At 40.9% G+C, this 58,071-nt stretch overlaps 8 protein-coding genes across 10 annotated transcripts; 3 read left to right on the top strand and 5 right to left on the bottom strand.

The window, feature by feature from the left end:
* Window positions 1-3,352: 3,352 nt before the first annotated feature.
* On the bottom strand, window positions 3,353-9,530 carry Bcat (Branched chain amino acid transaminase). Of its 2 annotated transcripts, XM_002059500.4 has the most exons (6): window positions 9,051-9,530; window positions 5,813-6,229; window positions 5,431-5,661; window positions 5,065-5,371; window positions 4,377-4,531; window positions 3,353-4,301 (listed from the first exon to the last, which is right to left on the bottom strand). In XM_002059500.4, the coding sequence occupies exons 1-6, from the start codon at window positions 9,078-9,080 to the stop codon at window positions 4,113-4,115; spliced, it is 1,329 nt and encodes a 442-aa protein (XP_002059536.2). In that variant the 5' UTR covers window positions 9,081-9,530; the 3' UTR covers window positions 3,353-4,112. The 2 variants fall into 2 exon arrangements, with proteins under 2 accessions (XP_002059536.2, XP_032296071.1); XM_032440180.2 differs by lacking the exon at window positions 9,051-9,530 and having other exon boundaries at window positions 5,431-5,692; window positions 5,813-5,944.
* Window positions 9,531-21,082: 11,552 nt separating this feature from the next.
* Window positions 21,083-22,296, bottom strand: LOC6636141 (mpv17-like protein 2). The gene has a single exon (XM_002059499.4). It carries the CDS (start codon window positions 21,999-22,001, stop codon window positions 21,285-21,287), a length of 717 nt encoding a protein of 238 aa, XP_002059535.1. The 5' UTR covers window positions 22,002-22,296; the 3' UTR covers window positions 21,083-21,284.
* A 297-nt stretch (window positions 22,297-22,593) lies between these two features.
* On the top strand, window positions 22,594-24,113 carry Ype (yippee zinc finger protein). The gene is made up of 4 exons (XM_002059498.3): window positions 22,594-22,751; window positions 22,887-23,182; window positions 23,273-23,432; window positions 23,505-24,113. Exons 2-4 carry the CDS (start codon window positions 23,065-23,067, stop codon window positions 23,590-23,592), a joined length of 366 nt encoding a protein of 121 aa, XP_002059534.1. The 5' UTR covers window positions 22,594-22,751; window positions 22,887-23,064; the 3' UTR covers window positions 23,593-24,113.
* Window positions 24,114-24,392: 279 nt separating this feature from the next.
* Window positions 24,393-25,120, bottom strand: Tim9a (translocase of inner membrane 9). Its single transcript, XM_002059497.4, has 3 exons — window positions 24,960-25,120; window positions 24,746-24,841; window positions 24,393-24,678 (listed from the first exon to the last, which is right to left on the bottom strand). The coding sequence occupies exons 1-3, from the start codon at window positions 25,017-25,019 to the stop codon at window positions 24,547-24,549; spliced, it is 288 nt and encodes a 95-aa protein (XP_002059533.1). The 5' UTR covers window positions 25,020-25,120; the 3' UTR covers window positions 24,393-24,546.
* Window positions 25,121-25,184: 64 nt separating this feature from the next.
* Window positions 25,185-30,545, top strand: Rbp1-like. Of its 2 annotated transcripts, XR_011417013.1 has the most exons (3): window positions 25,185-25,783; window positions 26,493-28,238; window positions 30,019-30,545. XR_011417013.1 is itself a non-coding variant. In XM_002059496.4 (2 exons), exons 1-2 carry the CDS (start codon window positions 25,404-25,406, stop codon window positions 30,104-30,106), a joined length of 468 nt encoding a protein of 155 aa, XP_002059532.1. In that variant the 5' UTR covers window positions 25,199-25,403; the 3' UTR covers window positions 30,107-30,545. The 2 variants fall into 2 exon arrangements, 1 of the variants encoding a protein (XP_002059532.1); XM_002059496.4 differs by lacking the exon at window positions 26,493-28,238 and having other exon boundaries at window positions 25,199-25,783.
* A 1,461-nt stretch (window positions 30,546-32,006) lies between these two features.
* On the bottom strand, window positions 32,007-42,001 carry LOC6636137 (alanine aminotransferase 1). The gene is made up of 8 exons (XM_002059495.4): window positions 41,841-42,001; window positions 41,553-41,688; window positions 38,423-38,791; window positions 38,041-38,176; window positions 33,766-33,855; window positions 33,439-33,701; window positions 32,347-33,170; window positions 32,007-32,282 (listed from the first exon to the last, which is right to left on the bottom strand). Exons 3-8 carry the CDS (start codon window positions 38,725-38,727, stop codon window positions 32,134-32,136), a joined length of 1,767 nt encoding a protein of 588 aa, XP_002059531.1. The 5' UTR covers window positions 38,728-38,791; window positions 41,553-41,688; window positions 41,841-42,001; the 3' UTR covers window positions 32,007-32,133.
* A 200-nt stretch (window positions 42,002-42,201) lies between these two features.
* Abcd3 (ATP binding cassette subfamily D member Pmp70) lies at window positions 42,202-52,343 on the top strand. The gene is made up of 8 exons (XM_002059494.4): window positions 42,202-43,000; window positions 48,083-48,195; window positions 48,290-48,480; window positions 48,542-48,639; window positions 49,802-50,265; window positions 50,357-50,789; window positions 50,848-51,022; window positions 51,700-52,343. Exons 1-8 carry the CDS (start codon window positions 42,888-42,890, stop codon window positions 52,111-52,113), a joined length of 2,001 nt encoding a protein of 666 aa, XP_002059530.1. The 5' UTR covers window positions 42,202-42,887; the 3' UTR covers window positions 52,114-52,343.
* A 261-nt stretch (window positions 52,344-52,604) lies between these two features.
* Window positions 52,605-56,724, bottom strand: LOC6636135 (protein CIP2A). The gene is made up of 5 exons (XM_002059493.4): window positions 55,569-56,724; window positions 54,788-55,498; window positions 54,347-54,726; window positions 54,043-54,277; window positions 52,605-53,974 (listed from the first exon to the last, which is right to left on the bottom strand). Exons 1-5 carry the CDS (start codon window positions 56,568-56,570, stop codon window positions 53,681-53,683), a joined length of 2,622 nt encoding a protein of 873 aa, XP_002059529.1. The 5' UTR covers window positions 56,571-56,724; the 3' UTR covers window positions 52,605-53,680.
* Window positions 56,725-58,071: the final 1,347 nt, after the last annotated feature.

Below are 58,071 nucleotides of genomic sequence, written 5' to 3'. Positions count from 1 at the left end.
AACAACATTTTTGAACCCATCGATGAATAATTTCTTTGAATGCCAATTCATGGTAGGCATCCGTACGCATTCAAAAAGGCATAACATTTTAAAATCAGACATTATTTACCCGAGATATTTAAAAATAAAGCATCGAAAAAGTTTCGATTTTCGCAAAAAAACGTGGTGATTTGGAAGATCATATATCCGCGGGAGTTATGTCGTTTTGGAACGTCATATCTCCGCGAGGAGTTATGTCGTTTTGGAACGTCATATCTCCGCGCGGAGTTATGTCGTTTTTGTCCGCGCGGAGTTATGTCGTTTTGGAACGTCATATCTCCGCGGGAGCTATGTCGTTTTGGAACGTCATATCTCCGCGCGGAGTTATGTCGTTTTTGTCCGCGCGGAGTTATGTCGTTTTGGAACGTCATATCTCCGCGGGAGCTATGTCGTTTTGGAACGTCATATCTCCGCGCGGAGTTATGTCGTTTTTGTCCGCGCGGAGTTATGTCGTTTTGGAACGTTATATCTCCTCGCGGAGTTATGTCGTTTTGGAACGTCATATCTCCGCGAGGAGTTATGTCGTTTTGGAACGTCATATCTCCGCGCGGAGTTATGTCGTTTTTGTCCGCGCGGAGTTATGTCGTTTTGGAACGTCATATCTCCGCGGGAGCTATGTCGTTTTGGAACGTCATATCTCCACGCGGAGCTATTACCCGAGATATTACAAAAAAAAATCGTCGAAAAAGTTTCGATTTTCGCACCGATCTCCATTTTGTCGATTTGGGTCAAAATTTTGGATTTCCTTTTTTTTGATGCCAATCGATAGAATTGATCCTTACGAGTCAAAAATGGTATAAAATTTCTATTACCCGAGATACTACAAAAAAAATCATCGAAAAAGTTTCGATTTTCGCCCCGATTTCCATTTTGTCGATTTGGGTCAAAATTTTGGATTTTCTTTTTTTTGATGCCAATCGATAGAACTGATCCTTACGAGTCAAAAATGGTATAAAATTCCTAAATCGGACATTATTTGACGGAAATAATCCAAAATATCATCAAAAAGGTTGACTTTACGATCTAATGGGTTTTTTGTCAACAACATTTTTGAACCCATCGATGAGTAATTTCTTTGAACGCCAATTCATGGTAGGCATCCGTACGCATTCAAAAAGGTATAAAATTTTAAAATCAGACATTATTTACCCGAGATATTTAAAAATAAAGCATCGAAAAAGTTTCGATTTTCGCAAAAAAACGTGGTGATTTGGAAGATCATATATCCGCGGGAGTTATGTCGTTTTGGAACGTCATATCTCCGCGAGGAGTTATGTCGTTTTGGAACGTCATATCTCCGCGCGGAGTTATGTCGTTTTTGTCCGCGCGGAGTTATGTCGTTTTGGAACGTCATATCTCCGCGGGAGTTATGTCGTTTTGGAACGTCATATCTCCGCGAGGAGTTATGTCGTTTTGGAACGTCATATCTCCGCGCGGAGTTATGTCGTTTTTGTCCGCGCGGAGTTATGTCGTTTTGGAACGTCATATCTCCGCGCGGAGTTATGTCGTTTTGGAACGTCATATCTCCGCGCGGAGTTATGTCGTTTTGGAACGTCATATCTCCGCGCGGAGCTATTACCCGAGATATTAAAACAAAAAAATCATCGAAAAAGTTTTGATTTTCGGACCGACCTCGATTTTGAAAAAAAACGTGACGTAACCCCTTGCCATTTTGTAGATTTGGGTCAAAATTTTGGATTTCGTTTTTTTTTTATGCCAATCGATAGAACTGATCCTTACGAGTCAAAAATGGTATAAAATTCCTAAATCGGACATTATTTGACGGAAATATTCCAAAATATCATCAAAAAGGTTGACTTTACGATCTAATGGGTTTTTTGTCAACAACATTTTTGAACCCATCGATGAATAATTTCTTTGAATGCCAATTCATGGTAGGCATCCGTACGCATTCAAAAAGGCATAACATTTTAAAATCAGACATTATTTACCCGAGATATTTAAAAATAAAGCATCGAAAAAGTTTCGATTTTCTCAAAAAAACGTGGTGATTTGGAAGATCATATATCCGCGGGGAGTTACGTCGTTTTGGAACGTCATATCTCCGCGCGGAGCTATTACCTGAGATATTACAAAAAAAATCATTTCGCACCGATCTCCATTTTGTAGATTTGGGTCAAAATTTTAAATTTTCCTTTTTTTTGATGCCAATCTATAGAATGATCCTTACGAGTCAAAAATGGTATAAAATTTCTAAATCGGACATTATTTGACGGAAATATTCCAAAATATCATCAAAGAGGTTGACTTTACGAACTAATGGTTTTTTTGTCTTTAACATCGAGATATTGAAACGAAATCATCGAAAAAGTTTTAATTTTCGAGCCGACTTCGATTTTGAGAAAAAACGCCCATGCCTTTTTGTCGATTTGCGTGAAAGTTTAGATTTTGAGAAACAACGTGATCTTAATCTTGCTATTTTGTCACATTACTCCGCCATTAATAATGGATTATGTCGTTTTGAAGCGACATAGCTCCAGCGTTTTAAAAACATATATCTCCGCGCGGAGATATGACGACATAACCCCGCTGTTTGTCGATTTGGATACAAGTTAAGATTTTGAGAAAATTAAAAATTAAAATTTCGAGAAAAAACGTTGCTTCTTTGTCAATTGGGGAAAAAGCAAGATTTTGAGAAAAAACGTGATTAACCCCTTGCTTTATTGTCGATTTGGATGAATTATGTGGGATTATGTCGTTTTGAAACGACATAGCTCCACCAAAACATATCCGCGGGGAGAAATGACGTTTGGAAACGACATTTGAGAATAAACGTGGTGTATCCCCTTGCTTCAATGTCGATTTGTGGATAAATGTAGATTTTGAGAAAAAACGTGATGAATCCCCTTGCTTTTTTGTCAATGTGGGAAATTACTCCTTATGTATCTATAACTATATATATGTATATGCTTATAATTGAGTAAAGATTGACATTTAATTAAATTGAACGCATATATTTTTTGTTTTTCTCGCTTTAGGCGTTTGGATTTTTTTTAGTTTTTTTTTTTTTTGATTTTTTATTATGCTTTGATTTGCTTTAATAATATGATAAAGTTTAGTTTTCGTATACATATAGGTTTTGTGTATAGATAGTTTGACTAACAGCTAGATACAATAGTTTAGTCACAGCTTGCTCTGCAGCACACCTGGCTGCTTTTACCTCCAACATTTTTACAAACAGATAACTTTATAAAATACATTCCAGAAATGTGTCTTAGAGCTTTTGTTCAACTTGGACTCGACTCTGGCAACTTACTGACTAATAAATGCATTTGCCTCCGGTACGTTTCCAAAATTAATTAGTTTTTGTTGTTGTTGGTTTTTTTTTTGTTTTGTTTTGTTTTTTTTTTTTGTTTTTCTTTCATTTTAATATAATTTTCTTTTCTGTTTTTAGGTCTGCGCCTTTGGCAGCTCCAGAACCTAACTTTGGCTATGAATTCAATTATTTTCTTAGCATTTTTTTCTTTTTGTGGTTATCTTTTTTTTTTTACGTTTTTTCGTTCGATTTTCGTTTGATTTGGAAGTAAAAGCATGCAAAAGGCATTCATAAATCTTATGAAATTTCATTCTAGCAAAATTGCTTTGTCTCTGATCTGATTCCGAACAGTATAAAGTAGTTTTGGTAAAATAATAATGGTGTGGACAAGCAAAAACAAAAACAAAAAAAAAAAAATAAATTGGGCATAAATAAATTATGAATTAAAAACTAAAAAAAAGTGCGTCTTATACAAAGTGATATATATATATAGTAACTATATAGCATGGGTGCAAAGCCCGGCCCTTAACTTAGCTATAGAAGTATTTATATATATATATATATATGTACATATATTGTATATAGATATGTATTCTGTATTATATATGCGTTTTACGTATAGATCGAGTGTTGTGCAAACACTCACTAAATGCAACAAACAAAAAATTCGAGCACATCGGCAACCCAGAAACTGTTGGAACTATAACCTACTAATACACAACTGTGCTGACCCACAACTAGGACCAGTTGGGTGCTGGTGGTTGGGCTTTTCGTTTTAATTTTTTTTATGTATGGCTTAGTCAATGACCACGGCCCAGGGATGATCCACCTTGCCGTACTGTATATCGGTGAGTGTCTCGCGGATGAGCTCATGCACGGGCTTCTCCTGCTCCATGGTGGGTATATACAGATCCTGGCCCATATAGTTGATGCGATTAATGGGACTGACCACGCAGGCGGTGCCCGTGCCGAACAGTTCCAGCAGCTGTAAGGCGAACCGAACCGAATTCGAGATCAGTATGCAAATTTAAAAACTGGGAGCGAGGCTTGGTCTACTTACGCGTCCCTGGTTGAGCAGCTCGCTGATCATGGGCATGGTGAAGACACCTTCGCGCACCTTGAACTTGCCCCATTGTCGGGCCATGGCCAGAATCGAGTCGCGCGTGATGCCCGGCAGTATGAGGCCATTCAGGGGCGGGGTAATCAGTTCTTGTTCTGAAACGAAAAAAAGAGAACAAATTGGAAACAATTGAAAATGATAAGCGATTCGGTTCCCTTAGAGTTCAAAGCTATCAATTATTATCAAATATGTAACTGAAATTATGTATCGATAAATCAGATCAAAATCATTTGGTTCAGTGTTGCACAATCTTGCTAAGATGCCTGCTTTAAATGCATGCAGATGCGAAAGGAAAAACGGGATAATTACGTTTGGAAAATGGAAACCGAATTACGAATGAAATATGTGAAAAGTCAGACAGAGATTGATTGAATTGTTATAAAAAGCCAGAATCTATTTAACCATAGACCAAAATAACGGTTTTCAAATACTTTGAAGTGTTGCAAAACGTGTTTCAAATGTCAATCTAATCAGTTTGAAAAACCTGATTTGAATACAAATGTAGAGTAAAGTCAAAGGGGACAGTTGCATCTCTCATTTGTAGCATTCGTGTTGCAAAACGAGAAAAGCATTAACTCTCAAGAGAAAAGTTGGGGAAACGGGAAGGAACTAAGGCAATGAGACTCACCTCCTTGATCGTTGACATAGAACATGAAGATGTTCATGGTGCCCACCTCGGTCAGCTGATGATCCTCGCCATATAGCCAGAGCACCTGCTGGAGTCCGCGTGCGGCGGCCTCCTTTTGTACGTTAATGGTGGGTGCATAGTTGGAGCCCATTTTGCGATTGCCAACGCCGCCGGGCCAGGCGCGTGTGTAGCTGGGATCCGCCAGTAGGGAGACGGCGCCGTTGCTGCCAGTCTTGAAGTAGCTGCCCACGGGGCTGAGTATGGAGTAGAGCAGCGCCGAATCGGATGAGGCGACGCCTAAGGTGGGCTGCAAAGGGATTACGAATTGGAGTCCAAGCTTAAGGTAAGGCAAACACTGTTACTCACATCGATGCCAATTAGTGTGGGTCGGATGTAAAGGCTGGCGGCTTCCGTGTGTGGCACCCACTCGGAGTCAATGGAGAGCAGACGGGACAGGCATTTGACAAACTCCCTGCCCTCGAATGTGGGCAGGCCGGAACGCTGCGCGGCCAGATTCATGCGAGCCATATTCATGTCCGGCCGGAAAATGCGAATCTTGCCATCGATGCCGCGGTACGCCTTCATGCCCTCAAAGAGCTGCAACGATGAGACGGCACAAGCCAATCAGCTGGGATCAGACGACGATCATGATGATGATGTTGACGATGAGGATGAGGATGATGATGATAATGATGACGAGGAGCACAATGATGATGGGCATGACAATGGATGTTGGATTAACACTCACCTCGACGGCATAGTGCAGCACCTTGGCGGCCGGATGCATGACCAGATTCTCCAGCGGCGTTATCTCCGGCTTCTGCCAGCCGCCCAGGCTCTTGTGATAATAGATTTTGAGCATGTGATCCGTAAAGAGTTTGCCAAAGCCGAGCTCCTCATCGTTGTCCGGCTTGGGCTGCAGCTGCTGCGGCGTCGCCAGCCGCACGGCCAGCTGTGATGCCTTGAACAAATGGCCCAGATCCTTGTCATGCTTGATCGGCTCCGGCGCATGTGTGTATTCCGTATTGACCGAGGCGCTAATCTCAAAGTCTGGCGCAGCGCTCTTCTGCTGCTGCTGCTGGGCCGTCTTCAGGGATTGATTGCTGCACAGCCGTATCGACTGCTCGATGAACCGGATCAGCCGATGCTGGTTGCGGAATATATCCTGCAAGAACAACAACAACAAAGATATGCAAATCAGTTTCGATTTTTATCAAAATAAATATATCCCAGATACTGTTCACTTTTTATACTTGTCTCCATTATTCCATTCTAGAAGCAATATTATTTTTGTGCAGCACTCTCAAAAAAGTAAAATCGATTTGCACCTGTCTGTGGGGCGAGCTGGTTTTATTTTTGGCGCTGGCAATTAGCATTTGCTCAAAATTGAATGGTAATCGGGTTAGAGCCGAAATTTTTGCATAGACATTACGCCGAGGCCTGCGACTGGCACTTGGCCTCAGCTCGAACCCGAACCCGAACCTTGCCATTTGCATAGCAGAGCCAGAGCCAGAGCCAGACCAAAGACTGCAGAGAAAGCGAGCAGAAGCAGAGGGGAGAGGAGCGGAGAGGAGAGAGTGCATATAGTATCAATTTATAGGCATATATACGATATAAGAGTCGTTCAACAACCTCAAGACGTCGCTTAGAACTCTGCTTTGTCTGGCAAGTATATACATATATATCAGATATACATATCAGATTATATATATCTATATATATGTATATATCAGGTGTATAGGTTTTGTCGCTAATGCGTGCTAATGTGGGCCACGGGCAGCTCTAATTTCAAATGCCAATTGCATAAAGTACACAAAAGTCAGGCATTAAATCGGATCGTAACTAATTCCAGGCATTAGCATTTCATTATTCTCGATCGTTACCTTACAGCCCGATTAGCCAGTGCATTGACTTTAGGCATAATATTTACGAAAACAAAAAAATCAAAACAAAAGTAAAACATTTCCAAAACCAAATTGAAAGAGAGGGAGAGAAACCTTTGGGCTCATTCCTTTGGCAATGGGAAAAGTTTTCTAGCTAAAATTAAATTAAAGTATTCAATTAATTGAATATACACTTTCTTTTATAAAACTTAAGTAAAATGTATTAATTATGTATGAACTTCTTGTGTTTTATATATTTAACTTCTTTCTTAACAATATTATTACTTATAATTGAATCTTTTATACAACTAGACTCAAGCGCTTGAGAGAAGCAACTTAACTTTCCCTAACTTCCTTTCTCGCTTTTTTTTTCTCTCTTCTCAAATCCAAGTTCAATTTGTTGCTAGTTTTCAAACTTTTCCAATACGCGAAAGTTTTACATTGTATTTCGGAAAACTAAAAAGGCAGGCCGCCGGTTCGAATCCCTGGTTTATGTAAAAGCACCAAAAATGAAAACAATTCTATTGCTTTTTTAAAACAGAACAGAACAAAATCAGCTTATCGTATTATTGAGTTTTCGTAACAGTTTTCGCTCTCATATTACAGGAGGTCAGAAGGTTTGAACCCATTTCGAATAGCGCCCAACAACAGGGCTAATCAAAACTGTCAATCAAACTTATGTGAATAAAAGTAATAAATATAGTAAATATATATATATATGCTCTGGCCTATGTCTGATGAAATCGACGAGTTCGGTGTCTTCATGCCGGAAAACAAAAAGAAAAAAAACCAACATCAACAAAATACCTGTTGAAAAACTGAGAAGACTGTGAAACCAAGAAGACACATTGCATCAGCCACTAAAAAGTTCGTAAGCAAATCAACTACGAATTCGAGTTCGAACTCGAATTCGAAAAATACAATAACTAGTTCAAGCACGTTCGTCTGACCCCGGAGACCGAATCGCAGCCGGATTGTCTGCGGCGTCCACTTCTGGCATATGCCACACACACACACACACACACACGAGAAGGCGGGGTGCGGGGCATGGCTAGTCAGGTGGGGGAATGGGGGCAGACAGCATGTGCCATGGCTTATCATAAAGCAAATCCCCGCCGATAAGCGCACAGAATGCAATAACAATGTTTGTCTCATGTCTAAACATTTATTAATAGAAAGCCGTATGTCAAGAAAAAAAAACAAAAAATAATAAAAAATAAACTATTTAATGATATATGAAAAGAAATTGCATATTTATAATCGAAGCATGTTAACAATCATTTGTTATAAACATGATGGATGATTTCCTTTGAGCGTATCATTATTAGGAAATAAATAAGAATTTCCAATGCCTGGGCAAATGCTCAAAGAAATAATATGCTATTCACATACACATTTTGTACATTTCGAATGTTGTTTTCGATACGTAAATCGAGCTTCGATAAAAGGCAATCGAGAACTACTCTTTAAAGTAGTTCACAGGCATATCCTAGGCATAAACCCATGGAACTCGAAAACTATCAGAGCTAGAGCTACTAAATTTAATAGATACTTGTATTCGTAACTAGTTAGTATGTATACCAAGTATGATATTAATTGTAACATAAAATATATATGCAAGTAACAGTAATATAATATGTAAAAAGTCTCTGTTTATATGGCATATGATATATGGTTAGCTTGGCTTTTTTACAGGGTAACTGTTGTGCGTGTCAACCGCGCCACTGACTCAATCCTCCGGCTTTTGTTATTGTTTTCATTTTCATTTATTGTTGGACACTTGTTGAGCAACGCCTGTTGCCAAGTTCGTGTAATTTGCACAAACAGATTTTTGTTTTCTTTGAATTTTTTTTTTTTGTTTTTTTTTTTTGCCATATTTGACTTTGTCTTCATATTCGAGTTGTTGTTGTTTCTATTAAAATATTATAAATGATTAAATTGTTTTTGTTGTTGTTGAACCAACTGTTGAACTTTCCGGCTTTATCAGTCGCAAAATTTGAGCATATTTTATATTTAATTTATAGAATTTGTAGCTTGACATAGTTTGGGATTTTGCACACATTGCAAATGTCTTAAAGTAGTTAAGCCTAAGTTATTACCAACCTTTGCATTTATGGCCATTTTGGTCGTCATATTCGTAAGCGTTTCGATTCACGTAGAAGCGCGCGCAGGTGTCAAAAACAAAAACAAAACAAAACAAAATAAAAGGTAAGGAAAAGCGTTGCGCACTTTTCCGGCACGCACACACACAGACACGTATATATTTAAGACTTCTATATATATATATATTTATGTCTGTATATATATAATTATTTTTTATGGATTTTTGCTTAGTAGCTTTTTGCACTGTTCACCAAAAGTTGGGGCTAAACTCTGTCTACAGGGCGCAACAGGGAACATAGAACTGTAGCATAGAAAAAAAAATGCGAATACATATAAATATATGTATCTGAATATATGTATATTATATAGGCTGAGCTGATTTGCTGTCTTTTCTGTATTTCTTCTTATTATTTGCTTCTATATATATGTATATATATATATATATATATATTCTGGTCGCACGTTACGTCTGAACAGCGCAGAGTCTCTGCAAGAACTGAGCTCCTGGCGCTATGCGCGCCTCTATCTATAGCCAGAGCAGTGCTCGTGACGACGTCGACGTCAGCGGCAGCGGCAGCGACTGCGACGGCGACGTCCGCCGATTGCTAGCTGAGCGAGAGCGTACGTTTACCGTTCAATGCGGCCGGCGGCCATTTTTAAGAGCAAAACCAAAACGCAGACGTTCACCAAGGGAGACAACTAAACTGGAACGTGCTTTGGCTGGGTGTGCGCTGAGGGGTGCGGTGGGGTGCGGGAGGTGCGCATCTACCACGTACTTATTTGGGCGCAACAGTTTTGCTTTGCGGCTGATCCAACGAACCAAACGACAAAGCGTCAAAGCGACTGAGCTGATATTTTGCTGCTTGCCGTCAACGAACTTTTTGCCATCTTTTTTTTTTTTTTTTCTTTTATACTTATTTACTTTAATTTTGTTGTTCTTTTATTTTTTACTTTTTCAATTTCGTTTCAATTTGTTTTCTGTTGTTGTTGTTGTTGTTGCTGTTATTGTTTTTTCTTTGGCTTTTTTGAAATATCGCTGTCTGTCGCGAGTTAAGCTCTTTTCTTATTTGTATATATTTTATTTTATTTTATTTTTTTTTTATTTTTATTTTTTTTCTTGAGCTTTACGCCGAAGTTCTTTGTTCGCCTCTGCGCTGTGCGTACTTTTCCATTAGATGACGGGCAATGCGCACAGGCCCGGATTGCACACGTACGTGCCTCTTTTTTTCCAATACACAAATATATATATATATATATATATATATATATATATTTATATATATTTATATTAAATATACTAGATTAATATCAATAATCAAACTTGTGACTCGCTTGGGAAATGTTGTGCCTTAAATTAAAAAGCAAACACACAAAAAAAAAACAAAGCTCGCCTTCGGCACGCCGAAGATTAGATACCCTTGCAAAGCTAGAGCCTATGGGCTTGCAAATATATGAGGCAAATTCAAAGCTCGTTTGTTGAGAATAACTTAAAAACCGATCAAGTTAGCTGATGGATATTTTGGTATGTTGCATTTGAAAAAATGAACTAGTTCAGATTCGTAATATGCTATGAAATCCAGTCAAGATATCTAGAAAACCATCATGTTTTTATATAGTGGACCGATCCGACTCCGATTGCCAGAGAAACGCAGCTGCGCGAAACCTCCTGATGGTAGCTTTCAAATCGAGAGAGACGGCAGATACGGGTCAGGAATATATATATATAGCATATAGGCTTGCAGATATGCCCTTCTATGCGTTACACATTTCATAAGCAAGGTATTATGCCCGCTTCATAGAGCATATAGATATGTGCATATGTGTACATACATAAGCCTTATACGTAATACGTTATCTCAGCTAACTAGCTCGGGATTTAATTGCGAAAGTCTATCAAAAGGATGAACTTTTGTATACCCATGACTCACTGACAATGTGGGCCACAAAATGTGGAGCATAACACACAAGAAATACTCTATAATGCTTTGCGTCTGACCATAATATGTACTCCAAAGTATTTTAGGCTGCAGCTCTATTAAAGCCTGGATTTTTTTTGAAAACGTCTTAAGCAAAAGCTTTTATCACATTTTTCATGAGCTTTCAGTTCAATTCGTTCAATTCGATTCGCCAGTTCCAGTTCCAGACTTAAGAACATGGAAAATATGGCTTGACGTAGAGAGAATACGATAAAGTTGAGAAAACTGTCAAACACATAAAATATGTATAAAATAATATTAGCTTCTGGCTAAATTCTTAAAAGTACTTAGTTTAAATAATAGATTGTATGCCATATATATTTAATAACTAATTAAATAGATAAACAATTGCCAAATACGCAATTTGTCAAATTTAAACAAAAATAATAACAAAAATAAATTGTTTTGCAACAATTTCAAGGAACTCGCTCGAGTACAAAAGTACCCAGCCATAAACATACATATATACGATATATGTATACCCTATGCTATGATATTGTACATAAGCTAAATATCTTGTTGTCTTTCTCCGGTATTGGAATGGCGCCATGTCTATGATACATTGAAACGCATATGCTAGGAAAAGGTAAAAAAATAAAAATATATATATATATATAACTCTGCGGCTCTGACGCACACGTGTTTTCACTTATTTATTTTTTTTTAATGCTGCTTCTTCTTGATTTGACCAAGACTCTTCTACCTGAACGGAACTGCGCGCAAATGCCCAGCACAAGCATATATGTATGTATGTGTGTATGTGTGTATGTACATATTTGATATTTATTTTTTTCCTGTTTATCATATTAAATAGAAATAAATAGAAGTGCGTTTTTTTTCTGCTGCTGCTGCTGCTGCTGCTTATCTGGCACCTGGACAACATGATGTGCACATTTCGTTGTTTTTCCTAGCGGTAATTTTTGGTTTTTGTTTTTTTTTTTTTTTCGTTTTTGTTTTACTAATTTCCCGCCGATAAGCCGTGGTGTCTGTGTAATCTGTACTTCCCAGGTACATATTTCCCAGGCCAAACAATATGCTCGGGCCAAACGTGTGTGTTAGATGTCAAGTTTTAATCGAATATTCCAATTTCCAGTTGGCTGATGTAATACTTATATCAGCGACTGTAGCATCAGCCATAACTGTTGATTGCGCTGCAGCATTTGCCATGCATAACAGTTTCCATCAAGTTCTAGTTCCATCCTTGGCTCACTTAAGAGTTTCGTCTCTTACAGCTCTCTTTACTCTTTGCTTGTCCGCTCTCTTCTTGCTGCTCTCGCAATTACAAGCAGCTTATCGTGATCACGCGATGCGACTACACACAGACACACACACACGCACGCCGGCACTTTCGTTGTGTGCGTATTTCCCATGTCAATGTACGGGATGTTTGACTCAATGCATAGCTGGATATGCCCAGAACATCATGTAATACTCTGTAACTGTGTGTGTGTGTGTGTGTGTGGGGGCTCTCAGTGGGTCAGCGCTCTGTGACCTTCATTGGAGGGGGCCAGCGTGCCAAGGATAGCACACAATCTGTGTATCTCAATTGTGGCCCTACTTCCAGCTACATGAACGTATTGAGACAAAGGCCCTTTAAGCTCCATGATAGTGCTTATCGTTGGGTATTTGAATAGAAGCTATACGTGTTATTCCCAGAAGGAAAGTCGAGCTGTGCGACTTATGTAATCGGGAACTGATCATAAACCAAGTTAATGCACCTTATCATATCGTTTGTCAAGTGGCAAACGTGAATTTCCTTCCATAAAAATGTATATGTACATGGAAAAACTTCCGAAATGAAAAACAAGGAAAACAACTAGGATTTCGACATAAGCTGCGAATAAAATGCTTAGTGAAATTAAAATTTCCCAATATTTATAAGGGCATATTACAAGGGCTTAAATAAGAGGGAATTTTTGTTTCCAGTGAGAAATGTTGTATCCTGCTTCCAGCGAGAACGTTTTTATCTTGCTTCCAGTGAAAATATTCTTTTCATATGCATTTCTTACTCAATCTAGGCATCTTTTTTTTGATTGAAGAACAGTTTTGAAAGCAAGAATAAGAATACAGAAAATTAAATTCAAATTGTTGGAAGTTTCCAATACATTATACAAGGGTTTTCTCATAAATCTGAGAACAGGGAAACATTCACTTATTTAACACTTATTTAAGCATTTTGTATGCTCCCCCTCCCCCTCCCCCTCACCACGCTGTGCAGATCAATCGTATAGCAACCCGTGCTGCCAGTAAATAGATTGCGAATAGGACACAAGGTGAAAGTTGAAAAAGATAGAGTGCACGGCTTTCTATACAAATGCTTTACGTAAGCTTTAAATTGAATATTTATTATATATATTTTTTTAATTTGATTATTTCTTTTGTCGTTTGGACAAAAACAAATGCTTTAAAGCATTATCAACCAGGCTCAGAGTGCACAGGTGTTCTGCCTGCTTTTATTGGTATAATTATATACTATTTTTGTACTCAATTTTTGTAATGGAAAAAGAAAAAAAAAAAAACAAACTATTTTCAGACATTATCATCTAGATTCTATGAACTGTTGCCAGCGGGCATTTCAATTAAATTAAATTAAAAATACGTAAGTAAACAGAATAATCAAGAGCATGAAAAGAAATATGCAGATGGAAAACAGGTTAAAACAAATGCACGACCAGCAAATGCTCTGTACGCCAATTTCTGTTAATTATCAAATATCAAATGTTATCCATTATCAAATATGTAAATAAAGAGTTAAGGTTGCGAATCGGTTAATCATAAATAACTAAATTGAAAATATTTTAAGCATTAAATGAACCGAAACGAGTAAAGTACAGAGTTTTTCAGAATTTTACAAGTGGTTTGAACCAGCTACTTTACTTTTACGATTCGATACATTTAACTGGCTTTCGACATGCTTGAAACCGGGTTAAATTGTTTCAATTAAAACTGTGCATAATCCAAAGGTTCGAACCAGCTGTTTAACGGCTCAAATCGAAAAGAAAAGTCGTTGGTTCGAACCAAGACAACTTCTGCGCGCCTGACAACCAATTTGTAAATCTTTTTGTTTAGCTGTTTATTGTTTTGAACTTTTACGAGCCATAAAGATATTGCCAACAAATGCATGCGCCATATGTAGGGTATATATGATGGTCTGTTATTGTTGTCAACTTGTGGCACTTGTTGCTGCCGTTACAATAATTGTTGTTGTTGTTGTTGCTGCTGCTGTTGTTGTTGTTGCTGTTGTTGTTGCTGTTGTTGTTGCCGCACTTGTTTGTCAGAAGGCAAAAACAAGTTGATGAATGACTGTCGTATACAAAAGTAACTCGTGGCTGTCTATCTAAAGCAGTGTGTGTGTGTGTGTGTGTGTGTGTGTGTGTGTGTGTGTGTGTGTGTGTGTGTGTGTATTGAGTGGCATATCAAGTGACACAATCGGAGGCGCGTGCAGCAAACGCTGTGGCAGCGAAATGCAAAGCTGATGCTCAACTGAGAAAAACAACAACAACAACGTGTGTGTGTGTGTGTGTAGATGTGTGTGTGTGTGTGTGTGTGCTTTTGGAGGCGCGTTCGCCAGCAAACGGGCCCACTTTTTTTTTTTTATTATTTGTAGTTTTTCTTTGACTCACATTTATTTTGTTTTGATTTTTGCGCAGCACACGCGTCGTATGCGCAATCTGAGCACTTGCGGCCCGTTCTGCCTGTTGTTGTTGTTGTTGTTGTTGTTGTTGTTGTTGTTGTTGTTGTTGTTGTTCTTCTTCCTGCCTTGCTTGTTGTTGTTGTTTGTTATTTTGCTTTTGTTGCTCACACTTACAAGCATTTTGTTTTGCCAGCTCTCACCTTGATAACCGAAGCGCGTCATCGCGCTGTCAAGCAAGTACATCCCAACCCCAAGCCCCAAGCCGCAAATCCCAACCCCCAACCCTACCCCCCCCCCCCCCCCCTTATTGCAGCTGCAAGTTGTATTGTTTTACTCATGGTAAATATTTTTGTAGGAATTGAAGAGAATTTATCATATTGTTGTTTTCAACTATCTAACATAACTATCTGAACTATTTGCTAGCTAGCACAAACGCCAGATACTTAAACCTTAAATTGAATCTAGCTCGGCTCCCAATGACGTAAGCAAAAGTCGATCCGTACAAATTTACAACGGAATAGCATACTGAATGAAGCGTAATACTCGGAACGCACTTACGTATGGCACGATATTGGGCTGACATCGTCTATATGTCTCGTCGGGCTGTACTCTCTCAGTCGCCGCAATGCAAATCCATTTCGATGCGGGTTAAAGGGGTCTCCGGCAACGTAATCAAGGTTTATACACATACATATATGTTTCTCAAGTTTAGGTATATGTATGTGAAAGATTTGTAGAATATTTTCTTAAGAAAAGACTAAGCATTTTTTCTTTTTTTTTTTTTGTCTATATATAAAAGAAAGATGTCAGGTAGCGTCATGCCAAGATGGGCTTTTACTACAACTTTTACTTTTGATATTCAAAAATATTTGTGAATATTCATTGAAGACTTCGTTTAAGACAGTTTTTTGACAATCTTTTAATCTGTTTGATCGGCTTCCGACTTGTTTTCATAGTTCTACTCCTTGGATAATCTTTCTATTTTGAGTTTTGAGCTCGACTTCAACTTCATTTGGATAATTTTTGCCTAATGTCAATCAAACCATTGTTCAGAGCTCTAGATAAAAGCTTAAGAAATTATCTAATACAAAATAATATAGCCAAACTCTAAATACCTGCATGTTAATTAACTGTTAATGAATTGCCTGTAAAGCTTCGTGTTCATACCCTCAACATGATTGAGCTAAACATTAACAGATAATTAACTGTTAATGAGTGTAACTGTAGCTGTTAACAACATGACAATGTTAACGAATAATTAACTGTTAATATTGACATGTTGAGGTTATGAACGCATTGCTTTGCAGGCAATTGAGTTATCTTCCTAACTATAATATATATATTTGCATATATATATATATACGTTATACTACGAATCTGTACAATCCACAGAACTTTTGCTTTCTTTCGTTTTTTGCTGTTGTTTCGTCTTTTTGGCATTTCTGCAGCATTTACGTCAAAGCAAAATAACCAAAAATAAAAAACAGTTTATAATAACAGATAAATAGAATATGAAAAAGAAAACAGATAACAGAAAAGAACGCTGCCAGCACACACCCCCAACACACACACACACACACACACACACACATGTATGCCCGTGTGTGTTTACTTGAGAATCTTCGGCCACATTTGTTTGCGCGTTCTTTTAGCACTTATTTATTAGAGACGCCCCGCCCTCTCCCACCACACCCCCTTTTAGCCGAAATACCAAACTCTATACAGAATAATAATGTGGCAACACGACACTCCACGTTACTTAGAAATTTCCGGGCCCAGGTAAACCCAAAAGAAAAGCAAAAACAAATTTGCTGCGGTCGTTCATCAAGTGCAGATAAAGCGCGGCACGGTTAAAGATACCTTGGATAACTTTCAGGAGCAACAACAACAGAATACTAGCTGAGCTGCACGACTAGCAGTTACCCTGCACGCAGATCCGAGGCTTATCGAATACTTGTCATTCTGCACACTCTTCGTGTCTGTGTGCTGCATTCGGGTGTGTACGACTAGCAGATGCCCTGTGGCTATGCTTCTTCTTCACTTCAGCCTTTATTTAGTATGAAAAAAGAATATATAATCTACTTACTAAAGCTCTTTCAATTTGCGAGGGTCCAGGCATAACTCCGAGTAGCTCCAGGCCAAGACTTTGAATTCAAGAACCAAGTTGCCAGATCATTTAATGCTTAACGGGAGCATATACTTAACAGCATTCGAGTTGCCACCCTGTTGACAGTTACATGCCGTTGGTCACAGCTGGGATGCCCTGTGCTTAACTATGTGCAGGGCATAGAGAAATAGAGCAAAGAAAAAAAAACAACTTTCGGCTGACACACAGGGCACATGATCGCGATCAGTTTGTTGGTTTTATCAGCGCCTGACAATGACAACGCGAACATAATGTTGCCAGATCATTCAGTAACGCGGCCCAGTATCTTCTGCGGCGATAAGCGCTCTTGCAAGTCATTTGATTGATTCCGCCAGACGAATATCTCTGAATGAACTGCAACATTTATTAGCTTCCATTTGACATGAACACGCTAATGGAATTCGAATGCGCCACAGCTCAAAACTATTTAAATACCAGAAATCGATCAAAGATATATATATTATATAGAATTATATATACAAAAAATAGAAGAAACTTTGCTTAAAAAACGTAGCTTCGAGTTCTAATTTCCATATTATTTAATATGAACAGTTTAAAGGTAAGCCCAAAATTGATTATATCATTATCTCAGAGAAACTCTGGAGGACTTCGAATAACTTAGGATTAGTTTTCTAATTTAGCCCGAAATTTCTTGTGGAAAATACGCACAACAAGGCATTATTTTCCATTAGAACGGGCAGATTTTAATTAAAAATGAAAATCGGAAAATAAACTTAGTTCAAGTCTGTTCCAAATAAAGAGCCCGAAAAATATATCATTTGAATTCTCTCAAAGTCCGGAGCTGTTTAAGCTTTCAGTTAGTCAATCGAATATGGTATTCCACAGAAAGCTTTCCTATATGCTTAATATATATTTATTTATATATATATATATATATATATATATATATATATATGTAGAGCTGTCTGGCTTTTTAACGATTCCCAGAACTCGTGGGCGCTTCTTGATTTATTTGCTTACGCGTGCTGCGTATTTTTTTTTTTTTTTTTTTTTGTTTTTTCTTGAGATGATTTTCCATGCTGGCCTGTTTTCCAAGGTCGAGCAGGCCCGTGCTTTTCATGTTCACTGCCGAGCTTTGGCTTTGGCATTCAAAAATAGATAATAAGACAAGAACTCTCTCCAGTCGTGCCGGCTATCTCTCGCATTCCCCAAAAAAAAAAAAAAAAACTATGCGCTGATATTTTTGGCTTTTGCAATGCTTTCAAGGCTAATGCCAACAACAATTTATTAACCCCGCCGCGGTGAAGCGGGGGGGGGGGGGGGCGAGAGCTGGGACTGATAAAGCTGATGCGGCTTTTGTCGTCTTTTTTTTTTTGTCCAAAAATAATTCAACTGAACAACCGGTTTTTATGGCCTATCCTAAAAGATTTTATGATCTTTAAATTGTCAACTTTATGGACTTGCTCGCGTTTAAATCACGTGCAGAGATGAATGCCGCACAAAGTTGAACATCTACAATATAAATACGTTATATATGTAAGTCAAGATCGGCCAGTCAATCGCCTACTTGAGAAACTTAACGACGCTTGAGAAACTCAACGACACGTGTGCCCCGCGATGGTAACAGCGACCGTTTATGTTAAGACAACATTTTACATTGCATATACATAATATATACATAGGGGTAACAGCGACCGTTTATGTTAAGACAACATTTTACTTTGCATATACATATACAACACAACAACCCATTCATTAGAGGGTATAGGGTATGTGTGTAGTGCAGAGCAGGTGTTTTATATCAGTATTTAGCCAATCTCTTTAATTCACTTTTAAATGGTAGCCCTGCTTAAGCTCAACAACCGTTTTATTAATCACCATTAAAGGCTGCTGATATGCACTGTTATCGCTACTCGACTAATGCATAAAGTAATCGATACCAGGTACAGGTATTTTGAAGTTGAGCTTTAGGCAAATATTGAGCTGGTTTGCTGTGTTTCATATTAAATTGCGCGTGGCATAAAAAAACCTAAAAAAACAAAAAAAAAAACACAAAAAAAACCGCAAAAAATCTGCTCACCCAACAAGTCAAATATTCACACAAACAGACAACAGTACATACATACATACAAACGCACAAGTGTCCAATTTAAATGCTGCTATCTACACACATATGCATGCATGTATGTTTGTTTGTATGTGTGCTTCGATATCTGTTCGCTTCTGTAAATTGTTCTCTTTTGCGAGCACTCTGGCAATTTCTTACAAAACTGGTTCGCGTGTGTCGCGCTCTTTGAATGCGCCCGCCACAATTGCCATACGATCTGCGCTCTCTTTTGCCAAAGACGCCTTCTTTTTTTGTTTCGCGATATATTTGTGTTTGATTTTTGCTTTTATCGCAGAGAGCCACAACAGACGAGCCCAGAAAATTGGCCAATCCGCGTGCGCCTACGTAAGACCCCCCCCCCCCCCTCCCTCCTTAAAAGAACATGTTGGATAACGGTGGATAGCGCGCGACAAGGGAGGCACAATTTGTTGTCAGCATCTTGTAAATAAGCGCATTTACCCCACATTTATTTACGTGCTTTTATGCTGTTGTGCGATCGGTCAATGGCGACGCCAACAATAAACCGCACGTCATTTGCAGTAAATTCGAAAACAAGTTGGCATTTTTTTCTGTTGTTGTTTTTTTTTAGGTTAGAATTACAGCATTGGCAACAACCTTGTGGCTGAACACAAACATATATATGTATGTACATACATATATGCAAACGCATGTTCTCGAACTTTTTACGCAAACATGCGGTGGGTCCAAATCAAATTCGATATACCCCCAAATCCAATATCGTAAAGAATATGCTATTAATAAAAAAAACCCCTTGCAACTGATAATACGTATTTTTAGACCGCAGGAAGCGTTCGGCGTTCGACAGGCTAAAATGGATTAGTTATCGATAACAATTTCAAAATGACAGTTTTTTTTTTTTGTCAATCGATACTTGACGTTTCGACGGTTCGTATTTGAATACGTATATTTAATGAACTTTCGTTCATTTGGAGGCCTGGTTGGTTTTTTTTTTTAGCAATCACGTTTCGGTTGCTAACTCATATCGTGTTTTCTTCCTCTTGCCAATTTGGCCCGAAAATAACACAAGAAAAGGAAATTAATCTTACGAAAACCAGTTTACAATCGCCAAGCCCGCATTGGGATTGGCATGGAGCAAGAATTGAAATGCGAATTATATATACATATATGTATAGATATATATATATATATATTCAAATTCGAAATCTTTGCTGTGAGTGGATCACCTGTTGCTGGGCCTACACAAGGGCCCTAAGCGGGGCACCCGGGAATTGCGAGCGTCTGATTATCTGTGCATTATCAAGGTCGTTGTCAATATAAATATAATATACTGCAGCATTCTTATGGCTATTATTAATATTATTATTATTGTTATTCATATTTCTTGGCTTTGATTTGTTTCACAAACCAATTTCATTATCAATGTCAAGCACAAGTTGCGAATTGCAAACGGCTGCGATAAGATTCCGTTCGTCATGCCCCCCACAGCTTGAGATAGGCATTTCATTAATGGATATGCCTGTACCCATAGTATATATATATGACTGTCAAATGTATGTATATAATATATATAACACTTGGATGTGGGTACATTAAATGTATGTGACAGTGCCTTATCTGTGAGTGCGCCTTATCGGTTCTTGGATGGGCTCCTCTGATTTATATTTAACTGCGGCTACAAATTTTTTAAGTCATTTCTTGTTGCTTTCGTAGTTGGCAACCGAGGGGCGCTTATCAAATGCGAGGCGTGGCATCGCGTGTTGCTGCCTGCCGGCACATCCCAATCAGAATCTTTTCCCATTCGCGCTTATCAGCGTGAACAAAAAAAAAAAAAAAAAAAACAAATGAGAAAAGAAAAAAGCAAAACAGTTGAAAGCGTGCGTCATTCGCATCATTGTCATCCACACAGCCAAATCTGTGGCTGCGACATGTTTCCGTTCCAGTGGAACGCTCGTGCGCCAAGAGATGTTAAAAGTTACTTTCTTGGCGCAGCTGACAAACGAGAATTATTGCCAAAGACCAATTTTGGGCAGCGTTCGTTGTGCTCGAAAAATCCTTCACCGACTCGCTGGCAATTGTTGGTCGGAACCGGTTGCACTTGTTGCCAGACAAGTGACTGGCAGCCGCAATCGAATTGCATCAGATCAGAAACAGAGCACAGCGGAGCAGAGCGAAGCACATCTCAATGATGGCCAATGATCCAGTTAGCATGGAGACCAGTTTCGTTGGTTTGATCGATTGTCGCCGCATTTTGGCCCATTTTTGTTTTATTGAGAGAGCAGCCGCAGCGCGGCTAGCGTCAAGGTACATTTATCGCGCTGTTAAAGCTCATGGCGTGTGCATTGCAAAAAAATGCATACAGTATTTACAAAGATATTTGGGTGTATATTAAATAAACTAAATGTTAAGGAAAAGGCATTGTATGCATTAGCTAGGCCTGTTGCGTTGTCAGCTTCTTCATGGTCGACGATGTGGCGGTGGTCATGGGCAGATGTGAGGGTGAATGCTTCACCTTCGATGTGAACACATCGTAGCCGAGACTGATCACATTATCGTAGAAGATGCGATAGTGTGTGGGTATCCAGTAGAAGTTGACGAACTGCGCCACCGGCCAGACGGTCCATTCGGCTGCATAGAGCTTCCAGGCCTTCTCCTTGATCTCCTCCCACACCTCGTGCGCGTCCTTTCTCTCCAGTATGCCCAGCGTCACAAAGAAGGCGGATATGTAGAGCGGCGAACAGATCAATTGATCGAGAACAATCTTTTTGGCCACCACACGCATGCTGCGACCGGGCAGATATTTGTCCAGCATCTGATACCAATAATGGCATATGATGCCAACGGCCACGCCGCTCGTCGCCATGTGCCGGGTGCGTGTGCTGCTGTATGTCTCGATCTCGTTATTGTACAACTCCAGCTGCTGTTCGAGAATGTCGCCCACCGAGCTGAGCGTTAGCGAGATGCCAACATTGGTAAATAGTAGAAATTTATTGCTAAATGCGCTGCTATGCCATTCGCGCATTTTCTGCAGTGTTCCAGATCTGACACCGGCGCCGGCGCCGCCTCCAGCTCCCGTCGCCGCATGCCGGAATATGCTGTAGCTGCCCCGGGAGAGCAGGATTCGTAGTTTTCGTCGCAGGAGGTACATCTTTCGCTGATATTATGGATGTATATAGGTTCTTGCCGTTGTGATAAATACCGATTCGCACTAGCTCTAAGCGATTGAAATGAAATTTAGCATGGTCTCCGCAGGCGCTCTTAGTCTTCGGAGTCCATTTTGTGGTGGCCAGGACAGTTTACTATATTTGAATTTTAAAACACATGATACTGAACTCCAATAGAAAATATTCCAAATATTTTAAAAACGCCAAACGCTGCCGGAAAGATTTCCCCAGCGCAGCGTTAGGTGGGCGGCGATCGCAGCAACAACAATTGCACAATCACGTGTAGCGAACAGCTGTTGACCAGGGCGTCAGCATTTGAAACGATATCGAGTACTTCAACTACTCGATTGCTTAACTTTGGTGCAACTAAATGTTTAGTCATTTACTAACAGCTACAAGTTGCCTAGAATATTACTAAAATAACAAACGATCAATTTAATGTGCTGCAACTTATGTTTAACCGAAAAGCACAGCAATGCTTATGAAAAATCCCATATAATACAATATAGATAACAGCACAGTATCGATACTTGTGCGACAGCCCTAGAAAGCGTTGCATTGTTATTGCAGTGCTATTTTCTTTATGTTTTTGTTGTTGTCACAGGCGTCGTAATTGGCAAGCTGTGTTCTAATTCAAAGTCAGCAACAGTTACTTGTGCACTTTCTGGCATATTTATTGTATTTTTGTACATTTTTGCATCTGATTGTGCCACAGCACAGTTTCCTACACAGCTGTAAGTTTGTTTTTCTCTTTCGCCCAAAAACAAAAAGACACTGCAGATAAGCAGCGCTGCGCAAAAGTATACGCAAACTCGTTGCGTACTGTTATTAATAACACTTTCGTGACAACAATTTCTCAACATTCTCAGCATCAGCAAACAAAGAAACGCACGCTCGCACACGCACACACACACACAAACATACAGGCGCAGACAAACACTGCAATTAAAGGCAGGTAAACGAGCGCAAAGGGTAGCGGAAACGCACAGACAGGGACAATAGAAGTGCTCTGATAAAAACTCGAAACAACTAAGTACACGCACAAGTATGGGCCGCATCTTTCTGGAGCACCTTGGCGGCCTCAAGCTGTTCAACTGCGCCCAATGCCACACCAATTTGACCAATCGCAGCCAATTAATCAGCACACGCTTCACTGGCGCCACGGGTAAGCAGAGAGTATACACGATTTATTGTTGCAGCTTGTTTGTTGATTGTTATATAAACATATATATATATATATACATATTATCCGCAGGACGCGCCTATCTGTTTAAGCGCGTGGTCAACTTGACGTTCAGCGCCATACAGGAGCGTGTGATGCTTACGGGCCGTCATATGGTGCGCGATGTTATGTGCAAGAACTGTGGCGCCAAGCTCGGCTGGATGTATGAGTTTGCCACCGAGGAGACGCAAAAGTATGAATAGTCCTCATGTCATTCGTATATAGGGGGCTAAATCGCTCACTCACACTATTGTTGCCTTTCCAGATACAAAGAGGGTCGCGTCATTCTCGAATATGCACTGATCAATGAGGCGGAGGGCTTTCCATCGGAGGCGGGCGGCACCAGCCACTGAACACAACTGAGCGTAGCTGCAGCTCCAGGCCAATAAAGCGTGTGTAGCCCTAAGTATTGAATAGCAAGCCGCAGGCGATGGCTTCTATAGCATATGTAATAATGTAACCGATCACCGTGGTCCTTGCATCGACAACTGGCTAGTGTGTGTGACTGTGTGTGCGTGTCTGTGTGTGTGTGTAGCTAGATATTATCATGTCGAGATCGTTAACGTGTAATTACAGCCCCTGTCAGCGTTACTTAAACGTAGTTTTAGGCATTAGCACATAAGCAACTGCGCGGCGCCCAATTCTAAAAATAATATTTATGAGGCTGATCTGCTAAAACACTCCCACCTCCTTCTCCCTTGGTTGCCGTGTGGCACAACGCAACTACATTTGTCCCCACTTTCTTTTTTGTTTTTTCTATTTGTAACATGCAATTATTATAAGGAACACATATGTGGTCCCACCCTGTCAACAACTTCATAAATTAATAAAATAAGAGATCTCTAGTTATCTTTATAAATCTCATCAAAGTAAATAGTTGTTTTTCTCAGTCTGACAAACGTTTAAGAACATGTGCACGAAACAGAAGCAGATGCTAAAGTTACCGAAAGAGAGAGCGAGAGTGAGGGAGATAGAGCAAGCATGCACACGAGCAAGGCATCAGGCCAACTTTTAAATAGCACTGACTATGGCATCAGATGCACAGATCCGTCTGAGATCTCAGCCCGGAACTGTATCCTTTAACTGCCTTTGCTAACTAATTAGAACAGCGGCAATAAACAAGTACATTATGTATACGATTAACAACCTTAACTATGATTTACATTGCTTTTATTTTGGTATTTATTTAATTGCTAGATAAGGACCCATACAAATGCAACAAAAATGCATTTTTATTTAGCTCAGCTTCGCTATCGGTGTGAATTTGTATTGTTAACTAAACTACTTAGTAACTCGAACTGTGTGCTCTACAGCTTATTGGTCTTCTGGGCCATGGCTAAAGCATTCTCGTTGGCAATCATTTGGAATTCCTGGAAGCGCTGCGATACACGCTGGTTCATCTTCAGGTACTTTTCCATGCAATTCAGCGAGCATTTCTCCTGCAAAGCAAGAATACCATTATGATATATCCTTTGGTCGGAGTTCAATTTGTAATTTGCCGCTTACCTCAGAGTCTTTGACATCGCGTGATGTGAAATCGCGTACACAGTCCGTAAAGCACATTTCGGAAAGTTTGTTGTAGGACATTAGGAAATCTGAAAACTATATGCACGTTGTTTAGTTTGATTGCCAGAAATAATCACATTCGGGCGGCACATTCGATTGCGCATTGCATCACATTTGCAGCGGATTTATCAATCAAATGCGCCGCGCTAATTACCGTTTTCATTTGATCCTTGTCCAGTTGGTCCAGAGAAACGGTTTCGGGGCTTTTAGCCATTTTGTACTGTGTTGTTTTATTGAAGTTTTTGTGAAATACAACGAAACGCTGTGCGATTAAATAATAGTAGAGCTCAGCTGTGCTGTCAAAATACCAGGGCTGCTATTCAGCGATAAGTCAATGTTATCGATATGTCTGGCATGCACATCGATAATTGGCTGCCATCTTGTTTTTAGCCCACAATCACAAATTAATTTTTCTCTACGTAAGCGTGGTTGTGTCTGCCTGCTGCCTGCGAAAAAAAATTGTGTATACCTAGAGACGCAATTAATACTTGGCTAAAGAAAAAAAAACCTTAGTTAAAGTTAGCAAACGCTTTCTACGTATATATTTATATACACATATATATATAGATATATATATATATATATATATAAACACACCATGCCCCGCTATCGTGAATGGGATTTGGCCTGCAAAGTCTACGTGGGCAATCTGGGCTCCTCGGCCTCCAAACATGAGATTGAGAACGCGTTCAGCAAATACGGACCTCTGCGCAACGTGTGGGTCGCCCGCAATCCGCCTGGCTTTGCCTTCGTCGAGTTCGAGGATCGTCGCGATGCTGAGGATGCGACACGCGGTCTTGACGGCACACGCTGCTGTGGCACACGCATACGCGTCGAAATGTCCTCTGGCCGTTCGCGCGAAGGACGCGGTGGCGGCGGCGGCGGTGGCGGCGGAGGTGGCCGTCGTGGCGGCCGCAGCGGTAGCGGTGGCGGCGGCGGTGCAGCTGCTCGCGCTGGCGATGCTGGTGGACGTTATAGGTGAGTACCACTCCGATCTTCCCTGCCCCCTTTGCACTGTCCGTGCATCACCAGTTTTTTTTTTTACGCATATGTATAAGCCATTCTGTATATATGTATATACAAATATATGTGTGTGCATATGTGGCATCGCAAACGTTGTGCATTGCATATGAGCTGGCCAAAAAAAAAAAAAAAAAGTATGAAAAATCGATTTGGGGCAAGCAAAAAAAAAAATATATATATATATTTATATGTATATGAAACGGGCCCGCCAATGTGCGTATACATACAAGAAATATTGCAGTACCGGTTGTAAAAGTGAGCACAGCGCACACATACACATACACACATTTACAGTAGCGTGCGCATCAATTGTGTGCACAGAAAAAAAAAATCTCACAAGTCCGAGTATCGTTAATCGATAAACAAGGGTTGGACGCTCAGATTCAAAGTGGATGCGTTCCATATATATATATATATATTTTTTTGTTTTTGTGTTGTTTTTTTTTTTTCACGTACTTCATTTGTTTCGCCAACACCCCGCAACAGAGATTTTTTTTCTCCCCTCCCCCGACCCGTTTGCCCGCTTGTTACTCGAAATGCGGCCTGGCCGTTGTACAAATTTGTTGTGTTTAGTAAAAAAGAAAAAAATAATTGTTAAAAATAGAAACAAAAATCATCGAGGATTGGGGCTCAGTTTTAATGTGGTTTCACAATCATTTTGCAGGATAAAGCCTACTTCTACTACAAGCACAACAAGAACAACAACAACAAGAACAACAGCTACTACTACTACTACTAGAACTTCTACTACTCCTCCTCTTCCTTCAACAAGTACAACTACTACAACAACAACAACAACAACAAGAACAACTTCACGTCTCATAACTACAACAACAACAACAACAACAGCTCCTGCTCCTCCTCTTACACACATTTCACCAACACCAACTACAACAACAACACGCCCAACCAAATTGTGCAGCTTTATGATAATTGTCGATTTCAACAAATACGATATATTCCGCTGACTGCAATAACAACAACAACAACAATAGCGACAGCAACAGCAACACATCACAACAAAAACAACACAAGTTCCTCTGCGCAAGCTCTCAACAACATTATGTACTTAACGTACGCATCTATTTATCAGCCAAGGGGCAATCCAATCACCATTCATCAGCTGCAGCCAACTGCAGCAGCAGCAGCAGCAGCAGCAGCTACAACCTGCATCAGCAACAACTGCAACTGCAACTGCAACACAATACAACATTCACTCACTCTAACTCATGCTCATACCACATGCACACACACACACACACACACACACTCTCACACACACTCACACAAAAATCAGCAAGTGCCACGTGCCACGTGCCACCGTGAGAGCAGTCAATCAGTCGGTCAATCAATCAATCAATTGACTGCAGCTGTCGTCGCAACTTCACCAACAGCAACAACAATCTTCATACTTCATCTCGTTTCGTACCAACAACAACATCAACAACAACAACAACAACGACCATTTGCTATCTCATTTATTAACAACACTTATCAACAACAACAACAACAACACCAACAACAACAACAGCAACAAGCAAGTGCAACTACTGACCCAGCAGCAATCAAATCTAACTCCAATTACACCAACCAACAACCAACCAACCAACCAACCAACCAGTCAACCAGTCAATCAATCAATCAATTAATCAATCAATCAACCAAACAACCAACCAACCAGTCAATCAACCAGTCAATCGATCAACGCTTTGCAACAGCCACAACAACTGTAGACAACTACAACTTGCAGTCCTAGACGCGTCTTCTGCAACGCCTCTCAGCCTCGGTCGTGCTTCTGTCCCCAAAAACAAAATGAACCTCATCTTATGTCATCTATAAGCCAGCCTGCCACCGACAACGACCAACAGCCAAGCAGCCAATCAGCCAATCAGCCAATCAGCCAATCAGCCAGTCAGCCAATCAAGCAAGAACTTCAACAACAGCAATCACCAAGAAACAACAGCAACAACAACAGCAGCTACTTCAACAACATGCAGCATGCAACATGCATTGGGGTCCTTGTTTTTAACCATCTCTTTTGTTGTTGCTCTAGCTCCTAGGCTCATCTCAGTTCTTGCACCCCTTCCACAACAACATGCCCGGGTTGGCCACCCCATCCCCCTACACCCTGCGTCGAGCATCTCCATCAAAAATGTTTATGAATCTTCAAATTCAGCCTGCGCTGCGCTTCTTCACTATTCACCTAAACAACTTCAGCTTCAACTGCAACAACTCCTGCAACCGCAAGCGTACCAACAACAACAACAACTACTACAACAACAACAACAACCACCACCAATTATCACCAACAACAACAACAACCAACCAACCAACCAACCACCAACCACAACCTCCGATTATCACGCAAAGCAACTGCCACAAAAAAAGAAAAGCAAAAGATAAGCAAAGCGTATGTAAAATTGTTTCCAATTTTTTCTTTTAGCTGTAGCTAAAAAAAAAAAAAAAATAACGCAAGTTTTATTTATATTTTTGTATATTTTTCCATTATTTTGTTGTTATCTTTTTGCCATTTTCGTAATACCCTTGCAGCAGTTCACAATAGATAGAGTTAGAATTGGATCGAACCCATGTTCCTTCGTGCTTCTAGCTGTATCCAAGCCAACTTCTCGCCCAGCTGGAACTTGGCAGAGATGCTTCTATTTTTTTTTTTGCCAAAAGTAGCAAATATGTTGCAGATTGACTGAATCGTATCACTATATAGATATACATATATATCTATCTATCCAGGAATACTTTTTTATGAATCATAAAATCAATTGATCAAGTTGAACAAGTGGCTGATCACTTGGCAGCGTTGCATCGAACTACTATATATTGCTGTATATAGTCAAGTCGCAGAGTTGTTGTCTTGGTCTTGGTTCAATACAAAGTACAGTGATCGCTCGCACATCAAATTAATAATAACAATTATCTAAATATAAATATGTCTGCTGGTATATTTAATTTTTGTTAAACGATTTGTTGTTTCTTTCATAAAATAACATTTCACGATTTCTAATTGAATTGCGATCACTGTAGTTTTTATTATATATGCCATCTGCCGCATGTCTGCAAGGGTATTTGAGTTTCGGCAAGCCGAAGCTAACAGAACTTTCTTGGTTTTTTATCGTTTATCGTTATCGTTATCGTTCACTTAACATGCATTTTTTTTTGTGTGTTGTTGTTGTTCCTCTACACACTCACCCGCTAATTGTCTGCTTTATTACAACAACAAGAAAAAGTAACAACAACAGTTAGACTAAAAAGAAAGAAACAAAGTACCGCACACACAGCAGAGGCAGCAGCAGCAGCAGCAGAAACAGCAGCAACAACAACAACTGCGGACGATCTACCCACTCTTCAGCTCTTCAGCCCTCTCTTCAGCTGCTGCGTTTTGAGCCGCGCTCTCTTCACGTCTGTGTGTGCGTGCGTCTGTGTGTCTGTACATGTGTGTGCGTATGGGCAGCGCAGCTGTTGAAAACCAGTATTAGCATCAGCACACACACACACACGCACACAAACCACCACACCACAGCACACCACACCAACAACAAACCCACCATCACCACACCAACAACAACAACAACAACAGCTACTTTTAGTTCACCAATAACAACAACTACAATAACAACAAACTACCAGAACAACAGTCTACTCAGTCTGCTCCGCTCATCAAAAAGCCACCAACCACCAACCACCAATCTCCACCACCACCACCACAAGCTACTACTGTGTTTATGTATGTTTTTTGGGATATAGCCCAAGGCATAGCTAAGATACCCTGCAAAGTAGCTCAACAACGGTTGTTCTCAGCTCAGCTCAGGTCAGCTCAACGCAGCGCCACAGCCACAACAAATTGTGACAGCACCACCGACCAATCAACCACCAATACTCCCCCCAGCTCCTCCATAGAAATGAAATGGAGGCACAGCTTTATAAAAAAAAAAAAAACAAAACAAAATAATAATAATATGTGTCAAAACGCAAGTGTTAAAAATCTATTTAATTTGTATTTTTTTCTCTCTCTCTCTTCTCTCTTTTTCGCTCTCTCTCTCACTCTCTCGCTCTCTCTCTGTGTGTGTGTGTGTGTGTCTGACTCACTCGTCCTACTCTGTCTGCCTTAATGCTTTAAATAAACATAAACCAATCACCCGCCCCCACCCAACCACCAAAACACCATCTAATTACAGGTCACGCTCCCCGAGACGTTCAAGGACACGCAGTCGCAGTTTCTCACGGGATCGACGCAGCCGCTCGGACTCGAGGGATCGCCACTAGGTGGAGCCGCAATCAGCGCAGCAGCTCATAAGACAGTTCTTCACATAACCACCCGCACAGACACAAATACAGACAGACACACCTACACACACACACACACACACTCACACTCACACACACAACTAGTACATGTGTAAAGGCGCCGCGAGTGTGGCCATAAAAAAAAAATAATAATAAAAATTTCCTATTACAGCCAGTTTTTTTTTTTTTTTCGGATTATATATATGCGTGTATATATATATATATATAAGTATATATATATATATGCATATATGTGTACAATTGTGAATTTCGGACGACAAAAGCAGCTCCTCACAAACAAACAAGAAAAACCAAATAAAAAAAAGTAAAAAAGAAGCAAAATAAAAAAAAAAATAGAAATTTAATTATAATTATGAAACATTTCGAACCAAGCCGCAACAACATATTTATTTGAAGGCAGCCGCGAGTAGAGTTTGTTGCTGTGTATCTAGATGTAAGTGCATAGAGATTAAAGAGAGAGAAACTTATAGAAAACAACACACACATACACACAACACATACACACACTCACACACACACACACAACAGCAACAAACAACAACAAAGAACAACAACAGCCTGCAATCGGATTGACTAGACGGAGCGGAAGGTACGAGTATTTTGTGAATGTTTCTATACTTTTTTTTTCACCTGTATTTTTTTTTTTTGCTCGTAATCTATCGACACAAATTGTAAAAAAAAAAAAAAAAATATATATATATATGACAATTTAAGGTGAACATAATAAAAACTATGAAATACAATGCGTAAAGCGTTTGAATCAGTAGATAAGAAGGCGGCCTGGGTTCAAATATAGGTTTTCCTCTTCCATCCAGGAAAAGCAACAAGAAAATCAGATGAAATTAGATGGGATGCAGCCGGAAACTTCGCTGTTGATATTCACTTTCCATGCACGACTTTGGAGTCCGGAAATGAAAAGGATTAATTTGGCTACTCGCCTGGATCACATAAGGTAAACACAACGAATACCAAATACCCTTTACGCATAGAGCTAACGCACTGATAGATATCTGAGTAGAATTGTGAAGTTCGACCGATTCTTCATGTGGCAACTATATAACGGACGAACTCGAGCTAATACGATCTTGAAGTTATGCTGAGCACAAAAACAAACTGCGGCTGGAAAGCGATATTTATCGATTTTGAAGAAACATAACTTTGCTATATCCTCTCTGTAAACCCTCTTCTAAGACTATTTTTAAGAACTAAAATACAGATAAAGATGTGCTAGCTATAATGTAATTACAAGTATATATATATATATATATAATAGGAAAGTATGTCTTAAGCCAAATAAAAAATTGATTTTGATATTTGTTACATCTATATTTACGAGTGTCTCAGAATGAACGATTAGTAGAGATGTTATTGAAGATGGTAAAATATGTGAGGCATGATTATTTATAATATATAGACATTTTACAGGGTAACTGCTAGTGTGCTTGATTAGAACGAATAAGAAAAACAAGCAATTGCAATGCGCATTGCACACTTTTGGGCGCAAAGAAGCCAATCTGTAAATTCTGAATGCCAATTGTATTTGTGATACATAATTTTTCTATAACAAAAGTACAATATATATAACATTTAGCGGGAACATCAAATGTACAATATATATATATATATATATTTTCATAACAATCTCAAACGATGGCAACAAAGCAACAAGTAACTATTTTGCTCAAACAAACATTATTGTCAATTTTGGTAATGTGCCTCAATTCTATTATTTAAAAACCATAAACATATGGCACATATATATTTGTATATGTATATATATATATATTTGTTGTATATAATGCGAATAGACACGGTCGAACTCGAGCGTGAGTAGAGGAACTCGCGCAACTATCATAAATAAGTGGTTCACTACTTTTATGTTTTATTAAATACACTTTATAATTTTGGGATGAAAAAAAAATTAAAAGCTGTTTCACGTCTCAATTTGGTTGCTGGATGGGTGGGGAGCGCAATGCTGTTGGCATCTACTTGTACTTCTTCATAAAATCGGCATGGAACACACGGAACTTCTCCATCATCTCCTTCAGCAGAGCCGTTTGCGGCAATATGGTGCTGCGGAAATGATAGGTGCCGGGCAATTGGCCGAATCCGCTGCCGGGCACAATGCAAATGCCTGTTGAACAATTGTAGAGATGCGTTATATGCGTCGATTTGTATTTAATTGCAATTGATATTACCTGTCGTCTCGAGCAGCTCGAACGCATAGAAGACATCCGGTTGCATATTCTTGGCCTTGGCCGCCTCCACAGCCTTGGGCGGTATCTCAATTTTGGGGAAGACGTACATGGCGCCCTGCACGGGATTCACCGTGTAGCCCTCGAAGCTGCTGAGCGTTTTGTAGACCAGCTCGGCGCGTTCCTTGAGCGCACCCAGCACAGCGGACTTCTCCTTCTCGAACAGCTCATAGGACGGCTCGCCGGGCTGCGGTGGATTGACGAGAGCACTGATCGCCACCTGGCCGGCGGTGGTGCTGCACAGTTGGGCCGTAATTGACTTGGTCAGCACGGCCTTGACGTCGGGACACATGTTAACCACTTCCATATAGCCGCCGCGTATGCCGCATTCACCGAGATAGCCCTTCGAGACGGACAGAAAGCTGATCAGCTCCTGGGTGCGATGCGGTTCGCCCAGCTCGTTCATGACCTTCTTAAACGAAAAGAACTTGGAGTTCTTATCGTAGACATTCGCCTGGTACACCTCATCGGCCAGGATCACCAGCTTGTTATCGTACGCAAACTTGATGATCTCCTCAATGTTCTCACGTGTCAGCACCTGGCCGGTGGGATTGCCCGGATTGATCACAACCAGAGCGCGCGGATTGCAATGCTTTTTCGCCTCATCGAACGAGCGCTGCAGCTCCTTGCGATCAAGACCCCAGCCTTTGTCCTCGTTCAGGAAATAGTCCACCCTGGACATGCCCAATTCGGTTATGGTCGCCGAGTACAATGGATACTGTGGGATGGGCACCATTACGCCGGGCAGCTGACCGTTCTCCTGGTAACTAACAGTAAAAGAAAAACAAATTAATATTTTTACAAACAATTTACTTTAAAAAGTTGCAACGGTTCGGTTCTTGACTTTCAATTCACGATATTTTCGGTTCTCGATTCAGTTGTTCTTTAAAGAACTAAAAAATATGTAGAGCCAAGTTTCGAATCCAGAACTGGATGCACAGTTGTCTAAGATCTGATCTATGTATGAACCGAACGAAGTAACGAATCGGATTCGAACTACTTGCCTGGCAAGATTAAGCCCGTTCAGATACTCACTTAAGCAAGCTGAGAATGCTCTTGATGCCTGGCGAGGCGCCACCGGTCAGATAGATGTTCTGATAATCGCTGGGCACACCGCCGTCGCGCTTCTCAATGAAGGCGGCCACCTGGCGACGCACGAACTCCATGCCAGCGGAGTCGGTGTAGGAGCCCATCGAGCCGCCCAGGCAGCCGGCCAGAACATCGACAGCGCGCGACTTGATATCATCTGGATAATCGGGTGAGTCCAGTAGGCGTGGCTCCATGGTCAGCGCCATTAGCTGCAGCAAAAAAATAAATTGTCATTGAAGACGAGTGTTTACTGTATCGCATGCCTGTACTCACCTGCCGCAAATAGGTCAACGGCTTTTGACCCATCGCATGGCAATCGCCGATGTTGGCCCGAATTACCCGGTCAAATGGCTTCTTTACACCCTGCAAAATGAACGTCAATTATTGAAAGCATTAGCCAAATTACAGTTTGCTAAATTGGACAAATTGATTGAATGATTGAGTGCCTGATGACTGATGACTAATGACTAATGACTAATGACTGATGACTGGATGTTTTCTGGCCTCATTAGAGGCGGTGGCACCAGAAACAAACAGTTATTTATAATTATAATTATATTAAATTATATTTCGGAACAACGAATTTATTAGGCGCCTGACAAGACAAGTATCGATACTTTATATAGCTCTATAACTACATAGAGCTGTATAGGTATATATATGGACTATATAGATCTATATGATATAGTAGTCCGATGCTATGCTATAGCTTACAAGCTCTATATCTCTTGACCCTATAATGATAAAAGAGGAGAAGCGAGAAAGAGAGAGGTAGAGGGAGAGTACTCTCTGTAAATTCCCGCTGTTAACTTTAACAGTTGTTAGCCGTTAATAAGGCAGCCGATTATCAGCTTTTGATCTTAACGTTAACTATCCCATTATAATTTGTACATTTGTGTTTTTGTTGTTGTTTTTATAGCAGCTTGACGCCTGACTGAATTCGGTTTGGATTCGCGAGGTTCGTGATTCGCCTCGCATTCTATTCTGTTCCCACATCAAAATCCAAATGTGGAATTACTCATACGAGCCGTTGCCCTGCTCGCTGCCCAACCTCCCTTCCCCTTGTCGTACACTTTGCACAATGCACTCAACTAAGTATTTATTAACATGCCACACCACATATATATATATATATATATATATATATATATATAGTATGTTATATGCCTACTCGTGCAGTCGATTGTTTGACTTGTTTATTTAGGCAAATTATAGTTCAGCTAGAATCCAAGCTGCCAGTTAAGTGGGCAGAGCTTGAAAGAAGTCGAAACAACAGTTTGCTTAGAGCAATTACCCGGCGTCGCACGGTGTTAAATGTATATTGTTGAAATGCAACTACGAATGTAATTCCCAACCACTTCGGGCAGATGGAGAGCTGTTGTAATATGTTGTAAGAACAGAATTCTGGCAGCTTTCTGACCAAACACCTGAACTTTTAGTTGCGGCCAGCTGATCAAATGTGTACACATTTCAACAGACATTAACAGTGACATATGCACCTGTCTGTGTGCGTGTGTGAGTGTGTCTTGATAATTGAGTTTGCACTCAAGACTGTAAGCGAAAACCTTTTGCGGTTATATCTCATCGAAATCAACCGCAGCCACCTGACAGGTATGAATATATACACACACACGCACGCCTATCTATCAATAGAGGGCGTGTGTGTGTGTAGGTGTGTTAGGTACATACTTCGATTTGTTAATGTACATTTGCTAATATGACAGTCGAGCAGCTCGGAGAGCATCAGTAGGTAAAAAGAATAACAAAGTGCCAGCAAGAGAGCGGGGGGTCGCATCAATGTCAATTGACTATGCTAAAAAGTGGCTCAAATTAGACAAACTGTACCGAATGAGTGCAACAGGTAGAGCAGTTATCATGTGCATTTATTTACACATTCTTCTCTTCCATATGGATATATATATATATGTATATAGAATGAAAGGTAAACATTTGAGCACGTCAATCAATTACGGCTCGCTAGCAATGCGCGCAATTGATTGTAACAGCACGCACAGATACATATATATAACAGTTAACAGTTTAAACGCATGTTAAAAACAGCAACCGTTTAAGACTGGTAATGCCTAACAGCATGTTATATGTTCAAAAGCAACTTAACGCGAAACCGTTAGCGAAAAGAGTAGCTTAACAGAGTCGAAACATGTTACTAACTTCATGCCAGCAGCATGTTAGCACACACTAACATATTGCTAATTGCGCACAAGTTAACAGCATGTTCAATTAATATGTATAACATAACACACAAATTAAACATGCTGCTAACAGCGCAATGCTTGTACATTTTTATTTCCAATAGCGGCTCACGCTGTGTAAATAGATCAGAGCTTAACATAAATATATATGTTTGTTTGTATGTATGTGAGTAACAGTGTCAAGCATTTGGTATTGATAGACGCTTCGATTGTCCATTTGGCAAGCTGTCAAATGGCTGTCGAGTTTGTCAAGAGCTGGAGAGCTGATGCTGAACGCGTTTAATAGAACGCAAAAGCAGCAACAATAAAGGAGAAGAAGAAGAAGCTAAAGTATAAATGATGCGAATGAGGAAATGAGCCATAATGTTGATGAGAGGGACGGCTGCAGGTGAAGCGGCAACTGTCAGCAACAGTAGACAGGGGGAATATGTAAAAAGTCATAAAGAGCAAGAATGTCAGTCGAACAATGAATGAATAGCGCACACACGCACACACACACACACGCACACATTAGCATTATGCAGTTTAGTGTGCGTGACGAGGGGCAAAGAGGAACTCGCATTGCCATGAAATTCGAAGAGATTTTATTATTTAACATAGCGCTGCAAAAAGGCAAACGTGAAAAGTAACTGTAAGAGCGAAACATGTACATATTATGAATATGGAACTGTGTGTGTATTGTACAGTAGTCTCCCGCTGCCAAACACACACGATTGGAACGTGCGTAAAAAATATATATATAAAATGTATAAATGCACATACGTATAAAAAAAAAATAATACATACGTATATTTAAATATGATGTTTCATCTAAAAAAAAATTACTTATAATATAATTATATTCTTATTAATTATAATTATAAAGAAGGACTTGAAGATGTTGCAAAGATATAGGGTTTGAGTTTAATGCATGTTTCCCATTATATAAACATATAACTAATTTGCAAATAGCGCGAGTATTCCAAAAATTTTCCCCTTGTACCAAATGCTAATAACAACTTTTCTTTACATGGAATAATTTTTACGTCTTTCCAAAATTATGAAATACCAAACAAAAATTTCATCAAACAAAAAAGTAATTTTGAATTTTTGTCAAAAGTGAAGTAAGCTAAAACTTCGAAACAATTTCAATTAACGCAAGTTCGACTTAACAAGTGGCCACTGTACGCTGCATATGTGTGTGTGTGTGTGTGTGTGTGCGAGTCACAGCTCATGCGCATGTTTGATGCGATTGTTGTTGCTTGTTTGTTTGTTTGTTTGATAACAACGCCCCCAACAGCATCCCCCAGCACCCACCACCCGCCAGCTAGCCAAAGAGCAGCCAGTTTGACTTATATAAGCGTAAAGAAGGGCCCCTGTGGAGCGGCAGCAGATGCTGCCGGTGTTTTGAAGGACGTTCAGCGAACTTGGAAACCAGTTTCGTGCCTTGGGACCAAAGCAACAAGAGGAAGGTTGGCGAAAATAAATATGTACATAAACAGAATTTAGAGCTTAAGCCGAACGCTGAATTGAAATTTAAGAGCGGATAATTGAAAAAGTGTGACCCCAATAAATAGAGAATTTAACTCAGTTCTAGAACAAACATGAGAGTATGATAGACCCCCGGGCGCTATAATTAAAGCCTATAACAAACAGTTTGATAAAAAGTGTTTTTTTTTTTTTTTATGGACAAGCCGTTGTACGTTCCGTCATGTTTTGAAGAAGAGCAAGAGCAAGAGCTTATCGCATTCCAGATAAGTTTTCAATTGGCGATACTTCGAGTACAGCTATAATAATTTAGTGTGTACATAAGATGTATGGTAAGATTCCATAACGGTACTCTTTTCATATAATGATATTTTCTCGAGCTGACTTTGAAGAATATCTCCGGATATTGGAGTTTAGAAGGCCCCTTAAAAGACGCGGCAAAGGAACATTTTCTTTAATAAAAAAAAAAATAGGTGAATATAGAACATTAAAAGAGATTGCATTATGCGCAATAAAATCCGTTAAACTTATCAATTTTTGAGTAAATGCACTAAAAATCTTTCTTAAAACTAGATAAAGCAGTTATTGAAAAGGTTTACATACAGACGCAATATTCGAGGTTTAACAGTTGCGCGATATGTAAATAATTTGCGAACGAACAAAAAAAAAAACACCGTAACACTTTAGAAAAGAGAAGCATACAAAAAAAAAAAAAAAACGGCGTGAAGACCGAATAGTACACAGCAGCGCACGCTAGATGGCGTGTGGCTGAGCACGCAACGTTAATTGGCGGAGCGCTTTGTGTGCGTGTGTGTGTGTGTGTGTTATTGTTGTTGTTGGCGGGCTAAAAGGGGTTTAGCGAGCTTACCTTTAACAGTTCCTTCTCAATTTCGCCGGCCCGTATGACGATCGGGCCACGTACCGCATACTCCATGGACACATAGTTGGCATTGATATTGTTCAAGCGCAAGACATTCATGGTTTGGGCTTTGTTGGACATGCAGCTGCAAGAAGTGTGTGTTAACAGAATAGGAAATCAAAGAATTAATTACGCGCTGTTCAAGTTCAGTTAAATGTTAATGTTAAATGCAAATTGGTTTTGGTTTTGGTTTTGTTTAGATGCCACATGAAACACAATAACATACAAATCGCCAACACAAAACAGAAAACACGAAACGACGCAAAATAAAATAATATCAAACAAAAAACAAAAAAAAACAAAAAAAAATGTATATGATGAGGCTACTAACCGAGCAGGAGCGTCAAACGGTGAATGGCTACCACGCGCGTTCAATGCTTCAGCTTGACTGCGACGCTGCGTCGCTGTCGTCGTGACTGTAGCCGTCGTCCGTAGCTTTTGAGCGCTGTTATTGTTATGTAGAAGCGATTTCCAGCGGCGAATGACAACACTTGCCGTCAGTTTACATTGTTGCTGCAGCTGGCTGCTGTTACGCTCCAGATGCGGCGGCAGGCCAGCTGCTGCTCTGGCTGGCATCGCAATCGCATTGGCGGCACGCTGCAGCGTTGACGGATTCCTTAACAATTGACGACTCATCTTTAACAATTAATTTGGTATCCCTATTTAATATTTAGCTAAAAGCGCTGTTGTTGCAAGCACACTGTCAAAGAGAACGAGAGAGAGAAAGAGAAAGGGAGAGAAATAAAAAACGGTATGAATAAATGTCCAGTGCAAAAATCGACGCGGCAGCAGCACCACCAATACAAATACATACATACACACGCCTGACTTGAATGCGTATAAGAGCGTGCGCTTAAGCTTGATTTATAAGAGTGGAAGAAGCAAACCAGCCGGATTGGTATTGCTATCGACCTTGCCATTGGTGTGAGATATTTTTTATGTTATATAGGTATTTGTTTTTTATTTTTTATTATGGGTTATTGGGGGCCTGTTATCAAATACATACGATAAGAATATAGCATGTAGCATCGACACACACACATATTAACTTATTTACAATCAAGCGTTTCAATTATATAAATAACAATTAACCGGGGTTCTCAGCTCGTATGTTGTTTGTGTTGCCAAGACGCAATTGCTTGGCTAAAGCTAATTATAAATTGAATGATAAAAATCCTTTTGAGCTTTCTAACGGATAATGTGCTATAAAGGCATTTTGCTTATGCCACAGCATGGTCACACTGTTAATGAACTGCGATAGTATCGATAAATGCGATCACCAATAAGAATTTGAATAACATCATTTTGACTTCTTCCCAATTAAAATCTAAGAAATATTTTGACAATCTCTCCCTACCTGTGCCTGTGTCTATTTAGATAACACCTGTTGTTGGCTTAACGTGTTGTTTGTTATTTTCTTTCAGTTGCTCGAAGACTTATGACAGTAGCCTTTTAGTGGAGGGCCCATTTAGATAGGAAACGGATTATGTGCACATATGATTTGATGGGCTTATTATGTGTGCTATATGCACACATGCCCCATTAGATGCTATCAAAGCTCATGTACTTTTGACTTTCAACCCGCCAGACTAAATACGCTTATCAGTGACGTCCCAGCCGCAGCGGCAGATCTCAGCTTATGTTATAGATTCCTTATATAGCATGTATATAGCATATATATATATATATATATTGTATATACTTAGATGTAGAACAAGGTATTGTTGGCAATAAAGTGTACTTTGGAATCGCAATTGCGCAATAGAACAGTTCTGTGAAACGAAAGTGTTTGCCAAAATTCATACACACAATACCGAAATACCTGACAATAAGCGGTATAAATGATACGCAGTATACATATGTGTATAAATATTTGTTACACAAAACAAAAAAAGAAGAGCCTAAATGCAATAACTACGTTGAATAATTCAAGTTGTCAATGAGCTTAATTATAATGCAAGATTTAAGTTCTTTACTTGGACAATCGACTAGAACGTCAACTTAAACTAAAAAAGAAAGAAGCGGAAAAGCTTACTTGCGCAGCTTTAAGCTCTCCGAAAGTTCAGTGTTGTTTCAGGCTTTAATTTTAATATGTTTCTAAATCACACTTTGTCTTAGAGCAATAAATTATGTATATATAAATTATGTTTAAGCTTTCAGGTGCTTTTAAAGCTCTACTTTTTAAAATAAACAAAAACTCGCTTTAAAGTTGGAGCAAGCTTTAAGCAAGCATATGAAACGAAAACCTTAATTAAGCTTTCAACATTGAATTTAAAAAAGTTGATTAAAGCTTTAATATATATAAGAAGGCAGCAACATTTTTGTTGAGTTCAATTATTCAATTATCGCTTTAGGGCAAAAGCTCAGTTAAATTATATTTACTTGCAATTTTTTGGATTCTATTATATTGAATATATATTGAATTCGTTTTACGAATTGCTAAATTTTCTTCCACCACGAGCATAGAAAAAAATATATTAACAATAATGTTTTTTTGGCATTGCCTTTTGATCAAATGATTAACTAGAGGTTAAAAAAGCTAAAGCTTTTGCAATTATCACACAGCAAAACAAAAAAAGCTTTTCTCATATAATTTCTCTCTGTGTATCTATGCATATATGAAATGTTAGCCAGGCAAGTTAGCATGTGTGTGTGTGTGTGCGCGTGTGTAATAATCAATATGCCGATATCAGAGTTTCTCCAGGTGCTAAAGGGAGCGTCAATAAAGCGATAATAGATTTATATGCTAGCATGCGTGTATATTGAGCTGTACATGCTGTTGTTAATCAAATATTTTTATTGAATTCATGTTTGTTGACTGTTCTGATTGGACCGTTGACAACAGGTTACGCAATGGGCGCTGCGGCAATTGCAGTGTTCCAATAAGACTGCGCTATGCAAATGGCATGCGCATCAGATAAGATAAAAGTGAAATTAATAAACTATATAAAAAAAAGCAACATAAACAGAGCAAAATGCAGCGCTGCCAAAGAAAAAAAGACAAATCAATTGCACTAATTAATAATTAGCTGGGAAAACAAAGCTGGCTGCAATTCCAGCTGACACATCAGCAAATCTAATTGGAATTGTTGCTTTCGTTGTTTAGCTGCTCGGCTGATTGGGAAAATTGGTGCGAATTGCGGTGTTTCGCACGCAATTCAATTGACGACGACACGCAAAACGGTAAACAAAATCAGAAGCGACAATTTATGACTATTTAACGCACATTATATTTACGTTAGCCGCTCGCACTTAACCTCAAGCGGCCTTTTTTTTTTCTCCTCTTCTTTTTTTTTTTTTTGTGGGGATTGCGGAGCCAATTGCTCTCGCGTAAGCGTGTGCGTGTGTGTGTGTGTGCACATATGTGTAAATAGTTCAAGAACAGGCCGCACAGTGTGTCCACTTGGCATAAAATCGATTTTTGCATTTTGCAATTTGTTTTGGGCTCAAATTCTACGCACCTGGTCAATTAAACGCTGTCACGACCGGCCGTTGGGCAGGGGGTGGGGGGACGTTGCTCGATTATCTAACGTGGTAGCAACTGCGTCGGCTGCGGCTGCTGCTGCGGCTGCTGCTGTGTGTGGATGTCAACTGGCGCTGATGTTCAATCCGTTTGTTTGTTGTGATTTTTGCGTTCGGTCCGAGCGAGCAATCAAATTGATTACATACACACATATATGTGTACACCACACATGCAAACGAAAAAATTATTAATAAACCCATCTGCGCACAATTATGCATATACATACCCTATACACAAAAAGTTTCGTAAATAAATTTGCCAAGGTGTTTGTCGCCTAAGTAGCAGTAACTGTCTGTCTGTCTGTCTGTCTAAGTGTGTGTGTGTGTGTGTGTCTGTGCGTGTGTGTGATTCTGACGCTTAGCTTTGGCAAACAAAATAGCGCCAGTGTGCTCCAATGTTTTGAATTTGCATGCAACTATGGGGAATTGTCCGATCAGCTGTTCGATAGCAGCAGCGACAACATATCGATAACAAGCGCTAACAGAAATCAGCTGGCAGAGTCTGTTGCGCCAGTGCTGTTTAACAGCGGCCATTTGTTGTTTGTCAACACTTCAGACTTATCGATAAATTGGCATTCGGTCTGTGCCTTTCACACTCCGCTCATCAATAGTTAATTGCGCACATCTCAAATGCTCGCATTTGTTGTTGTTTCGCCGGAGTTCGAACGTGTATTCGTTTAAATGCGGATGTGGAGCGTCGACAAAAAACAAAAAAAGAAAGAAAAACAAAAACGAAATTCTTTTTATCAAGTCTAGCACATTAATATAACTAACTGTTGTTAATTGTTCATCAGTTGTATTGTACAAGAGCTCACTCGATTGACTCTTCCACTTGGCCAGTTCCGTTGTGCGTTCAAACAAATATTCAATTTAAAAAAATAGAAATCAAATCGGACACAGCAATCAAGTGCATTTGCTGGCCAAAGGCGATGCATAGTATTTAATGCCTATGTAAATAATAGTGCAACGCCAGGTCTGCAAAAGTTTTAATTTCCGACTAACACGCGCACACAAACACAAACACACACGTATACACTGCGATAGAGTTACTTACTGGCGGGAGACAGGGCTGTTGGGCGAGCGAAAGCACAGGGCTGTCACGCAGGATAAATAACAGAAAGGCAACAACAAGCGCACTTCTTTGTTTTTGTTTTTTTTTTTTGTTTTTTTGTTTTCACCCACGTGAGTGCGAGCGAGTGCGTTGGTGCGTGAGTGCGTGCGTGTGTGTGTGTGCGAAAGAGTGCAAGTACTTTCGCAGAAAAAGGAAAAAAAAAATGGCTCCAGCTCTGAGTAAATTAGCGCAAAACCAGAGCGCCATTGTCGGCGCGGCTGGCATGACGGCAGCTCTATGGATAATCGCATATGGCAAACTATCCAATAACAAGAGGTGAGTACCCCCTTGAACAGCCCTACACATATTGGGCAAGGTCTTGGCTGCGTTACGAAAGTTCCTGACATTGAAAACTTTTAATTTGATGTTATATTTTTATGCGCATCGTAACAGCCAGTGTTGCGAGAAACTGAAAAAGAAGCTAAAATAGCCGCAATTAAATGCTAAATGTTTTGAGAGTGTATTTGCCTTTCAAAGGAAATACAAATCAGAAATGTGATATACAACTAAGTTAATATTTGTAGCGTAAATATTCGCTGTGGCAGCCTTTTTTTTTTTCATTTTCTACACTATTCATATTTATCGCACTGTAAATAATAGGTGTAAATAAGCTTATATGACTTAAATAAGCGATGCTTCAAATAGAACACAATGTTCTAATCTGCATTCTTTACTGTTAGTTTCGTAACATAGTTGAAATAAACCGTTTTCGGGCTAAAAGCATATTGTCTTTTAAAAGGCTAGCACCAGCCAGAAAATGGCCAACATGGCAGCACAGGCCAGCGCGTTGGCTTGTATTGCTGTATGCGTGTGCGTGCGTGCGTGTGTCTGTGTGTGTGTCTGTGTGTGTGTGGATCGTACGATGCGTCGCTTGTGCATAGCGGACGGCTCCCAACTGGTTTTTTGTTGTTTTTTTTTTCCCCCTTTTCTTTGGCCCATTTTGCAGCTCTTCCGTCCAAGGACGACAAGAGCTGCAACAACCGTAATATCGAGAGTGATTGATATTTGTATAGACTATATTTTGCACGTACATCGACGATATGTGATAGATATGTTTGTATATATGCATTAGCTGAATTATTTTCCGTTCATTTATTGACGCATTTCTTGGGCCATAAAATGTGCAATAACAATGGATCGTAATATGTGGGTTCGTTCTTATCTAAACGTTTAGTCATAACATAGACAATTTATTTATGAACATTTTTGGCGACATGCAAGTCGGTGGAATACAGGGTAACACAGTTTGTGTAACGAAATGAAGTGAAGTGTAAAACAGTTTCGATTTTTCGTTACACTAGAAATAAACAGTTTTAATTCAAGTCGATTCGGTTTGATAGCACTTACCGTTAATTAACAATGTCAACCTGTTGGCAAATCGAGTTACATATTTTGATGTCTATTCCCCTTTCCACGGCCTTTGCACATCGATTTGCATTGTCAATTTCGTCTGCTCGCCTCCTAGCGGGAGGTGATAAAAGGCCTTTTATGCAAATCAGTGTTGCAAAGTGCAACAACTTTGACACGAGGCATCGTCCATTGCGACGGCGGTGGTGGTAACAACGGTTGAAGCGAGAATGCAATCGAAATGAATATAAACAGACACACATACATCTTCACAGACACTTGCCGGCATTGCTTTGTTTACGTTTCTCAATTTGCATACGAGTGTGCGTGTGCGTGTGCGTGTGTGTGTGTGTGTGGGTGAGTATGCTTGTGCATCTCTTGCGCTGTTGCAGATGGCTGCGTGCACATGTGTGCGTATGTGTGATACACTCGCATAGCCGAAAAGACTGTTAAAGCGTTGCCAGACATACTTATATGTAGATGTATATATGTAAATTGCAATCTAGTAAGTTCATTCGATTTGGTTCGCACACAAGAGTTGCCACTGCAGTTGAATTGTAACAAATCTGAACTTGATCTGAAACTTAGATAAATAGAGAGAAAGTAGCAAAAGTTGTTTTGTTTATTGAAATCGTTTGCTTATAAGAATCAAGTTAACATAAATATGCCTTCATATTTCGGCATATGTATGTACGCATATACATACACACGTATGTGTGTTGTTGTTGTTGTTGTTGTTGTTTTTTAAATGGTAGATTTTCAGTTTATATTGTTGCCGGGCACCTTCGGGTTGTTCCGCCTTTGGATTTCACACACTCGCCAGAATGAATGTTAATTTTTGTTTATCTTCGCCTGGCATTCTACAGGTACATAACATTTTTTGCGTCGCCGGTTGTTGTTGCGCAATGTTTCAGCGTATTAAACATGCATGAATGTTAACAATATTGCGGCAATAGTATACGGTAAAAGAAAACAACAACAACAACAACAACAACAACAGAAAACGCCCATTCATCGCAAACATACCAATTGTACACATACACACATACATACATATCGATGCGTATAAGAGTGCAGCATTAGTTGACAGATTCGCGTTTAACAGTGATTGCTGCTGTTAAACTGCATTGTTTATTCCTGTGTGCGTGCGTGTGTGTGTGTGCGCTTGGAACTATTGCTGCCCTGAATATACATATGTATATGCATTTAAATTTGCGTAATTCAAAGCGCTTGACACATGCACCTGCTGGCACAGTCAAATTTGACATTAACGTTAAATTGGCTTGGGCGTGAAATGAACAGCACATTTGAATGAATTAAATATATATTTATATGCAGCCTGTCTCGCATGCATGCGCACACGCACACGCACACATTCAAACGGTTTGCATGGTGCAAATAGTAAGAAGAAGCAGCTTGCTTTCAGATAACGAACATTTTATCAAGTAGTTTTATTTGAAGCATCTTTCTGACTACATATACATTTGTATATACATACATACATACATATATATTTATATATGCCCATGTATATTGATGAGACATTCGAAATGATATTGAACCTTGCACCCACGGCAAAAGTTGCCGTTACGAATCTGTTCATATACATATGTATACGCATGCATGTGTGTGTGTGTGTGTATGTGTGTGTGTGTTAACTTGTCTGTCTTGTTGCTGGCCCAACAACGCGGCGATGATAATAAAATACCGGCAGCAATACATATGTATGCACCTTTATTGTGTATGTGTGTGTGTGTGTCTCTGTGTCTCTGACGTCGTCGTCTATTTCTCTTTAGCTCTAACTGTTTTGTTGTTGTGTTAATCAACAAATTTGCTTGGCCAAACTTCAAGTGGCAAAATAGACATAAGCCGAAAACGCGATCGTCGTCGCATTTGCCCCTATGGACACACACACACACACACATACGCACAAATGTGTGTGAACATATATTTCAACTATACAACACTGTTTTCTCTCTCTCTCTCTCTCTCTCTCTGGCTTCCTATTGGTTAATGCTGACCAAATTAACATATCAATTTTACCCAGCTCTTAATTGCCAAGCGCATTACAAATTGTTGCTGCCGCGCTTGCAAGACCCTTTGCACAATGCTGAATTCCATGTGTGCTGCAGTGTTTGCTTAAGTCGATTAATCACCGCGATTAGCAACGGGAAGGTAAAGCAGCTGATAGCAAAAGCGAAAATTTCCAATCAGATCAAAGTATCGATTAGAGATGGACGCAAACGCAGCTGTCCGTTCCCAATCAGAGCACGATAAAACACACACAGAAACAACAACAAGCGCACTTTGGTAAAACCAGAAACAGCAAAATGAAGCAATAAAAGATTTCGTTGGATTTTATAGCGGGCAATTAGACGGAAAATCAAACGAATTGATCAGAAAAACTCATTGAAACATATATTAAATGGTTTCAAAATTAGTTTTGCCTTAAATATTGAGCAAAAGAGAAAGTATAAGTTGAATTGTGTTTCAATTACAGCACGAAAGTGCCAGAAATTAGAGCCAACGGCTTTCCAATTGGAATCAAAGCCAGTGTTGTTAAATGTCTTCGTGCCCGCTCACGATCTCACATGCACATCTCTAGCGCTGGCGACGGCGCATCGTTGATCATCAAATGCGATTGACCGACCTACGGACCCGAACACGTGTTACGCGTTAACCCCCCCCCCCCTCTCCACCCTTACACACACACACATACTCGCAGCCTTAATATAAACACAATACATATGTTTGGGCGTGTGTGTAAATCCGTTGGAATTGATAGAAATGAGCAAATCAACAATAAAAACTCGACGACCACTAAAAGTAAACGAAGAGAGAGAGAGAGAGAGAGAAATAAAGTAGAAACTAAAAAAAAAAGAGAAAACAACAATAACCTGTCAAGAAGAAGAATGTATGTGCAAATAGTGCAAGTCATCGCCAATCATCAAAATTTTATGAAACCGGCCGCAATTTGGCAGCCGGCGGCAGGCGACACCTCCGCCTCGGCCTCGGCCTCGGTTTCGGCTTCGGCTCCGGCCATTTGATAAGCACACGGACGGACGGACGGGCGAGCACTTTGCACTTTGCCTTGACTGCCACCCACAAGACGACAATCCACAGTCCACGAATACCACGACCCGCATGATAAGCAACCGGAGGCGGCGGTCTATGAAATTTTTTGGAACGAATCGCCCTTTTGATCGGCTGCAGTGCATCCGCATCCGGGCAAAGCAATTAATGCCAGCCAAAGGTCGCAAAGTCAAAGATGCTGCACTTCAATATTGATTAAGTGCTTCGCTAATGATGCAACGGATTAGATATACACACACATATATATATATAAATACATAGATAGATATACAGATGGAACTACTCTCATTATGTTGTCGTTCGTTTCTTGAATTTCCGCTACACGCGACAATTAAATCGCAATCACAGCCGACTCATGTCTAATTTTAATGGGAATTACAACTGCGCTTGTAAGTGGATGTAAAATCTATTTCATTTGTAGTTAACAAATGTGCTTTAGACTTTGCATTCGCCACAATTGCTACCAAGAAACTTATCAACACTGGTCTTTAATTGCAACAATTGCAGCTAAACACCTTATCAACACTGGCAAAGTGTATCTGAACGAATTATTGGCTCAAAGTCTTATAGCTAATCCCCCAAGAAGACAATACAAATAAAGGTCTATATACTCCAATTTTATCTAACTTCTATTAAAGTGTTTTGGACTTTGCATTCGCTACGATTGCAGCTAAAACCCTTAACAACACTGGTCTTTAAAGTAAAATATATCTGAGAGAGCAAATCAGGTATAGCCTGGTTATTTAGGGCTAATTTTTGTCATACTCCCATTTAACTGGTTCCGAAACAGTTCCTAGTTAAGACTCACTCACAATCTATTTTTCGATTTCGATTTTCGATTCTTATCGATATATCGAAATTTAGAGCAGATATCGAAATAATATAATTATAAACAATTAATCGAATTTGTTTTTGCAGAAAATCGGGCTATGAGGATAAAATTCAGTATACCATATCGGAGAAGAAGGACAAAAAGTCGAGCAAGGCGCACGTGAATTCAGTATTCTTTAAACAGCTGCGACAGCTGCTGCGTAAGTTAGCCCAATACACATATAGAGTATAGATTCGTCTGCTTAATGCACATATATATAAATATATATTCATATATATTCGTTATGCCAACAGCCATACTTATACCCAGATTCTGGTGCATCGAGACGGGCCTCCTGCTGCTGATCGCGGGCTCTTTGATCGGCCGTTCCGTGAGCGACATTTGGATGATACAGAATGCGACCGTTGTCGAGAGCACCATAATACATATGAATCGGGCCAAGTTTAAGACGGCGCTGCTTAAATATCTCGCTGCTTTACCAGCTGTAAGTTTCTGTTTGCCTATGGGTGTGTTCAGGTGTGTGCTAACCTTCATTTTGTGCACAGATTTCGGTGGTCACCAATGTGCTCAAATGGAGTCTGGGCGAGCTGAAGCTGCGTTTCCGCACAAACCTAACGCATCATCTGTACAGTCAGTACCTCAAGTGAGTATAGACCCCAATTCTAAATACGAATAGCTCAAATACCTGTTTAACAGCTCTTTAAACTATGCCCATGACAATTGAATGCCTAAACGTTGCAATAAATAGTTTCCCATCGAAATGTTTTCATTATCATATTATTAAGGCTGACGCTCGATTGTTGAGTGTGCTTGACTGAAAGAGCCAGAGCTGGGCTCTAGTGTGCACCGTTTAACTAATCTCTGTATGATTATATTCAGTTTTTTTTTACACAACATCAACTAGACTTTCAAGTAATTACATTAATGATTCAACAGTTCAAGCTTAGTTCTATTCGAGCCTTATGAAAATATATAGATTCGAACGAGCACAAACATATTTCAGCTTGATTGTAAAGTTTTGCTCATAAGAAAAGCGATTCGATATGTTATTATATACACTAAAGCTGCAAACTGGGTTTGAACCAACACCAGTTCAAACCCAATTCCCTTTTTACCATGAAACAACTTTTTGTTCATAGGAAATGCGATGCGATGTTATTCCACAAATAAATGCACTAATCAGAACTTCAAACTGGGTTTAAACCCGTTTTGGTTTTTACTATGAACCAACTCTAATGAGATCTGCCAACTGGGTTTGAACCGTTTTTTTTTTTTTTTCACTATAAACCAAAGCAAATGCCGTAAGAGGAATCGAAGCAAATGTTTCTCAAAAATATTTCGACTTAAATTGCGAAACTTTTCACTTTTGGAGAAGAAAGAACTTGGACCCCAAAATATTGGATTTATTAAATGCCAACTTTGGGTGGATAACAAATCTAGCCCGTAATTTCTCTATGAAAATATATACATAGAACTTCCAATATTTTCAGTAGAATGGGCAGTTAAAAATATGAACCACAAACTAGGTACAAGGAGTAGGTACAAGGAAAGGCACGTAGCTGGTTCGAACCAGCGACTTTACTTTTAGGTTTGCAGCACAATTTGTTATGTAAATCCAGGAAATCCTTTAAAACGGACAGTTAATAATATAAAATGTTGTATATATTTAGTATATGAGAAGTTAGCCAAGATTTGAACCGTAATCTAGGTTAAAGACTTTGAAGGTTTGTTGGTTTGAGCCAGCGACTTCTCCAATTGTTATGAAACATGTTTTTATATGATGTTGTTGCCTCTCGTTCTTTCAGTGGCTACACGTACTACAAAATGTCAAATCTGGATAACCGAATAGCGAACGCGGATCAGCTGCTGACCACGGACATTGACAAGTTCTGCGAGAGCGCTACGGATCTGTATTCGAACATTAGCAAACCGGTGCTGGACATATTCATCTATGTGTATAGGCTGACCGTGAATCTGGGCGGCAAGACGCCGTCCATACTGATGCTCTATCTGCTGTTTGCGGGCGTTTTTCTGACCCGACTGCGTCGCCCCACCGGCCGTCTGACCGTCGAGGAGCAGAAACTGGAGGGCGAATTCCGCTACGTGAACAGCCGGCTGATCACAAACTCCGAGGAGGTCGCCTTCTATCAGGGCAACGTGCGCGAGAAGCTAACACTGCTCGCCAGCTACTCCAAGCTGCGCTCCCATCTGCGCAAGTTCCTCGAGTTCCGTGTCAGCATGGGCATCATCGACAACATCGTCGGCAAATGTGAGTGTGTGCGATTGATTGACTGGATTGCCTGAGAGACTGGTTCATGACATTGCGCTAAAATGCCAAATTGAATTTCTACCGTTTGCAGATTTCGCCTCGATTGTGGGCTTCTATGCGGTCTCGCTGCCCTTCTTCTCCGAGAACCATCCGCTGCTGTCCGGCGAGAACAGCGGGCAGCGTCTGCAGGCCTATTACACGTACGGACGGATGCTGGTCAAGCTGGCGGAGGCCATTGGCCGTCTGGTGCTGGCCGGACGCGAGATGTCCCGGCTGGCCGGCTTCACGGCGCGCATGACCGAGCTGATCAAGGTGCTGAGCGATCTCAACAAGGGCACCTACGAGCGCACCATGGTCAATGGCAACAGCATCGCCCAGAATGGCGGCACCGATGCGAACGCCAGCAGCTTTGGCCCCAACAAGGGTGTCATGTGCTTCGAGGATAATATCATACGGTTCGAGCAGGTGCCTCTGGTGACGCCCAATGGCGATGTTCTGCTCAAGGAGCTGACCTTTGAAGTCAAGTGAGTTTCTGTGACTTGCGCCTGTTACGCAGCATCTCATTGATTATTCTTCTCGCAGATCTGGCACCAATGTCCTGGTCTGCGGTCCCAATGGCTGTGGCAAGTCCTCGCTGTTCCGCATTCTCGGCGAGCTGTGGCCTACGTGGGGCGGCAAGGTGACAAAGCCATCGCGTGGCAAGCTCTTCTACATTCCTCAGCGCCCCTATATGACATTGGGCAGCTTGCGTGATCAGGTAACAGCTCAAAGCTAATATTTCATTTATTTATTTATCATTTGCATTTCCCAAAGTTCCTTAAATGACTTTTGTTCCTCTATTTGAAAAGTTTTTAACAAAACACACGACGTCCGTAACTCTCTCTCCCTTTCCCCTTTTCACTTTTCTGCAAAGCTCATTAAAGCTTTATTCAGTTTTATAGTTCCTTCCGGAACGATGTTCATATTTTAACAGAGATTGCTGCATTTTTATGTTAAAATTGTTCTTGATTTTCTCTCTCACTCTCTCTCTCTCTCTCTTCGTCTTTAGTCATTGCTTGAAAGTTTATTAAAGCTCTAAACTGAATTCATTTTGTTCTTTCAGTCTTCGTCTAATTTAATTCTCTTAGTTCTTAAAAATGCATCTATGCAAAAGGCATCTATTCTCTCTATTTTCTATTTAATTGAAAGCACATTAAATCATATGAAATGTATTCTCGTATATTCTCTCTTTCGCTCTAACCTATGCTGTTTGTGCATAAGGCATCTATTGCTATTCCCTTCCATTCAATTAATTGCTCGATTAATCGAAAGCCCGCCTGAGCTTAAAGCTTTCATTATAAAAAGCTGCGCTATTCGTTCGCTTGCTGTAATCCCACCTCCTGCTCTCTCCCTCTCTCTGAAACATATTAAAACATTTGCTTTCTCGCTCTGCAGATCATTTATCCGCACACGCGCGACGATATGCGCCGCCTGGGCAAATCGGACGAGGATCTGTTGCACTTCCTGGACATTGTCCAGCTGACATATCTGGAGCAGCGCGAGAATGGCCTCGATGCGATCGAGGACTGGATCGATGTGCTGTCCGGCGGCGAGAAGCAGCGCATCGCCATGGCCCGTCTCTTCTATCACAAGCCGCAGTTCGCCATTCTGGACGAGTGCACCAGCGCCGTCTCCGTGGATGTTGAGGGCAAGATGTATAGCTATTGCCGGGAGGTGGGCATCACTCTGTTCACCGTATCGCATCGGAAATCGCTTTGGGTCCATCACGATTACTATCTGCAATTCGATGGCCGTGGTAGCTATGAATTCGAGCCCATCGATCAGGACAAGGAGCACTTTGGTTCGTAAGAGCCGCAGTCGCCACATGGGGCATACACACACACACGCACACTACAAACTACACACTTTTGGATACCTAAACTTTTATACCTTATCGAAATCTACACAGTCTTAGTTCAAGTTTGCCAATTTGTTGTTGTTAAAGCTCCTGCTTCGCTTGCGACTCCATTCCCACGTAAATGCTGTACATAGTGCTCTATATACACTTATATATATATACGATTATATATATCTTTTAATTTCGTGACTTTCTTTTTTGTTTTACACTGTTTTCTTTATTTGGGCTTTTGTAATTTTGTTCTTCTTTCTGCTGCGCGCTTTCCACTCTTGAGATTTTCACTTCATGTACTTTTCCTCAACTATCCTGTTCGAGTAAAGAAGCTGGTGTTAGTTATTTAAGAGCCTATCGTCGATTGATCGAATTAACTAATTAGCGAACATTTAGTAAATCTACACACACACAAACACACACACACACACACGCAACTCCCATGTATATGCACTTGTAATCTTGTAATTTATATTTAATATATTATTTCTGTTTCCCCCCACCCCATATACATTTCTTTTCGGTTTAATTGGAATTTGTAATACAATGTACTTGATGTTTCTTATTTTTTTTTTCACTTGCACTTCAGCAACAAACAATTGCATTGTATTGTTAATGCTTGCATTAAAATGTATATATAAAAAAAAAGGGAGCGATTTTTTATTTGAATACAGAACGGGGCCAGAGGCTTTTGGCTTCTATGCGAATTTTAAACACACTACAGTACAATAATTCAATACAGTGGTCCCTCGCACAGACGTTTCTAGCTGGCAAGCCTGTGCATTACTTGAGGCATATTTTTCTATATAACAGGCACAATTAATATATATATATATATATATAAATGAACATTGTATGGCTTTTATTGTAATGCAAAACTGAAAACAATAAATACAACTTTTAAATGCGAAGCGTCGAATGTATCAAAAAGTTCAATGCTAATTTCTAGGCTCTAATTTCTCATCTCTGCAGGCTATAGGAGCGACCACTGTACTAACTAGACCGCTGTACTAACTAGCTTAATATACATCATTATTAGGCGTTAGTTCTAGCTGCTTATTCTAGTACTTGCAGCTGTCTAGAAGCCCTATTAGAATCCAGCTTGTTTCATAGTTTATAAATAATACTTTTTGTCGCTTAAGTGGGCAAAATTTTTTTTACAACTTTTTAATTTTTTTTTTTTTAGCTTATTGCCGGCAATAAAACGAGTAGTTGCCAGTAAAATTATATGCCAGCAATTAAAGAAATGTTTGACTGGCTTTCAGTTGTGTAATAAATTTGCAGGCTTTAAATTTGTACAAATGAAAAGTCAAACGGAAAACCACATTGATAAAAGTTAATCATCTTTCGATGGATTCTGTTTGCCGTTGGCTCAGTCATGCGATTTAGTATAATTTATATATTTAGTTGCTAATTAAAAGTGTAAGATTGTGATTGTGTTGTATTAGCAGGCCTATTTGTTTCTAAACACACAACTAAGTCAATATTGTAGAAATAAATAAATGATCAAACGATTAAAACAATGGATTATGCTTTGCGTTTGGGCTTTTTGCTCTCCATAAGGCTCATGATTGTCTTGCGCAGATCTTCGGTTTCCTTTTGCTCCATTTCGAGATTCTCGATTTGCTCTTTCTTTTCCTGCAGCTGCGTCTCGAGCACGCTAACCAAATCCTCGGATTTTTTGCGCGCCTCACGCTGCTCCTCGAGCGCCTTATGCGTTTTGGCCAGCTCTGTGGTGCGCTCCTCAATGGTGCGCAGCTTCTCCTTGATGTCCTGCTCGTAGGCAATCACCGATTTCTTCAGCTTCTCGATGCGTGTACACTGCAAACAGAGACCGGGTGTTAGTGAATCATATTGAGGGTCGACTTTAAATAGTTGCTTTTGCTAACATTATCTTTGCTCAGCGCTTCAAGTTTGGACAGCTCCTCGCTCTTGGCACTGAGATTGCTGCGCAGCTCCTCGCAATCTCTTTGCAGGCCCGCAATTTCCGACTGCTTGACCGAGAGACGGCGCTCGCTGGCCTGCAGCTGCTCGGAGGTTTCCGACCAACGTTTAAGCAGATCGCTAAGGTTTGTCTTCAGCTGCCCCGCCTGCGCCTTTAGATCCTTGCACTGCGTTTGCAGGCTGTTGTTGTTCAAAGTGACAGAAAAGGATTAGCTGCAGTTACCAGTTGTTGATCTGGCGTGTACCTACCGCTCCTGGCTGATGAGCAGCTCAAAGTTTTTGGTCTGAAAACGTTCCAGCTCCGCGTTTTGCACATTGGTCAGCTGCGTGCTGTGGCACAGCTGAACGCTGGCCTGCTCCAGGCGTTGCTGCATGTTTTGCGCGGCACAGTTGAGGCTATCGATGCGATGGTTATACAATTCGATCACCTGCGACACGGGCGCCGAGTGCAGCTCATTGCGACGCATTGTCTCCCCGATGCTCTCGATTAGCGCATTCACGCGCTGCGCCAGCTCCTTGTCAATAAAGGTGCGATGGCTCTTCAGAATTGCGCTCAAATTGCGCCACTGCTCCGCCTGCTCAGGACTGGGATTCGCCTGCCTGTTATTGCTGCCAATGCTGGAGACAAACTGAAAGCGGCAAGCAGAAGGTTAGTGGCAAAGTGGAAAGTTGCACGGCAGCCGCTCTTACCTTGGCCACGGCCGCCTTGGGAAAGTGTTCGAATTGTGCTATTTGCAGCATGGCGGCCACCAGCTGCTCATTGCCGCTGAGCATGGCGCGTGCCAGGGCATATTGCAGCTGCGGCAGCTCGAGCAGAGCACAGCACTTGTCCCAATAGGCCTTCTTCGCGATGCTGGCGAAATTGATGAGCAGCAGCAGGCAGTAGATGGCCTTCTCCACCTCCGACTGGGCGAGCGTCTGTGGGCTAAGCATTTGCGGCAGCAAGCTAAGCGGCGCTGCCAGAATCTTATCGAAATAGGACTCGGATATTTTGGACAGCACCAGCTTCTCCGTCTTGGACTCGCGCAGCAGCGTCAGCAACAGCCGCAGTATGGCTGTCACATGGGCGGGCTTTGTATCGCTGCGCTCGGCGCTGTTCACCAGCTTCACCACGTTGGCGGGCTCGCGTGCTATCAGCTGCGAGACGGCGCCGCGCTTGCCCAGGCGCAGCAGGACGCTGAGCAGCTCGATGGCCGCCACGCCGCACAGCTCGGACTCGAGCCAGTCGCAGATCAGCTCGTAGAGGCGCGCTGTTATGGCATCCAGGCTGATCACACTGTTGTTCTCGGACAGCTGCAGCACATGGCTAATCAGGCGGAAGATCAGCTCCATGCAGCACTGCTGCTGCTTGCGCGTGTCCTCACTGGCGGAGTCGTCCATGTGGCGACGTGCCTCTATTTGCTGCAAATGATAAGGGATGTCAGTCAATTAGTTGTCAGCTGCCTAAATACGCGTACGGGCACAGACTCACATTCAGCAGCCGCTCAATGTCCTCGCAGTAGTGGGCATAGCTGAGCATGGCTCGCTGCAGGCCCGCATGGCACTGGGCGTCCAGCAGGAAGTCGACAATGTGCCGCAGCTGGGGCACATGCCACTGTTTCAGGCAGTCCTCCATGCCGGCGAAGGCGGTGCGCAGAAATGTGTGCAGTTCGCGCTGTTCGAAGGCGTGCACATCCTCGGAGAGGATGATCAGCATCTTGTAGGCCAGCAGGCCGTAGTTCTGTATGCGCCGACTGAAGCTGGATATGTTGACGCTGCGCAGAAAGAGAAAGAGCACCACAAAGTTCTTGTAGCACAGATTGACCAGTATGGAGAGCGCCAGCTGTGCCTGTGTGCTGTCCACGTCCGTGGCATTCGGATCGCAGTCCTCCACACTGTGCACCAGCTCGACCAGATGCTCCAGCAGCACCACCAGATACGGCTCCTCCCAGCCAATGCGTATGCCGTATGTCAGATCCTGCAGCAGCAGCAACAGCCGCTGCACACGCTCCGGCCGCACCGTCCGCTTCAGCAGGTAGCTCAGCAGCGGCACAAAGCAATATTTCTGCACAATGGCGCTGCGCGCCTCCAGATTGCGACTGCAGTGCTGCAGCAGCGTGACGCAGCTCCACAGCGCATCGCTGTCGCCGTCCAGGGCGCTCATCAGCGCATGCAGGTCCACAAAGAATTTGGCCAGCTCCAGATTTCCAGGCGCCGGCGCATAGCAATGCGGCGGCACTTTTGTGCCCAGCAGCGCGATGCTGCGCAGCAGATGCACCAGCGACTCCTCCGTCTTGAGCTGATGATAAGCCGCCGCCTGGCTGCTAAATTCCCGCACATAGCCAATGGCCTGCGCAAGCGCCGCGTCCTGCGCTGGCAGCGCAGCCTGCAGCGGCGAGTCGCCATTCTGATTGTTGTTGTTGCTGTTGCTGTTGTTGTTGTTGATGCTGTTGCTATTTGTGTGGCCAGCGCTGTGGCCGCGAATCGTAGTCATGATCGCGTATTCTCTGACACTTTTTATTTATATATGTATTTATTAACTGCACCTTTCGATTTATATTGCCAGCAGAGCAGAGCAGAGCAGTTTTTTTCGAACGTTGTTGTCGCTTGGCGCTAGCTTTGTATCGATAGAACTATGCAGCGGAACTGGTTCAAATGAGCCGAACCTTGCAACTACAGTTTTGAGCGTGTCGTACGATTTTAGTATTTTTACCGCTTGTATTTGTATGTGGCCGACTAGCTTAAATAGTCTAGATAGACCAAAAACAAATATACCAAATAGATTTAAATTGCTATTGCTTATTATTTAATGCAACGAAGTCACTAAGCTGAACAAGTTATTGTATTATTATGTTTTAATTAAATGCGTTGCATATTATAAGAAAACGTATAAGTCATTTTGGTGCATGAGCTAAACTAGTTCTTGCAATTGAACTGGCTTGAGAGCTAACACATGGTTGGCAACGCACAAACTTTAAGTTGGCAAGGCTGTTTCTTCGTTGACAAATGGCGGCAAATTTAAATGCGATTCAACATGAAAACATGCCTTATTTATGATCAAAAGCAAATGTGTCGACTGCTAAATGATTAATTATTAAATTTCTGTGCTTATGGTGTGCTTGCATATATAGTTTTGCATATATAAAACATATCACATGTTCGGCCATGTGCATAAGACTAACGCTTTCTTAAGTCTGCTAGCCAAAAACTTAAAGTCAAACCTATTTAATTTTAAATCGTGCGTGCTTTACATTTCAACAGTTTTTTTTTTTTTTATATTTTGGCTAAAAGTCCATGCAAAATCCAAACGCAATTCGTTGCCGGACAGCTTAGCCGCAGGCTGCGCCATTGGCGAAGGGTGCGAGGCCGTAGAGGGTGCATGTGGCACGGGAGCACGTCATGGGCACATGTGCGCGCTGTTGCCTGTACAGTGAAAACAGCCAAAGGTGCTGAGATATAAGCACAATAAAAAGCGAAATGTTTAACAGTTTCGCTTGGCAGAGCTTTTACTGTACTTGTCTCAGTCTACCCCCTTCACACATACGCATACAGCAGTCCCCTCCCCCACCCACGTAGACGTTCCTTATGTTCTTGTAGTGGCCGCACTCTTCGGTAGGCAGCGATCGGGGGAGGGGGGGGTGGGGGTGGCTTAAAGTGTGCGAAAGCATAAGCCTAAGCTTTTTTATCGTCTCGACCAGGAGCCCAGCCGGCAGTTAGCCGGGCCTCGCTCTGTGTGGGTGAAAAATGAAAGTGGTCCACACACACACACACACACACACATACACACTCTCTGTCACACACGCGCGTGTGTGTGTAGTTGAAAGTTTCAATATTGGCACAGAGTTGGGGCTGCTTATATAGAGGAGAGGGGGCGGTGGGCTGGCGTTTGACTGGCACTGAGCCGAGCCCTGGGGCCGCCCCTGAGCCTTGTCGGCAAACGTTCTGTTTGCCAACTGGCCAAAACGCCTAAAACGCACGCACACACACGCACACAC

This window comes from Drosophila virilis, chromosome X (assembly GCF_030788295.1).
Source record: "Drosophila virilis strain 15010-1051.87 chromosome X, Dvir_AGI_RSII-ME, whole genome shotgun sequence".
Classification (NCBI taxonomy): Eukaryota; Metazoa; Arthropoda; class Insecta; order Diptera; family Drosophilidae; genus Drosophila; species Drosophila virilis.
The sequence above is the reverse complement of the archived record's forward strand: the minus strand, read 5'-3'. Positions and strand labels throughout refer to the sequence as shown.

What these genes read in the sequence shown, in the direction of transcription:
- Bcat (XM_002059500.4), bottom strand. Translation starts at nt 9,080, where the DNA reads ATGACGACCAAAATGGCCATAAATGCAAAG. An exon ending in TGCTGCACTATGCCGTCGAG is followed by an intron (nt 5,662 to 5,812) that starts GTGAGTGTTAAT and finishes TCATCGTTGCAG; the next exon opens with CTCTTTGAGGGCATGAAGGC. An exon ending in CCACACTAATTGGCATCGAT is followed by an intron (nt 5,372 to 5,430) that starts GTGAGTAACAGT and finishes ATCCCTTTGCAG; the next exon opens with CCCACCTTAGGCGTCGCCTC.
- Rbp1-like (XM_002059496.4), top strand. Translation starts at nt 25,404, where the DNA reads ATGCCCCGCTATCGTGAATGGGATTTGGCCTGCAAAGTCTACGTGGGC. An exon ending in GATGCTGGTGGACGTTATAG is followed by an intron (nt 25,784 to 30,018) that starts GTGAGTACCACT and finishes ATCTAATTACAG; the next exon opens with GTCACGCTCCCCGAGACGTT.
- Ype (XM_002059498.3), top strand. Translation starts at nt 23,065, where the DNA reads ATGGGCCGCATCTTTCTGGAGCACCTTGGCGGCCTCAAGCTGTTCAAC. An exon ending in ACGCTTCACTGGCGCCACGG is followed by an intron (nt 23,183 to 23,272) that starts GTAAGCAGAGAG and finishes TATTATCCGCAG; the next exon opens with GACGCGCCTATCTGTTTAAG. An exon ending in GCCACCGAGGAGACGCAAAA is followed by an intron (nt 23,433 to 23,504) that starts GTATGAATAGTC and finishes TTGCCTTTCCAG; the next exon opens with ATACAAAGAGGGTCGCGTCA.
- LOC6636135 (XM_002059493.4), bottom strand. Translation starts at nt 56,570, where the DNA reads ATGACTACGATTCGCGGCCACAGCGCTGGCCACACAAATAGCAACAGC. An exon ending in ACATTGAGCGGCTGCTGAAT is followed by an intron (nt 55,499 to 55,568) that starts GTGAGTCTGTGC and finishes TATCATTTGCAG; the next exon opens with CAAATAGAGGCACGTCGCCA. An exon ending in AAGCGCTGAGCAAAGATAAT is followed by an intron (nt 53,975 to 54,042) that starts GTTAGCAAAAGC and finishes CTCTGTTTGCAG; the next exon opens with TGTACACGCATCGAGAAGCT.
- Abcd3 (XM_002059494.4), top strand. Translation starts at nt 42,888, where the DNA reads ATGGCTCCAGCTCTGAGTAAATTAGCGCAAAACCAGAGCGCCATTGTC. An exon ending in ACAGCTGCGACAGCTGCTGC is followed by an intron (nt 48,196 to 48,289) that starts GTAAGTTAGCCC and finishes TTATGCCAACAG; the next exon opens with CCATACTTATACCCAGATTC. An exon ending in ATCTCGCTGCTTTACCAGCT is followed by an intron (nt 48,481 to 48,541) that starts GTAAGTTTCTGT and finishes TTTTGTGCACAG; the next exon opens with ATTTCGGTGGTCACCAATGT.
- LOC6636137 (XM_002059495.4), bottom strand. Translation starts at nt 38,727, where the DNA reads ATGAGTCGTCAATTGTTAAGGAATCCGTCAACGCTGCAGCGTGCCGCC. An exon ending in AGCATTCTCAGCTTGCTTAA is followed by an intron (nt 33,171 to 33,438) that starts GTGAGTATCTGA and finishes TTTTACTGTTAG; the next exon opens with TTACCAGGAGAACGGTCAGC. An exon ending in CGAGCTGCTCGAGACGACAG is followed by an intron (nt 32,283 to 32,346) that starts GTAATATCAATT and finishes ATTGTTCAACAG; the next exon opens with GCATTTGCATTGTGCCCGGC.
- LOC6636141 (XM_002059499.4), bottom strand. Translation starts at nt 22,001, where the DNA reads ATGTACCTCCTGCGACGAAAACTACGAATCCTGCTCTCCCGGGGCAGC.
- Tim9a (XM_002059497.4), bottom strand. Translation starts at nt 25,019, where the DNA reads ATGGCTAAAAGCCCCGAAACCGTTTCTCTGGACCAACTGGACAAGGAT. An exon ending in ACAAGGATCAAATGAAAACG is followed by an intron (nt 24,842 to 24,959) that starts GTAATTAGCGCG and finishes ACGTGCATATAG; the next exon opens with TTTTCAGATTTCCTAATGTC. An exon ending in GCGATGTCAAAGACTCTGAG is followed by an intron (nt 24,679 to 24,745) that starts GTAAGCGGCAAA and finishes CTTGCTTTGCAG; the next exon opens with GAGAAATGCTCGCTGAATTG.